This window comes from Physcomitrium patens, chromosome 11 (genome assembly GCF_059467195.1).
Source record: "Physcomitrium patens ecotype Gransden chromosome 11, ASM5946719v1, whole genome shotgun sequence".
Lineage (NCBI taxonomy): Eukaryota > Viridiplantae > Streptophyta > Bryopsida > Funariales > Funariaceae > Physcomitrium > Physcomitrium patens.
In genome coordinates, this window is record NC_143420.1 from 16540525 (window position 1) to 16612613 (window position 72089).

The 72089-nt window shown below is 26.9% G+C and overlaps 2 protein-coding genes across 5 annotated transcripts; one reads left to right on the forward strand and one right to left on the reverse strand.

The window, feature by feature from the left end:
- Positions 1 to 311: 311 nt before the first annotated feature.
- Positions 312 to 3757, reverse strand: LOC112288275 (peptidyl-prolyl cis-trans isomerase A1). 4 transcript variants are annotated; one of them, XM_024532309.3, is made up of 7 exons: positions 3580 to 3757; positions 3382 to 3468; positions 3029 to 3079; positions 1919 to 2162; positions 1480 to 1594; positions 856 to 933; positions 312 to 741 (listed from the first exon to the last, which is right to left on the reverse strand). In XM_024532309.3, the coding sequence occupies exons 4-7, from the start codon at positions 2120 to 2122 to the stop codon at positions 650 to 652; spliced, it is 489 nt and encodes a 162-aa protein (XP_024388077.1). In that variant the 5' UTR covers positions 2123 to 2162; positions 3029 to 3079; positions 3382 to 3468; positions 3580 to 3757; the 3' UTR covers positions 312 to 649. The 4 variants fall into 4 exon arrangements, with proteins under 4 accessions (XP_024388077.1, XP_024388076.1, XP_024388075.1 ...); XM_024532308.3 differs by having other exon boundaries at positions 3029 to 3235; XM_024532307.3 differs by having other exon boundaries at positions 3382 to 3757.
- A 2451-nt stretch (positions 3758 to 6208) lies between these two features.
- Positions 6209 to 11303, forward strand: LOC112288648 (DEAD-box ATP-dependent RNA helicase 14). Its single transcript, XM_024533070.3, has 8 exons — positions 6209 to 6348; positions 6694 to 7182; positions 7480 to 7701; positions 7843 to 7911; positions 8654 to 8923; positions 9132 to 9482; positions 9625 to 9902; positions 10004 to 11303. The coding sequence occupies exons 2-8, from the start codon at positions 6814 to 6816 to the stop codon at positions 10641 to 10643; spliced, it is 2199 nt and encodes a 732-aa protein (XP_024388838.1). The 5' UTR covers positions 6209 to 6348; positions 6694 to 6813; the 3' UTR covers positions 10644 to 11303.
- Positions 11304 to 72089: the final 60786 nt, after the last annotated feature.

Genomic DNA, 72089 nt, shown 5'->3' on the forward strand with positions numbered 1-72089 from the left:
GCTATTCTTGTATAGAATATAAATTTGAGTTTGTTGCTAATATCATTTAACTAATATTCAACTTCATCAACTAATGAAGCAACTTATTTTTTTAAAATAGTGGATAATATAATGGATGCCAATTTTACACAAGTAAACAAAAATTAATAAAAATAGATCTAAATACATAAGATAAATCTCAAAAAAAAAAAAAAAAAAAAAAATTGAAGAAGTTTAATAGATGCATATTCTTATATTCTTAAAAGGATTGAGATCATTACAATAATTCTTCAAAAAAAGCATGTCACAAACAAAACATAACAAAAAAAAAATGAAAATGTGAGTATATGTATGTGTGAACATACATATGTGTATATATGTAGAGATAAAGAATAAAATAATGAAGTATGACAAAATTGCTACCAAACTAATCCACTGAAATGAAATGTAAGAAAATGTAAGAAATGCACCAAAGCTGTACTTGAGCTTCAACCATGCAACAACAGTAAGTTGCCTCAATCAATGTTTTTGCCATCATCATTATCGTCCCAGAAGTGGGACTGAAATCAAACCTATCTACTACTATCAGAGGCTACAATCTCAGCAATGTGGGGAAATGACATACAACAGTCGTTGTAGGAATATTATGAAGGTCATATAATGTTGTCGATTACATTTCCCCACAACTATGAATAGTTACTTTGCTTTTGGTGCTTCCGTCTGTACTGCCCAAGTCGTTTAAAGCATCTAAAACTTCGTTTCCTGAGCATGACAAGACTTGATTAGAGATATTCAAAATCCGAACTACAGAGCATTACGTTTTACACAACCAAGGATCGATGACAGTCAGTAAGGATCGCAAAAGAATACAAATACCTTCAACAACTCTTCCAAATACAACATTTTTTCCGTCTAACTCGGAGCAGTCACCCAACGTGATGAAGAATTGAGTGCCTGACGAAAAAAGCAGCGGATTAGGCAGCATTAGCGTTGGGATAGACAATTGAACTGAAAGAAGCACCTTCTAATGTATACGAGAATGGTCACTGATGTTTAAAAAAGGAATGTACAACATGACTCGTTTCAGGCAGTGGTGGCCACGCTATTCATGCGTAAATCTCCCCCTCAAGACAAATAATTACTAGAAGGAATCGTGATTAGAAATTAAAGCTAATTGAAGTAGAGATGTTTAACAGAATTATAAGAAAGGATGTGCACATTCACTACATTGATTGAGAGGACTAAACTGCCACAGTTTCACGTACTATGGAATGTAAATTTCCTTCATTAACACGACGAATTGACAGGGACTACACGTCCTTCCAAAGCATGAGAATTACAAGCTCGTCACACTTATTCGTTATTTTGAGTAAAATATGAACATTGCATTTCGATGGAGCTGGTCTTCCCCGTTAGCAAACTAAAACACCTTACTAGTGTAAATAACTCCAATAAAGAGTAAAATAATACTAACGCTTATCTGCCTATCAAAGTTCTTACCATTAGTGTGAGGTCCAGTGTTGGCCATGGAGAGCACACCCTTGCTTTTGTGTAAAAGCTTGAAATTCTCATCATCAAACTTCTTCCCATATATTGATTTTCCACAATCGCCTCCCTGAGAATACAATAAAAGAATTAACAAATGAAAATTAAAAATAAAAACACACACGGCAGATCAATAGTTCCTGGTTCAATGTTCGAGAGCTGGTGCACAATGCACGATGTGTTAATACAGCACTCGTGTACCACAAGGACTTACAAATTCGAATAGATCAGACAATTGATTCTACGATACATAACACTTAGCGGCAAGGGGTTCTACTTCAAAATTATGGCATTACGCTGGGGTGCCTACCAGAACGCCTAGACTCTTCAAAAAACTGATGTCTCAAATGTATGCACACTCTACAATCACAGAAAAATTGCGTCGTAACCTCACCTGGGCCATGAAACCTGGCACGATCCGGTGTATGGTGGTTCCAGCATATGAGTTTCCACTTTCACCAGTACACAGCTGCCGGAAGTTTTCCGCAGTCTTGGGAACCTTATCATTGCGCAACTCGACCACAAGACGCCCTATGACATTGCCATTGACTGCTAACTCAAGGTAACATTTAATACCTTTGCTGCCCCCACATCCCATATCTTGCTTCTAAACTGACGTCGAAAGGTCGTGGTACAATCTGCGCAGGAGGACAATTATAAAATCAAACCGACTAGCACAGCGGTGTTCTCCACTTCTGTTCCGTGATCCTTGAAGTATCCAACATTCGATTCAAGCATTATGGAGGTCTTACAAATAATACTAGATGATGCACCATCGAAAGCGAACATCGACTAAATTCTTCCTTATAAGCAGTTCGAGCATCACAACATTTTTTTTCTAGCATCACAACTTCTGTAAACGTGTGCACAGCAGCTTCTGAAGAGGAAAATAAAGTTGCACTCGGAGGACAGAGAATTGACTTCAGACGTAATAGACTACAAGAATATGGATCGGTTCAATCTGAGAGCATGAAAAGTTCAGGTTGACTTCTGTTTGATTTGTCTGTAATTCAAGGCATATTCCTCACTCAGTATTAACAACTGACGACCTCAGCAAATCTCGAAGACGCAAACAACGGAAAAATATCATCTCTTCACCGTTCCTCGCGGCTGGTTCTAAGCTGACAATAAGTTGCTAATACATACTATTTTGATGAACAAGCTTGGCACACTAGATGTTATGTTTACGTGCGGCTAACATGGCTACAGCAGCAGCAGCCGAGAAACTGTAGGCTATGACATTAATTTCATTGAACTGCGAGGGTCATAATAAACTCAATGAATCGGATTAAGTTCTGCAAAACAGTCAAAAATTCGATAATCTTCTAAAAGAGATGTGTCGTCATCTCTTCCTGAGGTTGAGGCCTGCTCTCAACTTGACCGCTCACAACTTATTAACGCACATCTAAATGAGCTCCATAATATTCTAAGCAGTTGGCTATCATTCAACCTAGTACCAATGCACGCTGCTTGAGATTTGAGCAGATTACTGACAGATACTCACCTAGGTGCAACGCAGTTGAGTCTTCATCAGCATTACAAAAGCCTCCCGACGCTGAAAATGCAGAAACCGCCACAGCCGTCTGTCAGAACCATTCAGTGCAATGCAGAAACTAGCCCTGACAGCTTGAATACCAGCGTCGAACTATCGAGGTTGTTGCAACATCGCACAAATTCCTCGGGTGCGCGTCAAAGAGAGGCCCTGAATTCCCTGTAATTATGATGCATACCCTCAAATGATGACTCACATTGGAAACAAAACTACGTACAAACACCTGTTCTCTATCTCACATTCTCCGTATGACACTGAGTTCCGGCAACCGACAGAATCAGCAAAAGCATCAAGTCTAAACGCACCTTGAGATTAGCCACCGTCCGAATTAACGCTCAAAGTGGACGAAGAGCATTGCAGCCTCACACCAAACCGGATCCATGCGCCATGGCCTAGCCACACCAAATCACACACCCCGCCAATCCATGCATAAGCGGCTCCCAAAACTGAGCACACCCTGACGATGCGAAACGCAGGAGGCAGGGGGTGATCACGGGACGCACCCGCGGCGTCGGAGAGCGTAATGACCCCGTGAACTATTGTTGTCTGTAGCAGGAGAGGGAGAATTGATCTCCACCACAATGAGGCAACCCGAAAGAGATCATAACAATGCTATCACTGAGATCACGCGACACCACAAAGAGGAGGCTCCGAAGCGGGGACAGGCAGGCAGGCTGCGAGACGCGGCTCCCCCGAGATCCAGCAGGGGGATGCGGTCTTAAAAAGGCAGGTAAGCCGCGGCCAGGGCACGGAGCGAAGCCTTGCCGGAGGGAACATCGCATGCATTAGGCTGTCACGCCCCGCCTTCCCCCGCCTTCCCTCCGCCTCCACAGGCGCGGTATTGCTGATGCGGTGCAGCCCTCCTCACCTCGCTCTCGGTCGGACCAACGGACGGACCAAGGAACGAACGAACAACCAGGGGACGCGATAAAATGGACGAAAACACAGACGGGCGGACAGACAGGGACGAACGAAGTGATGGACAAAAAAATGGATGTAAATCCCAATCTGTGCATTGATGAATGAACAAGCGCGATGGATGGATAGATGGATATGTGGGTGTGGATGTGTTCGTGTGGATGAATGCATTCTACCGCGTTTCACATTCAGATGTATTCTGTTCCGTTTGATATCTGTTGTTGCAATCGTTGCTAAAACCTAAAGTTGCGGTGTTTTATGTTTTTTGTTTCTACTTTTGTACGTAGAAGACATTGATGCAAAACATCAATTCAATTGTGCTGCGATTTTGTTGGTTGCAACTTAAATGCACCACAAATGCAAATATGTTGTTATATTTGTTTGCTGTTTTTTTTGTTTTGTTGTGTAAAATACAGATTGATACAAAAGTTAATAATTGACCATTAGTATAAAAATTTAATATGAAGAATAATATCTTGCAAGATCATGAGAATTTGTAAAAACGCATAAAAATTTGGATTTGCCTAAAATTGAGAAGCTAAAGTTTTTCATCATAGGATCTTGAATAAAATTATTATATGACGTAATTATAATAATTAAAAATAAAATAGGACTACTTATTTGTATCTCTATATATATATATATATATGTATATTACTATATTTTATATAGTACTATACTATTTTATATAGTATTTTTACTATATATTATTATATTTTTATCTAACAATTTTAATATCTATCATTTTGTGACTTTAGTTTTTTAAAGCCAATATTATAAATTTTACTAATACTGGCTCAAAAGTTTAATAAATTTATAATACTTTTCAGAAGTATCAGCTTTAAAAGTTTAGCAAGTATTTATACTTTTTGTTTGAATCTAGTATTAAAAATATATATTGGATTTATACATTAAATGTTTTTTTAATAGACCGATTTTTTTTATTATTTAAGGATATGTGCAAACAAGCAGTTTGAACAAGCCAATAAGTTATATTTTTTTAAGTAGATAAGATAAAATCGAAAATAAAATTGTGTTCTTTTTTCTTCTAGTATAATTATTGAATAGAAATCCAGAATTTGGTTTGGTTATGATTCTAGATAGAAATAATGATATTATATTGAGATATAATCTGTAGTTAAACTCTTCAAAAATATTTAATTCAACTTATAATAATGTTTTTATAGCTTTTACCATGTAATTGTTAATTCAGGTCAGAAGAAAACACATTTTTACTTGTTTAAATAATAAAGTGACTTTTGGTGATTATTTTATATTTTTGGTATAAATAATATATCAAAAAATAATTTTATACATCTTCCTAAAAATATGATCATTGTTATGATGATTGTTATTATTGTCTTTAAGTTGTATGCTTTAGTTTAAGTTACTTATATTGAAACATTTGCATATTTGAGAAAAAGTTTACACATTATTTTAGATAAATTATGTAGTTTAATTAAGAGCTGTAAAACTAATGTTTTAATTTTTGAAGTCATGAGCTAACAGTAAAATAAGAGGTCAGCTTTTGGTATGTAATAACAAATAGTACAAAATTAAAAATTATAGTTAAAAAACTCCCAACAACACAGATATTCTTCTAATCTAACTTGATCTTATATAATTTGGTCTGGTTAAATGTGCTAGAAACAATGGATATATTTGTACTGGCATAGAAAAACAATATTAGACAAATATACGAAAACCATATGTATAGCACACATTCATCTTATGCATTTATTACACAGCAAGCCTCAGATTAGGTAGTAAAAAATTAATTATTCTTAAAGAAAATTAAACACAATAACAACATGATTTGATATAATTTGTAGACACATGTTACAAAATTGAAACCAAAGTGAAATTTACATATGAATGCAATAAATGCTTGACAGATGTCTGGAAAGGATAATCTCATCCAACACTTGAAATTTAAACTTATAACATATAATAAATTTTTTTAAAAAATAATTCACATATTGGATGGATGGTTTACATAACAGTGGATGAAACCGATGAATGTATTTCATCCGACTGGCCAATGTTAATGGAGGGGAATAATAAAAAGCACTAACGTGAACCCAAGAGTGGAACGACTGGTCCACAGTGCAGGAGACGACGCCGGGCCGGGCCGGGTGGGGCCAACCCCCTGGTGCGTTGCGAACCACGGGCCTCTTTCCGTGTAAGTTAGGTTTAGGGTTTGAAGGACAAGTTGATCCGGGTCCTCTTGTTCGGTGCCCGTGGTGCTCAACATTTTCTGTGTTCTGGCTCGCTCGCCTCGGAGCTTTGCCGTCCACCATCACATCCTCACGCGCCGTCTCTTCCTTCCTTCCCTCCTACTTCCCCTGCCCCAGGTAAGCATCCTTTGTATTCTCAGGCTGCTTCCGCCAGTCAAAGTTGGATGGTGTTGAGTTTTTGGTCGAGAGACACACGGTGGATTACCTTTCTTGTGAGTTGTCGAGGGTTCGCGTCTGGTTCGTCCTGGTAGGATTCTACTGTGAGGGGGAGGACGTTTGAGGAGTAGTTTAAAGGTTGTGAGAAGACAACAGTCGTTTAGGCGGAGGGATGTGAACCGGTGCTGTGTGGCCGACGTTCCACGTCCGTCTCTGGAGGGTTTGTGCATATTTGAGTGTTTGGTCAATTTATGTCAGGATTTTTGTTGTTGCTTTCTCTAATTGTGATATCGATTATCTCTTCAGGGTCTTGAGGAAGAGGATAGCGTTCACTGAGGACGTGGTGGGGCTCACCTTGGTTTCAGTTTGACTGGAGTTGGAGAGTAGCCTTGAAACTTTTGCTAATTGTTTCAGTGCTCTACGACAATGGTTGGCGCTGCTGTTGCGGCGGCTCCTCGATTCGCTCCTGAAGATCCAACACTGCCTGCCCCATGGAGAGCTTTGGTAGATGGAAACACGGGGTACATCTATTACTGGAACCCGGAGACGAATATCACGCAGTACGACAAGCCGTTGCCCCTAGCTGCATCTGGGCCTCCTCTTCCGTCTGGACCTCCCCCTTCATCGGTAATATCTGGACCGAAGTTGGCCGCAATTCCCAACGGGTCTGAGCAACTCAATGGTGGTTCAGGGAATGGTCAAATGGCCGGCTTGAACGGCTACCATTCCTCTTCAGTCGGTGCCATGCCAAATCAGCCTAAACTTGCCGCTATTCCTATTCCGCGGGGTTCTCAGGTCTGAAGATTTTTCTGGATTTCTCTACTGCTGCTTGCATTTCATATTTAACACTAATCTAGTCCAATTGGTAGAGCGACTTCAATTGAAGTTCACTTTGCGTGGCCCTTCTACGGTAGCAGTAACACCCTTTGTTGTTTCCCGCGAAGAATCTCTGAGTCGAACGGTTCTGGTTGAGATACCAACAGGGATATCGGTTATTTTTCTCCTGGAGTTCTGTATAGTAGTTCCAAATTTTGCAGGAAAATATTGAGTGTAGCATATTCTCATATCTAATGAAAGAGGTAATTCGTGCAGGCCTCGATTAATTCAAATTTATCTCTTCCAGCCGGTGGCACTGTGACTGGATCTGCTGGTCCTGTAGGTATGGGTTTGTCTGGAGGGCAAAAACATGGTGCAGGTGTTTATGACAATACTGATCGTGATGGTTACTACAAGCGCCCAAGAGTGGAAGCTTACACAAATGCTTTGACTTCTGATATTGACTCCTACAGGAAACTACACGAAGTGACCGCACTGGTAAGTCTATACTTACAGTCCATTCCCACCTCTTCCTTCGGGTGACTTTCCTATACACGTGACGTGTCAAGACATGATGATCTATATATTACACTAGTTTGTGGAAGATATTTCTGAAGCAACTGCTTTTTACCGTTGCAGGGAGACAATGTCCCTGCACCTTTTATGTCATTTGAAGCTGTCGGATTTCCACCAGATATGCTCAGAGAGGTATTAACATTATTCTTGATAACCCTGAATTTTGTGTCATCACCTTAGACTTCGAAAACCGCTCCAATGAGTTGGATTCTGTCTTTCTCATGAAATCCGTGTGGTTTGGTCTATCCGTAGTACTTCCTCCTCATTCATTCGAATAGCTTTGGTGATCCTAAACAGCCACTTTGTGTCGCTTTGAAGGAGCGTTTATAATTTAGACGGTTATATTTTCTGTGTTTACTGTGGTGGGTCAAACTTACGGTGGCAATTATACTGGGGGCTGCTGCAGGTGCGATATTCGCTCTGCCTGGAGCTTATGTCGTACACTGCCCGCGAACAGCAGACTGTAGCACACATCCTCATGTTGAGGCCTGCGTGCATCTGAACTGAACTGCACTGAAGCCACCGTCTCGGATGGCTGTTGTCAGCTGTTGTTTCATCGCAGCCTGCCTGGTGTCCTTGCCACTCGACCTAAGATGATCGAGGGGTCCCCTGCAGTTGGCCTGGTGTTAATACTAGCAGGCAAACATGCAGCTTCCTCCACTTCATGGGATAGAGAGCTATCTGCATGTTGATTTTTTCTGCTACTGTGGGATTGTTTGGGAGTGTGTGAGGATACGCTGTTGGGTGGTCCCGAGGTTTAACTTGTCTTTCTGTTCGTAGTGTCTGTAATGGTTCGATCATTTCTAGTATTTTGCTGATGACTATGATGGTTTTCTTCTGTCCCTTCTGTCCTTATGATTTCTCTTGTGTACAGCTTCAAATTGCTGGATTCAAATCTCCCACCCCAATTCAAGCTCAATCTTGGCCCATAGCAATGCAAAATCGGGATATAGTGGCGATTGCGAAGACGGGTTCCGGGAAGACTTTGGGTTATTTGATTCCTGCTTTTCTTCATCTTGAACGTCATCGCAACAATTCAAGACTAGGACCTACTGTGCTCGTGCTAGCTCCTACTCGTGAATTAGCTACTCAGATACAGGATGAATGCGTTAAGTTCGGAAGGTCCTCAAGGATCACAAGCACGGTATGTATCGGGTCGTGATTGTCATGCTGTGATGTTAAGTTACTGCCGATTCTAGGAGCGCACGTACTCTGTATATACTATTAACTCGGGCTCATGTATTGTGTGTTTCCAGATTGCAGAATTTTGAATTTTTCTACATCATAGCTACTTCAGTCTTTCACCACGAAGCTTAAGTGTTGCCGTGTTGATTTTTTTCTGATGCGTGCAGTGTGTTTATGGAGGTGCCCCCAAGGTTCCTCAGTTGCGAGACATTGAGCGAGGAGCCGACATAGTCATAGCAACTCCTGGGCGGTTAAACGACTTTTTGGAAGTAAAAAGAGTTAGTCTCAGACAGGTGTCATATCTGGTACTTGACGAAGCAGATCGTATGCTTGATATGGGGTTTGAGCCTCAAATACGCAAAATTGTGAATGAGATACCGTCACGAAGGCAGACTCTCATGTACACTGCGACTTGGCCCAAAGAAGTCAGAAAGATAGCTGGAGACCTTCTCATCAATCCTGTTCAGGTTAATATTGGTAACACCGATGAGCTTGCTGCCAACAAATCCATCACTCAGGTTCGAATTTGAGTTTCTGCACTCAGACTCTTTGTTGTGTTCGGTGTGAGATATATCGATTCAGTTTCAAACTTACTTTCTGGTCCACCTCTGTCTATTCTTTTCCTTGACTAAAGCTCTTTGTCTGATTTTTTGTTTGCAGAATGTGGAGGTAGTTGTGCCCTACGAGAAACAGAGGCGACTAGAGCAGATTCTACGATCACAAGAGCCTGGTTCCAAGATTATCATATTTTGTTCCACCAAGCGCATGTGTGATACGCTCTCTCGAAACTTGGGTCGTGACTTCGGCGCAGCGGCTATTCACGGGGATAAGTCTCAGAGTGAAAGAGACTTCGTCCTGTCTCAATTTAGAACCGGAAGAACACCCATCCTTGTTGCAACTGACGTCGCTGCCAGAGGTCTTGACATCAAAGATATCAGGTATTATTTTCGCTTATCATTTTAAACAGTTACTTGTTCTGTCTCTGCCGTTGGTCCTTATTCTTTCGTGACATCTGATTTCTGTGTGTCAATACTACCAGAGTTGTCGTAAATTATGATTTTCCAACGGGAGTCGAAGACTATGTTCATCGAATTGGGCGTACAGGCCGAGCTGGTGCCACTGGTCTTGCATACACGTTCTTCTCTGAACAGGATGGGAAATACGCCAAGGAGCTCATCAAAGTTCTTGAAGGAGCTAACCAGAAAGTGCCTCCAGAGTTGAAGGACATCGCCAGTAGAGGTGGAGGGATGTTCAAAGGTCGAATGGGGAATCGTTGGGGTGGTGATTCCGGTGGCAGAGGCGGAAGAGATGGTGGACGAAGCAGCTATAGAGGAGGCCGTGGGGATTTTGGTGGGAGAGGCAGTTCTTATGGAGGTGGGCGTGACGGTGGTGGCCGGGATGGGGGTCGCTTTGACAGTCGGGATCGTTATGGTGATCGGCTGGGAGATCGCAGTCATGACCGGTACGGGCCACCCGATGGGGGTAGGTATGGAGACAAGGACAGAAGCAGAAACCGAAGCCGCAGTTATAGCAGGAGTCCCAGCCGGTCGAGGGCATACAGTCGCAGCAGGAGCCGCAGCTACGACCGGTACAGTGATGACAGGGGTAGAGAGCGTAGTAGATCCCCACCCAGTCGGAGGTCATACTCTCCTAGCGGAGGACGGGGCGGAAGACGTTGAAAATAACTCCAATTCGTATGAATTGTCGAGATGTTGTGGAGAGAATTTCCTGAAGACTGTATTCTGAAGACTGTTCCTGTGACTTAGGGATGAAACATTTCTTATTCAAGATATTCCCTTGCCCACCTCAAATGATGAGAGAAATCTACGTAGTTTGCGTAAACCATGCTGCTCTTTTATTGCGGTCGCAGGATTCGGATTTTACAGTTAGTGATTTCTTACTTCCCCTCATTTGTTAGAAGCTACGGTTAGATCTGAGGGCTGCTTTCAACTTCCGTTTTCAAGGCTTAAAGTTCTGTTGATATGACAGCAGTCTGTCAACACCATCCCGTAGTCTACAACCTCCTGCAAGCCATTCACTTCTGGACCTCACGCCTAAATGCTAGGTATGACTCTGGAATGCTGAGATATCGCTGCTTTGCTAAGGACAAAAATATCAATCAGGTCCCTAGAGTTTCTCATCTATATCCAACTCGACAGATAAATCTGTCTTGAAAGCTGCCAGTGGAATTCATTTCTGGTCTTAGAACTCAGACGCCTGGAGGACGAAGTTTACGTCTAGCTGGGTGTATCAATTTTGGACTGCATGAAAGCTTGCAGAGATGTATTTCTGACATTCATATAGATTTGAAATGCAGTAGCTCTTATTCACTGCCTCAATCTAGATTTCTACCTCTTTCTGACTAGTTCGTGGATATATGATTCTAATGTCACATGCTTCATCGTAACCACTGACTATTGAATTTCAACATAGTCGAACTGATGCACTGTCATTAAATTTTCTGATTTTCATTAAGACACGTAAAAAATTGTAAGGCAAAAAGTAATGCAAGGTAAATTGTTAACCATGAACCTAAGGGTCCTCCTCGGGTGACATATTTGTAAGAAACATTATGCGAAATACTTTGTCAATCTTCGAACACCACTTGCTCATGTTGTGGTACATCTTGAATCCGACAAGTATCCTTGCTTCGACCGCAATAATTTCAAGTATCAGTGTGTGATCAGCATAGTTCCTTTCAACCCTCTACTTGCCAACTACATGACAAGTAACTACACAAATTTCCCATGGCATTTAGGCGAGGGGGGTGCATCTGAATCCTTGGCTTCATGATCCCATTTGCGACAGCTGCAACCCGCGCCGATGTAGGGCTTAGAGTATAAGTTCCTAGAGTGTGAGTTGTAGACATAATTTTTCTGGGTAGTGTACATTTTTGATATTTTTTTTGGGGGGGGGGGGGGGGGGGCAGGGTTGCTGTTGATTGCGAGTGAGATGTAAGATCAGAGTAACACAGTCCAACAACTGCATCTCTTTTGCACCAAGAGTTTTTAGTTGACGATATTCTAGCTTGTAAATCACAGCATGTAGTATGAGTTGCAAATTGTTTGCGAGCCTTTAGCGTAGAGGAAAACGGTGATTAAGTTGTAGTTGGTACATTCACCAAACATGTGGGATGAAAATCTACATTGTACCTTGTATATTACACGTTGAGCACTATTGAAGATCCCCCGGGACCCAAGAATTTCTTACATCTTGATTGCTCTCCGCTTCATGTGCATTGGTGTAAAACAAAAACAGATTTCTGCATGTTCGTTTGTGAAATCTGGTTTTGCATCATACTGATAGAGATATGCGTCAAAATCCAGTTTTTTTCACAACCCATTACAAGCCGATCAACACGTTTCGGTGAAAGCCTTTGACAAAGATATTGTGCACAAGTGGGACCCCAGCAACAATGTTGCGGGGATGTCCGTCTAAAAAACTCCAAATTATATCAGGTGAGTGTTTGTATCCTTTAATCAAGTGACCGCCACAAGCAAAAAGAAAAAGAAAAACGAGGGGGCTCAGGAGAAACTTCAATTGTGCAGTCAAGCAGCATTCGCCTTCTCACATGCAGATTCTGGATCAACCAAGTTGCTGGGCCTTTCAAGAGGGCCTGCTGATTTCTCTACAACACGCAAGTTGGACTCCAGTTGCACTTAAAAAAGAAAAGTTGTGATATCTCATTAGGTTGAAGGGTAGATTTGATATTATCACAAAAGTGAGGGGTAGATTTTCTACTACAAAGTATACATGGATATTCTTGATATTTCAACATATTTTAGGGACATATATGGTATTTTTCCAACAAATAACTAAGATTGCTTTGAAATAAGTAGATGATAAAGAAGTTTATAAAATTGATAACATAGAGTTATTTAAAATTTTTTTTTTTGGAAAGATTAAATAATTTTTTTAACAGCTTTTTTCATTTGAGACCACCAAAATCTCTTAAAATAAGCTCCAAAGCTTTGTCATATGAAAAATGTCTTGTTATTAGAAAAAAATTGTTGTACTTATAATGCATATAATTATGCTTGACTTTTGGTATATATAAATTTCTTTTATGATAGGGATAATTATTTTTAATATGAAATTACTATAAACATCATAAAATTATTTATGGTATTAGAAATTAGAATTTCTAATAAAATACTTAAACAAATTTTATTAAAAAAATTGTGTTGATTAGAATTATTGATTTGATGGATTAAAGATGTCATTGCTTTGGATTCAAAAAGATGGTCTATTATTGATTAAATACAACATTTTCTTCTTTTGGTGCAAGATAAAAATCTCTAGACAAAGCATTTAAGTAGTCTTGTTATTTTCAAAGATATTATGTGATGTTTATAACAAATCATAATAAAGATTTGCTTCACTAGATTGATTGAAAAATTAAGATATAAGCTAATATAAAGTACTTAAAATTCTTGTGATCAAAATAAAATATGATTTGATGAAAAGTATCTTCTAAAGTACATTTTTAGAATAAGTAAATATTAAAATAAATCATTTATTTTAAATATTATTATTAATTTCAATTAACAAAAAAAATCTTTAATGAAATGAAATAAGATGAAATCTATCATCTACATCTATTTATAATAGAATTATATATTATATACCTTTGATTTTTTTATTTCCATAAAAAATAATTCCAAAAGATTTTGATAACTTAAAATAGGAGAAAAAATAATTTAAAAAAAATCTTACTATTATATTTTTATTTTATTTAATTTTTTTTCTAGAATTTAATTGAATAAGTATAAAAGTAACTTCAGATATTTTTTTATAAAATATCTAATAATAGTTTATAAATTCTAAAAAATATTATAAATTATATATTATTTTTTAATTTATTTAAATTATAATATATATATATATATATATATTAGAATCTATTTGCAAACCACCATTTGAAAGGATAGAATTCAAAAAATCTACTTGATTTATGTGAAATATCTGTTATTTTTATTTTGATATATATATATATATATATATATATATATATATATATATATATATTATGCATCTTTAAGTTTTTATAATACAAGAATTTTTTTTTGTTCATGTCTTCTTATATTCTTAGATTATATAATTATTTCATCTAAATAATATATAAAAATATTATCTAAAAATTTACACAATATATTATTAATCAAATATTAAAAAGAAATTTAAATATTCATAAGTATAAAATACATGAAATTGTATTCAAAATAATCTTACTTAATTTAAAATATGATCTTCTATTTATTCCCTTCTTTCATACATATTAAACTATATGCTTCTTATACATCTATTAGGATAGATTTGAGCTTCACTTAATTGATTAAGTAGGCACAATATCAATGACAAAAGATAATAATTTTTTATAGCTAATTTATTGTATATATAACAAATTATACATTTTTATATGGATCTATTATTTTTCTTTACAATAAGAATTGATATATCTACAAGAAATTTTAAATATTAGATAAAGTTTTATGCAAGATTTTTATCAATATATTTCTTCAAAACATCAAGTCTATTTTGTAATAAGTTGTAAATTGGTCTAAATGGTGTTTAAGCTTCTTCTTAAAGATCAATTATACAATCATGAGATTAACATTTTGGCTATATATTAAAATTTTTTAAAGAAAAATATATCTTTATATTCTTTATATTGGTTTTGGATTTTCTTTCAACCTTTACTTAAACAAAAACTTACCATTGCATAAATGAGAAATAGATTATCTTTTTAGCAACTACCATAAATTTCTTAGCTCCAACAAAGAAATATTGAGATGATTTTCTAGCAATAAGACTAATTCTTAAAATAAAATTTTAAAATTTCTAATCAATATTAAGATTATATAATTTACATCAAAGAATATCGAGTACAATTGGATTTAAAGGATATTAATTGATATTGAATACAATTTTGAATACTTGTTCAATTAGCATTTATTTTCAAAAATTTGGTTTCAATTATAAAATCTTTAAATAAAAGTATTTGTTTATTATTAACTTCTATTAAGCATGTTGAATCTTGTCTAGAAATATCAATATTTTTTTGCATCACAAAGTCTTTACCTATAAAACATGTTGAAGTTCTAATCTTTAATTGCGCTTAAGTATAAAATTTACAATTTGAAATTTTAATAATTATATGAAGTTTAAAATAAAGTAGATGATTTGGTGGTAATATAAAATCTGTATTTGATGGTTATAATCTTAAATAATCTAATTGGAAGGTTCTTACAACAATTAGATGTTTTTATTCATTTATTTATTTATTTTGTCATTTTATATGTAAATTTGTGCTATATGTCTTAAATCCATTTTATTTGATGCAAAAATCTTATATTTTATGATTTTATGATTTTATGATTTTATTATTTTTTAATATATATATCTATCTATATATATATACATTTCTAATATTAAATGCTTGAATTAAATTGTATCAAATTATAGAAGTTTTGAACTTAATGAATAGATTTTTGAAGACCTAGAAGTTGTTGCCATTACTTCATTTATTCTTCTTCAACTAATTCTTTTTATAACACCTTTAAAAGTATTAATTATTGGATGTAATACTCAAGTGATAAATAGTTTTAATAAATATAATTTTGTTATTATTAATAATAGAAATTTGATATTAACTTTTAAACTATATCAAAATTGATCAATAAGAGTCATGATGTTTCAATATTTATTCTAATCTTTACAACATAGATAGAAACTAAATATGATTTTTATTGTAAAAATTAAAAGCTTATTTATTTATTTCTTTTTTAGTTTTTTTTATATATAGCTATTAATATTTCTAAAAATAACTCCAAATCATACTAAAGCTAAAAATATTTTTCTATCAAACATATAATTTGATTTGTTTTAAAAATCTTCAAAAATTTTATTTTTTTTAATAAAGTTTTTTGGCATATTTTTTTTGGACTCTTTTACACTTGTGGTAGCAAGATATTTAGAATTTATTTGTAAAGTTCATCTACTTTTTCTTGTTTTTCTAGATTACACATTGTTTTGACATAAATATTGAACTTCATTGATGGCTTCTTTTATATGTACAATAGTGGTACTTTTATGGTTGAAATAGCTAATAAATAGAACTTTTTTTTCAAAGAAGCTTAAAAAGATCATAAAAATTTGCAATAGTTGTAAATTTATTTTTATCCAAAGATAGCTTCTATAAGTTTTATTTTTATTTTTATTTTTTAAAAATCTTTGTTGATGTTAAATTCACATAGACAATGCTAATAAATACAAAGATAAGATAATATTTAATTTTTAGTATTAGATATAAATTTCTAAAAAAGATAGTTTATTTTTTTGAAATTAAAATTAAAAATAATTGAAAAGAAAATAATTTTTAAACTTCAAAAAATAATAATATTTCTTATAAAATAAGATAATATATTTACTTTAAAAAAATATTACAAAGTAGTTATCTTTTCAAAATACTGTAGTCATGAATTAAGATAAAATTCTAAAAAAATAATACATTCTTATATTACTAAAAGAGATAAAGTAGAAAAATAAGAAATAAATATGAGATAGAAAGAAACTAAAATGGTTATTATCAATTATAAAGAAGCTAAGAAATATTGAACCAAATTTAACTATAAAAAAATTATTGATAAAACTAAAGATAGCCTTAATCCTACCTTCTGTAATATTCACTACGAAGAAGGTCTTATAGAAGCCTTCTTTAAATTATGCGGCTTGTGGCCTAAGTATCAAGTTATAACTTATTTCTATTGTGGCTTGTTAAAGTAGAATACTTGTAGAATAAGTTTGTATAGCTATGTGGCACATCTATAGGAATCAATATATCTAATTTATTTCTTGGAGCAACTTTCTTGAAGTTTCTTAAGAAATATATTATCTACCTAATATGTTTCTATTTACTTCTAATTATTTATTTATACTTAAGTAATACAAACATATATTATAGATACAAGATTTGAAGTATTTTTGGTAATATTTATAAACAAGCAATAAATATGTTAATAAAAAGCCAAAAATTACAACTGGATTTAGAATATTTTTATAAATTAATAAAAATAAAGAAAGATTCTAAATTTATTTTATATAATATTATAAAAGAAATACAAAAAGGAAAATATTTTATATTTATAATTTTTTTGGATTTTAAAATATATAAGATTTTTATTTCAATAATTATTTAAAACTACAAAAGAAAATTTGAGCTGAGAATAAGCAAAAATCTCAGCTCTGTAGAATTTAATAGTCATATTTGATACCAATTAAGTTTTTTTATAAAAAAGATTAATGATTAGTAATTAAGATAATAAAATTAATATTTTTTTATTTAATATATATATATATATATATATATATATATATATATATATATATATATTTGAATGATTTAAAAGCAAAAAATATAAACATGTCAAAATTATTTAATTTACTAGGATAGAAAATAAATCCAATATAAACAATTAGGTGTGAAATTTTTTTTCGAAAAGAATAAAAAATATAATGAATACAAATCCAAAAGAATATGAAATATTGCAAGAAAAGAGAATTTTATTTATAATACTTAAAGCAATATTTTGGATAGGAGTAATGTCATTTAGGAGTCATAAACAAATTTTCACTAAAAAAGTAAGTACACCAAAGAAGTTTGTAGATAAACTAGAATCAATTACTTTTAAGTGATTTAATATTGTAAGTGATTTATCTAACTATCTATAAGTTTGAATTTATTTACAAAGAATTTTAGTAGCTAGGAGGTTTTATTAATAAAAAATAGAATAATTATTAATAATAATTATTTTGTCATACCACTGTAAATTTTGATAATTATGTACATATTTTTGAGAATAGAGATTTAAATTCTCTAAATTTACCTTATATTTAATTATAAAAAAGAAATAACTATAATAATATTCTATATCTATTGAAGTTTTTTTATAGTTATAAATTCATTCAATATTTATTTTTAGTATATATATTTATTTTTATCTAAAATAAATATTACAATAATTTATATGATTTGATTTAAGCCTATATAATTTTTATTTTATCTTATTATTATTATGAATAATTTTTGTTTTTTATTAGTATTAATAAAAATTAGTATCATCCAAAAGGAAATTCTATCTATGAATAGATTTTCATCCATAAATAAGAATTCATCCAACCTTAGATCAGTGTCATCTCTAATAACTTACCCATTTGAAATCCTAGGTTCATTTCCATTGATTTAAATTCATACAAAATAATTTTTTATTCACTAAAAACTTTTAACAATAAAACTTGGTAATCTTGCCTAGTCTTTGAAGTTGTACTTGATCTTGGATTCCGACCATTCAGAAAATTGGGAGTGATTAAAGCTTGGGACGACTTCCTTTCTCCCTCAGTGCTGCCTCTAACGGTTTGTAAGTTCTAAGATTTAGATTTTAAATACATTTTAATTTTTTAATTTTGATTAAGAAAAAATAAATAATTTTTATTAGCAAAGAATTTTTATTATATGTAAAAGATACTTAAATGTTAGTTATATAGATTGTATAGCTCTTTCAACATTAAATTCTAAACCACTACTAGAATTTTAGACCTCCAAAACTTCAGTAATCTTCAAATTATAAAAGTGCATTGTTTCTACAAAAATTCTCTCTTTTTAATCCAATTTTAAAGCTTTTAAACACATCAAAATTTTAAATTTATTTAAAAATCCTTCTAAAGTCTCACATTTTAATAAGTATAGTTTTTAAACACATTAAATTTCTAAATTCTTCTTGCAACTTCTTCAAATTTTTATACTTTGAGAATTACAAGTCCTCAAATAAAACCATTTTGGCAATCCACTTGAAAAATCTTTCAAAGCCTCACATTCAAACATTTGTAGTACCTTCAAACATATCAAGCCTCCAAACCTTTTTGGCAACTTCTTCAAATTTTTACACTTTGAAAATTTAATTCTTCTAATATAACCAAATTTGACAATTTACTTGGAAACTCTTCTAAAGCTTCATATTTCTTCATATTTAGTATCTTCGAATATTTCAATCTTTTAATTTCAATTGATATATTCTTCAAACTAATATACTTGATGATTTTTAGTTCTTTCAAATTATTATGATTTTTCTATCTTTTAAGAATTAATTCTTATATAAAATAATATTTAAGATAAAAGACAACCAAGAATGCTGTACTACATAATTTGATTGTCAATTCTTTCAACTTTGTACAGTTTTTCAAGTATAGATCCATCAATTGTAATGATTTAAATAAATTATTTAGAAAATGTTCAAAACAATTATAATTATAAAGATAAAGTATATAAATTTGGCCAAGATTCTTATATTTGTTAATGTCTCAAAACAATCAACATTATCTTATTGGTTTTTAACTAAATGATCTTTACTTAAAAAATGCATAATCAAATATCAAAATTTAGAATTTTGTCTTGCAAGAATTGAAATAAAATTAAAATCCTCACTCAAGTAAAAATTAATAAATAATTTTTTTTATATTATTTATAGTATCTATTTATATTTTTTTAATATCATAATTTTTTTTAGCTTTATAAAAGATAGATCTTTTATAAAATTTAGATTATATACATAATATTTTTATAACATTTAATTATTTATATTTAATATAAAAATTATTCATACATAAAATCATACACATTTAAAATGCATGATTAAAATTATTCAATAATATAATACTTATTTTTTGATTAAAACCATTAAATATAGCCAAATATAAGTTATAATCTCTAAATCCTCCAAATTCTATCTCTGCAAACCTATGGCCTATATTATACAATTGATTATGCATGTATAAATTTTTAAAATTATCTACAATTAATAATGATTTATCTTTGAGATTTTCAAGGAATTATTTAGAAGTTTTAATATTATTATTCAAAATTTATAATAATTCTTTTTCAAATATTTTTCCAAGATAATAATTATTATAAAAACAAAATCCAAAAAAATATTTTATAGCTGATTTATAAAGTATTTCAGTTCTTTTCATTCCTACTTCTATCATTTTTTGCTTGAAATTTTTTTTACATAATTTTCTTCCATTTTTGCAATTCTTAGTTTCCAGGCAAATAAATGCCTATTTTTTCTTAACTCAATGAAAGTCTACCACAAGCATCAACAATCTACAAACTTAAGGAAGATATAGCTACTTAAAGCCTTGGCCAATGTTGACTTCCTAATTCCACCAATTTCAATAATTTCCAAACTACCAAAAATTTATAATTTTCTATTCAATTCAATTTCTTGTCTACACCAATTAATTTCAAATATTTGATAGTTTCTTTATTAACATATAATAATTTATAAGATTTCAAATTTAAGTATCAGCATAATTTATATCAGTATTGATGTCTTTATATCAATTAAGATCTAAATTATAAATTATATTACATTAAAATACCTATTATAATTATATTACACTTTTAAAAATACATATATTATATTAATAATTTAATATAATAAATCAATTTTATTTTTATTAACTATCAATTTTAGAATAGGATCAATTTTTCTAATTTGAGATTAAAACTATAAGCAGTGTATAAAGATGTCAAGAATATGAATCAAAAATAATAAAATCTCAATAAATTTTTATCTCTTAAAAAGTGAAAATATTTATTCAAAAATAAAATAGTATTAAAATTAGAATAACTATTATTTAAAATAAGAAAACTAAAATCTCTTTAAACAAGATTAAAAACAAAAAAAGAATTGATAAGAATGAAGAAGGTTTTATTTTTGCCTCTATATATACTATTTAAATAAAAATTACATGGAAATATTCTATTTGATCTCCAACACATGTCTAATTTATAAGACAAGTTTTGTATATGTGTGCCACATGGACAACTTATACCACAAGTTGCTAATATGTGTAATATGTGACAAAAGTTTTGACAAAGTTTTCAACGTATTAATCAATTACAAAGTCATATAAATCCAAATATAAATCTATGAATCTTCTAAGGAGCTATTCTAGAAGGTATTATTAAATTTATTTTTATTTAACTTCACTTATCTTCTATCTAACATTTCTTATCTAAGTAATTATATATTCCCATGATATTATTCTCCATTCTTTTCACTTCTCTCTTTTAGGAATGAATTCCACAAGGAATAGTATTGAAGAAGTCCAAGATGCAACAAATTATATTTATTCAATACTTTGATCTTTATTCTTTTTGAAAGAAGTTTATAAGTCTTCATAGCTATCAATAGTATCTCGTATTAAGATGTGAAAGTTATTTAGATATTTGATCATTGTTGAGGCCTTTGTAACTTTTTTCAAATAAAATATTTAAAATACCATGAAAGGTGGTTCTTATTTCCTACAATATCACCAAATATTGAGAGCCTTTTTCAAGGTTGTAATACTAAACACGTTTTATCTCACTATCTATTTGAAAACAAATATGTCATTCTTAAAGGTCTTCATCTCTATTATGTCATCTTAAAGATTGTGTCAATTTCAATGTATCATTTAATAAGTCAAGAAATGATAGCTTTTAAGTTGAATCTGCTAGTTGTTGATATTCTATCTCTTTAGTGCCACAAAAAATACAAACTAAGAAAGTAGATGAAATACAAATTTTATCAAATCTTCTTGATTTTCCTTTGTCTTGGCACTAAAAATATACAAAAATCTCAAAAAAAGATAAATAAGAGATTGCAATCTTTACTAAACATTGTTTCTTTTATAGTAATAATTTCTTGATTTTTCATCTTGGTTTTTATGGATGTTATTAATAAAAAGAATATACCTTCTTTTTTATATTTGCAACATTATTAATTGGCTCCCATGTATATTTACTAATATCATATTTGTGCCAAGGTATAAAATATTTTAATATATTTTGGTACCACTTTTGATCAAAAATTTCAACTTCAAATTCTTGCTTATTGTTTACTTCTATAGCAAGAAGTAAAATTTTTCTACTTCTTGGTATATCTAGTATTTTATATGGATTAAAAAGATAAACATGGACTATAAAATCAATCTTTATAAACTCTAATAGATATAATTGATATGTTATTAGTTTGATTTATTTAAAAATAGAAAATAATATAATTATATAATTAATTAGCTTCTTATAAAGATAATTAGCCTTGATATTATAAAAAAATAATTATATCTTATTATTAATATGAAATTGAGGCTATTCCTTGCTATAAGCATCTGCATTGATCTTTTATTGTTCTTTATTTTTTTTTAATTGTACCTATATTATTACATGAAAATTTAATAAAAAAATTGTCAATTTTTTTTGCTACAAGATTATCAACTTTAGTGAAGCCAAAAACATTAAGTTTTAGATGATAATCATAATTAGTAAAAAAAAATTTATTGAATGGAAAAATGTACCATGTTAGCTTGAGCAAACTTTGCCAATAACAAAAGTGTTATCCAATCATCTTGATGGTAGTTAATAGTACATTTTAAATTTTAATCTAAAACTTAATTCACTTGTTTTATTTGTCTATCAATGTGAGAATAAAAAGACAAAAATAACTTTATATCTACTTTCAATATCTAAAAAGATTCTCTAAAATCGTAATTCAAATTAAATTCTTCTATCCAAAATAATATCTTTTAACAATCTATAATAGTGATCAATATTGTCAATTTTAAGTTTTTTTTCTTCACATGTGATGGTTTATATATATAATATAAAATAAAAATTTGATCAAAAAATGATTTTGAATTCAAATTTTAACCAAGATATGCTCTAACCTGCTTAGCAAAAATTTAGAATATGTGATGATATAAAATACTAAAAGTTCTTATGATTCTTATATATGGTGATTGGATTAGAAATGTCTTTCAAATAATGGTGCCATTCTTAGAATAAATTCACAATTGAAATAAGTTTTTTTATTGTGGATTTTGTAACTAATCTTGGCTACAAAAATTCTCTTGAATGAAAAATTATTAGATGCAATTTTTCATTTTCTCTATTTTTGATAATACCACATTACAAATAAAGATCAATACATTTTTTTTCATAAAAAATATTTTGGAAAAGTTGATGCAATACAAGATTGGTTAAAAAAAAAAAAAATTTGTCTTTAGATCTTTAAATGTTACTTTTTCTTTTTTATCCCACATAAGTTTGTCTTTATAAGTCAAACATATACATGGAGTTATACCTTGAAAAATATTCTTAATAAAGATCTTGTAATAATTAAAATTTTAAAAAAAATATTGTAAATTTCTTGAAATCTTATTTTTGAAATATTTTAATTCATGATAATTTGAATTTTTTAGAATCCATTACAAGATCGTCATTTAAAATGATGTATCCTAAAAAATCAACCTAAGATGTGTAAAATATTCACTTTTCTATCTTTGCATATAATCATGCATCTCTAAGTTTTTATAACACATGACAAACATGAGGTTTATGATCTTTTATGTTCTTAGAGTAGATTCAAATATTGTTTAGATAAAAAATGACAAAATCATCTAAAAACTCTTTAAAAAAATTATTTATAAGATGTTAAAATATAGCTAGTACATTTTTGAATCCAAAAGGCATGAAATTATTTTCAAAATATCTATACTTGATTCAAAATAAAATCTTTGATTCATCTTCTTTTTTGATGCATATTAGGTTGTATACTCATCTTATATCTATTTTGATATAGATATTTATTTGATTAAGTTGATCAAGAAGTCATGATATCAAAGATAGATGATACTTATTTTTTATTGTAAACTTATTGATTCTTTAATAATTTATATATATCAATAATAATCCATATTTTTATTTATTTATTTATTTATTTTTAAAAATAAGATAAAAACTCTTGCTAAAGATTTTGAATGGCATATAAAATTCTTAATTAAGTTTTCATAAATATATTATAGAAGTGCAATCAACTCCTGCTTATGATAAGTTGTAGATTAATTTATATGGAAATTGAATTTTTTCTTAAAGATCAATTAAATAATCATAGGAACAATATTTTTTAAGAATATTTATATTTTTCTTTTTAAAAATATCTTAATAATCTTAATATTAGCTTAAAATTCTACTTGAAGTCTTTATACTATCAAAAATAGATGTGGCTTAAGTAATAAAAGGTGACCTTTTTTTTGCAACATTGTTGGAGTAGAGAATTTGCCTTAAGAAAGTGTTGGACTTCTAGCTATCACTAATTATTCAACCTAGCATCAAGATAAAAAATAAAACTAAGTTTATATATAAAATTTTCCTTATAAGGGCAATTACATCAATACATAAGCCTTAGGTATCAAAGATCACCAAAAATGTGATAAAAATATTATAAAACCTTGTATATCTTTAAGGTGATTTTTTTTCAAACTTCAACAACTCATATCTCACGATTGGATAGTCCAAAAAAATCCAAATTTTACGTAAAGTACTGATGTATTTTTAACAACTACCACAACAAATTTCAATTGTAAATTTTTAATGGATCTTGAGATATCACTAAAAGTCTAACAATAGCTTCAAACTCTTGCTTACATACACTTGTGTGCTAATTTCTTCATATCTCACAAAATAAGTATTGAAACACCATAAAATTTTGATATATAGCTTTTTAACTTAATAATACAGACTCTTGGAGATTTTGAGCTAAAAATTCATCCGAAAAATCAAAATATGGCTCCAACCATTCCTATCAACAAAATGACTTAGTTACTGTCATTGAATTACATATGTTGTCTTCAATGCTCTATAACCTCTTCATAAAAACTCCAAATAAAAAAAATTCTTTCACAAGAGATGTAGATCTTGAAATTATCCTTATGATTGCTTCTTTTAATTTCCAAAATCTATCACAAAAATCCTCATATCTTCAGAATAGCAGCAGTATATCTTAAAAAGTTACCTTAACTTCAAACGACTATAGCTTCATCACCTTAAGTCCAAATCCTCTAAAATTTGTATACAAATTGTAGTCCAAATCCTAAAAATTACAATCCCTGTTTTTGATTCTCAAATGCTTCTTTTGAAGTAACCAAAATCCTTGTTATGGTCGCATACAACTTGCTGAATGCCTATTGGGCATAGCCTTCAGCTAATAGAGATAAAGATCTTTACTTTTAGCCTTCATCCATCCATATCTTACTTTCATCCCTCCAAATAAGTTTCTTAGAGGTTTGGATCTTCATCTTTGAGCTTCAATCTTTTCTTTAAATTTTATACTAAATATTTAAATCTAATATATTTTAAATACTATAATCATCTTAAATAAACCTCAAAATAAATTTTCTTATATCAACTCTCTTTAAATTAACCTACTAACCATTCTAAAGTACATCATCACTTATAAATATATTATCTATTTTAGTTAGTTTTTACATATTATAAATAATTATAATATAATAGTATGCATGAAAATTCTTGTACCAACCAATAAGGATTTGATTGTATTAGATTTATGACTTTTTATTAGGAAATATAATTTTGAATCAAACTACAAAAAAATTGAAGTTAGAAGAAATCTATTTTAATTCAAGGATATACTTTTTTAGCAACAATGATTCTAAAAAAATTAAATTGGAAAGAAATTTAATTACATTAAATATTATTAAGCTATTATATCTATTAATTGCTATATCTAAAGGAATAATTTCATAAATAACATCTCTTTAAAATAAAAAAATGACTATCTATGACTTCTACATCTATAAGTTTGGTTTATATATATATCTTTGTCTATAAAAAAAGATGAAATTCTTGAATCTAACAAGGCAAAGCATTTGTAATTTTTTAGTCTTAAAGAAATATCTATTATAAAGCAAGATAAAAGATATAATAAAAAAACAAGACTTTAGTGGGTATTTCATAAGATTTGAGCTGCATGATTCCTATTATAGCAAGAAAAACGTTTTTTTGGCATGTCATCTTTTTTGGCAACCATGCTCCTCATTTTGTACTTGTATTTTTTTTTTTTTTGAATAATGCTAAGCAATGTGCTTAGGTTCTCCACAATATAAGCAAAAACCTTCTTGATAACAATGAGTCTTGTTTTGTTCAATGAAGAATATAAAACATATTATATCAGTTTTTATAAGATTTGGATTACATAAATAAGTTTTTTAAAACTTAAAAATTACAGTTATGACTTGATTTGTTCTTTTTTAATCAAGTTTTTTTTTTTAGCATCTTTCGAAAAATTGATTGTTACATGCAATGGCTTTAACAAAAAATCATTTGAAGAATTTATTCTTGGCATTGTCAATAGCAAATCTTAGACATTATCATTTAATCTATATTGAAATTGATTAATAATGAATTTTTCATTTCAACCTATGTTGCAAGTAAGGTTTTAGAATTCAACAACATATATGGTGGCTAAATATAAAATTTATTATAAAAATAAGAATTTAATTTTTGCTATCATTTTTATTTAATTTATTGCTCACAATTCTTCTATGATTTAAAATCATTTTTAAAATCATTTTTTGCTATCTTTTTTATCAAAGGCATAAACTAAAAAGAATATTTTGAAATGAAAATGTGCCTATAAATCCAACTTAAGTAAATCCATTAGGGCATTGGAAATGATATAATTTTAGATAGAATTTGATTTTTTGTAGAAATAGTCAAATTTTTGATTTTGTTTCATCAAACTACTTTGGCATACTTATCCTTGCCTACTTCATGCTTGTAGTAGGAAGATTTCTTGAATTCAATTCTAAGGTTGATCTACTTGCTTCTCTCAATTGCACAACATCTTGGCATAGATAGTTAATTTTATTACTCTTATCAAATTATCAAGGATATGAATCATAAATAATAAAAACCTCAATATATTCTTATGTCACTCAAAAAGAATAGATATTCATTCAAAAAGAATAAAAATTTATTCAAAATTAGTATAGTATTAAAACTAAAATAATTGTTATTAAAGACAAGAAAACTAGAGTCTTTTGAAATAAGATTGGAAAAAAAAGGATAAAGAAGACTTCTATATATATTTTTTTAATTAAGAGCTATATGAAAATATTTTATAAAATATTTGACATGTGTTTAATTTGTAAGACAAATTTCTAATATTTGTGCTATATGGCCAATTTCTACCATAAGTTGTCAAAATATGCAACATGTGGCAAAATTATTGACCAAGTTTTCAATCTAAAAATCCACTAGAAATACATAAAAAATCAAATATACATCTATGAAGCTTCTAAGAAGCTTTTCTACAAGATAGTATCAAATATATTTTTATTTATCTTTCACTTAATACTTCTTATTTAAAAAATTATTTTTAACTTTAATAAAGTTAAAAAAAAATCTCTAAAATAAAAAGAGATATTATTGTATAATATTACATAATATCTTTAAAACTTATCTATTAATATTTTAAAATTTAAAAAATTTTAGTTTATAGTTTTTAAACTATATTTTTAAGCGCTCTACTTCTTCAAGGACCTTGGAGCAAATTTTTTTTTAATATTTTTAATCTTGTATAAATTCCAAATAATATATTTCTTTTTAATAAATCCAAAAATCAACAATCATAAATCAATAATTTCAATTCTTATGGAGAAGATTTTGGCAAAGTGGTCCTTTTACTTATCTCTATATTTTCTTCATAAGAACTATAATGGTATATACAATCAAAAGGCTTTGTCTTCTAAAACCTCTTGCTACATAATATACTAAAACTAAATACATCAGCTTTTAAAGCATTCACCTCTTATAAAGATTTTTTTTTTTTCGTTTTGTTTGTTTGTTTTTTTTTTTTTTTTTTTTTTTTGTTTTTTAATTTTTTTTAGCCTCAAGTGTTGTATATCTAATGGTTCTTAAAGTGCTTTTTGCTATGTATATTTATTGAATTGTTTTTTACTTCAACCTTTAAAATACCAAAATCAAGCAACTTCAAATATATAAATTCTAAATCAACCATCTCTTAAATATCTATTGAATTTATAATACTATTATTAGAATCTAAGTTACAATATGCTATCTTTATGTCATATATATAATATATCTTACTTGCAATTTGTAGCATGAAATCTATTTCAGTTGCTTTTAAAAGTAGGTATTTTTTTAATATTTTAAATAAAGTTATCTTTACTTGTTTTTTGATAAATTTAAATTATTTTTTTAATAAAAAAATTGAAAAAAAAATAATATTTGAATAAATTAATCCATTCAAAATTCTAGATTATTTAAAAACAGCTATATTATACTCTTCAAAATTATGAGAAATAAAAAAACCTTTATTTTACATTTTATTCTTAACTATTTTGATAGATTTACCTATATTTTTCCATTTCCACCTAATAAAAGAAGTGGTCTTTTATATTCAAGATGAAGATATCTATCAAAAAAAAATAAAATATCTAATTTTTCTCCTTCAATCTTTTGAATACTTCTTATTTGTTGTATAAGATAATATGTAAGTTTACCATCTTTACTTGCATATTATAGTTGTTTTATAATACTATTGAGTTTCTTATTCTATACCATTATATTTTTATCGATTTCATCAATGCATGTTGAAAAAATTATAATACATCTTTTAATCTTAATGATCTTTTCACTTTGATGAAGATAACAACATTGAGAGATGCTACATTTGGTATTAAAACAAGAGATTAAGACCATAAGAAGTTCTCTAAAAACTTTTATATTATTGATTTGTATTACTATAATCTTTAATCAATCTTTCTGGTAACACTCTTCAATCAAGTCTCTTGCTTTGTATACAATTTTAAATAAATCTTTTCTTTGTTTTATCAAATATTTTTAAATAAAAACCACCAATAATGATTAGAATCATTTTAAGATTCCTTTTCTCAATGGTGTTGACGTCTTCATTATGATTTCTATTGATGATTGCAAAAAGTCAATTTTATAATATATTAGCAATCTTTGTTGCTTAAATTAAAGATTGAATTATAAAAAAATTAGAATTTAGTAGAAATACACAAAAATTTCTATAATATCCACAAAACTTATTTGAAATATTAATTAGCTTTAATGCTATATCATATTAATTTCTAAAAACAATCTTATCAAAAAATATAAAATATGAAATTTTAATATATTATTAACATTGTAACATTTTAATGACACATTATTATAGCACACTAATAATCTATGCCTTCACTAAAAAAAACTTATAATATAATATAAGTCAATGAATTAAAGTGACTTACAAATATGACTAGCTTATTAATTCTCAATAGACAATAAAAATTATTATGTCTAATTATTCTTGATATCAAAGTTTGATTATTTAATTATAAGGCATATATTAGAAAAAAATGCTTCAAATTTTTAGAAGAGTTATTCTACTATAAATATTATAAGCAATTCTAATACTTCTATAAAATACTCATAATTTGAGCTTTCAAAAAATATATGTTTTTCTCAATTATTCAAAATATTTCAAGTAGGTAGAAATACAAACCTATTACTATAAAATCAAGCACGATTAGATAATAAATTAAACCACCATCAATTTATTAAAATAAAATATAACTTCTATGTAAATTTAGAGATATCATAATAAGTTTAAAAAATTAATTTTTATTCTTAATTAATATCTATAAGACTTTGTTATATAATCAAATAAATAATAACATCACATCAATAAAATGATCTAAAAACCTACCATGTAGTACAATAAAGATGGTTCAATATGAGCCAAAGTTACTATCATTATTATTATTTTTTTATAACATCAATTTTAAAATAGATAATATTTACTAAAATAATGTATAATTGTTTTAAAATTTGATAATTCTAATTCATAAAAAAAAGCTTAAATAATCAAAAAATTCAAAAAATAATTATTTTTAGACATATTATTTAATTTCTTCATATTAGTTAAAAAAATTTAATGTACATCAATATACTACAACCTAAAGACCCTAATCTTTAACATACAATTCCACAAATTCTTCATTCTACATATAAGCATAGATATTCAATATTAAATTTTAAGTATAAATTTAAATAATAAAGTTATATATAACATTTAAATAATAAAGATATTATGTGTACCATAATAATACTATGCTTAATAATAGAAATATTAAAATTTTATAAAAATAAAAAATAAAAAATAAAAATATAATTTAAATATAAAAAAAAGATGCAACATCATGACAATAAAAAACTCTTTATTTTAATTTTACTTTACTATATTTTTAAATCCATTAGTTTATGATGTAGTATAAATTTTAAAGTATTATTTTTTTAAGAAAATTAATAAATATATAAAAAGATAATATATAATATTTTTCTAAATAAATAATAAATTTGAATGATTTAAATTACTATCTTATTAATTAATAATTCTAATTACTTAAAAATTATAAATATAAAATTTACTCTTTAATCCGAGTTATAAGATGGCCTCAACTAAGAGTTGCTTGTAATTGGTGGTGTGAATTGGAGAAGCAAATAGTAAGAATAAAAGAAGAAGAACACAAAATAATTAAAATAAATGAAATCAAGTAATTATACAATCCAAAATTTGGCTAGTCTATTCACTAAGTTTTTATCTAATAAAAAATAAAAAGTAAAAATAAAAAATATATTTTTAGATTTTTTTAAAAATTATTTCCAATGGTATAAAAAATATATAAATCCAAGTTACTATGAGTAAGTTATGAAGGTTTAAAAATAAAAAATAAAAAAATAAAAATTAAACAAAAATATTTTATCTCAAAGTTAATTTGTATATAGATCAAAGGCTCACATGTAGTGTATGAGGGTGTTTTAAAGAGGCCATGAGGTCTTAGTCTTATCCTCCTAACTACCTTTAAGGTGCTACAATCCATATGGGATTTGTGAGCCTCCCTCCTTACAAGGTCTATATTAGCTGATGGTCCTCCTATTTTCTATTAGTAAAATCAAATTTTTTCCATTTTTGACTTCACTATGATGTTTAAAAATACTCAATTAGCCTATTAACCTTACTTGGTCTTCAAATCTTGCTCCATTTCTTCATAATGGCTTCCAAAGTGGTAAAACTCATTTTTATCAAAGTCTTGGAAATTGCTCTAGAAATTCCTAATAAATTCTAGATAAATTCTAAATAAATTCTAAAAATTCTTATAATATATTTATAATATTTATATCAATTTAAAGCTATATTTTTATATCTTAATGTTTTTTATAGAAATAAAATAATTTTAAATCTAGTATAAATCTTACTTTCTTTATAAATAACTAAAAAGACATGAGGTTCTTTTTCATGCTTCTTTTAACTACTAACTAACATTTATGATGTTTTATAAATATTACATATAGATATAAGTCCAATATAAATATTGACCTTGATAAATAATCCTTAATACTTAATAATAAGTAAAAAAAATACTAAATTAATTAAAATAATTACTTTCAAGACTTATTAAAATTCTGTTTTTATAATTAAAATTCTAATTTTCTAATTTTCTAAATATTTCTATAATACTCACTATATATTGTAGTTTTAAGCACTCTAAATGCATCTTTTTATCCTAAACAACTAGTAAGTTGATTTAATGATCTACAAGAATAATTATTATTATTTCAAATATTATGCTCTTCAATATTAATAAAATCAATTAAAATTAAGAAATTAATATATTTATTGAATTAAAATATTAAATATTAATAGCACAATAAAATTAATTCAAAATATAAGCTTCCAATTGAAGCCATGACCACACCAAATTCTAATTTTATAAGTTTATAAGAGTTATTTTTCAAGTATTTATAGTTATGAAAATATTATAATACAATGTTGCATTAGATTTCAATAAGTAATGTAGATAATACAAAAAAAATTCTACAAAGTATACAATATATAATAAATGTTCTACAACATACATGTTAAATTATATAGATTATGTATTTTATTATATATTATATATAGTGAATGTTCTTTGATATATATGATAAATTTTATATAGATTTTTTTATCATATTATTTTTAAAATATAGAAAATATTCTATAACATACATTATATAGATTTTGTATTATATTATATACAAATTAAGTATAGTAAAAAATTGTAATTAAAATCTTCTATATCATTGTACCTACTTAATAACCTATTGGAGACTTCATTCAAGTATATTGATATATATAATATAAATTAAAAATTAAAAAAATTCAAGAATTTCTTTACCATTATGTAAAAGCCACAAATATCAAGGAATTAATAAGAGATGATCTACCTTTAAAGATTTATATTACATGGCTATGAAAGTGTAGTATTATCCATGTTTTGACTACAAAACAACATATGATATTATTGCCACTTCCACCACTATAAGTTTGCAAGTAGTGTCATAGTCATCAATCTATAAGAGCAAAATTTAATGATTAATACTTCTAGCACTCATCTATAATCAGCACATTATTTAATTCTATCTATAATAAATAATCACAAGGATTGATATAATAAATAATCACAAGGATTTATAAAAAACTCCTAAACCTCTCAAGGGATGTGGAGGAGAAAATTGAAGACTAAAAATTTGACCAAGATGAAGAATGTCATACATAAATACATTGAAGAATTATTGGTATATGCCAAAGGATGCAGAAGTTTAAAAGAGATAGATGCTAAAAAGTAATACAACTATTAGGTGAAAGAAGAAAGAAAATATTTTATTATAAAAAAGCTTAAATAAAAATATTTTATTAAATTATCTTAAAAATACAGATATTAAACAAGGAGGCAGTAAAAAATTAATAAGTGCTAATACTACCTTCTTAGAAAAGAAACTTCTACTTACTTTATAGGATTATAATTGAACCAAATAAAAATAAGTAAGATAAAAAATTATAGCATACTTATAGATGAAATTTTGATAGTCTATTATTATATTTTTCTTAAATATATTTATAAAATTTTATATTAATGAAATAATTAGATTGATGGTTATGAGAGTTTTGTGGACTATGGTCTCCAATAATTGAAATTTAGAATCAATTAGGGTTTTTACAATTTGGCAATATTTGTTAGTTTGATTGAAGCAAAATAAATAATAAAAAATATTTGGACTTTGAAATCAATACATTAGCTAATTATTAAAGAAACTAAATGGCTCAGCAATGAAAAATTGCTATTGAAATATCAACATCTGGTTTGGAAAAAGAAAGCAACCAACTCTTGAGAGGTTTAGGAGTTTTTTTTTGTTTTTTTTCAAATTAGTGAATTGATTTACATCAAAATTTATATATTTGTTGATTTCTTATGGATTTAAATTTTAATAAAATTTTAATTAACATCAATGGTTCAATTAATATTTATTGAGATTTTAAAATAACTATAGTAATTAATTAAGATCTATTTAAAATTTTCTTGGGATTATTTAAGATTTATTAAGGATTTGGTTAGGATTTAGGATTTGATTAGATTTTGGTTGAAGTTTGATTAAGATTTGATTAGAATTTGGTCAAGGATTTAGGACTTGATTAAGATTTGATTAAGATTTGATTAGGGATATATTAAGTTTTAATTAGGATTCATCTAGAATTTACTTAGATTTTCTATTTTTACATTTTTAAAATATTTTTATTATTTCTTTAAATTTCTTATTTTATATTTCTTTAAGAATATTTATTATTATTTTAAAAAATAAATTTATGATTTTTTATATTTTTTTTGTAATTTATTTTAAATTTCTTTTGAATTTATTAAAATTTGATTAGGATGATTAAGGATTACTTAGAATTTATTTGAGATTCTATTAGACTTGATAGGATCTTGTTATATTTTCTATTTATCTTCTACAACTAGATGCCTATTGCATTCTCAAATAAGGATTTATATTATATGATAGCATTGGATAATAGTAAATATTTATATGAGGGTTATTTCAAATTTTTTTTTATTATTGTTGGATACCTTCTAAATATACTTATGATGGATCTAGCCAAATAATCAAAAATATATTTAGTTTCCATTCTTACAAATATATTTAGATCTAAACAATATATGTTTTTATTTTATTTTAATTTCTTCTAAATTATGTAAGATGTAATAATATTTCATTTACTGAAGGTATTATATCTAAGATTAGGTCAAGTCATTATAAGCATGGAGCTACTCATCTTATGGCTATTTAAATCGGTTTTGTTGTCTATTTAGTGAATATTGGAGGTTTTTCTTTTAAAGAAAACAAGATGGTTCGTGACATGGATATACTATACAAGAAACCAAACAAGAAGTTGAATAAAAGAATTTTAACAAAAAAACTAACAAGAACTTGATTTAATTAGATGATTACAAGATCAACACCAAAAAGGTGAGGTAGAGCTCAAAGAGATGTATTTTTGAGATTAAGGATCCCTTCAACTTCAATTCCTATATATACTAGGTATTAAGAAGCTTTATATGAAATTTCTATGTTTCTTGAAGATGAAGCAACTTTAAAAAACTTCTTAGTCGACTTCTTTAATCCTCCTAGAACTTTTAGAACTTACTAGAATATTCTAAAAACCTTTTAAGAATCTTCTAAAAATCTTTTTAAAAACTTTTGAAACTTTTAAAACTTAATAGAATATTATAAGAATATTCTTAGAATCTTCTTATTGAATGTTCATAACATCACTTCTCTTTTTAACCTCAAATTCTACAAAGAGCATTGATTTCATATTTACTGTCTTTGATATATACAACATCTTAGCAATAGCTTTATAGAGAAGTCATTCTAAAATAGGTTTAGGTTTTTGAAGACAGTGTTGATAAAACTCATGTACCTTTTGTGGTGCATTAATTAGATTTTTTATTAGTTTCCATATACACTTATAGATATCATAGGCATGCTAATGAATATAATACTCTAACTTGTGTCTTTTTTATCAAGAATCAAGGATCTTTTTTACCTAATATTCCATATGATTATCTATTTTAATACAAGGTGATTGTTGTATTCTTTTTAAAATAGTTGATTTTGAATAAGCCTCTAAGAAAGAAATATAAAAGATAGGATGTACCTTCATAGATGTGGGTAGTTCCAACCAATAAGCCATGGGATTGATTTGCTTTTGAATATAAAATAGTCCTAGTTTTCAGTAGTCCAACTTATTATAAAGCTAATTAGTCTTGATATTTTGTTAAAAAATCTACAATTTATCTTTAATTTGAAAAGTATAATTTTTTTTCTAAATTTATTTAAAGATTCTTTATAAAAATCTTAAATTGCTTGTAAATGGAGCTTCAAAGTTATCTAGAGTTGTGACAATTATTTTGCAAGATCTTCTACTACTCGATTTTTATCCTTTGATATACCTAACAAATTAAACTTTGGATGGTAACCATAATTGGAGTAAAATGGTGTTTGTTGAATCAAAGCTTAAAGAGTATTATTATAAGAAAATTCTACTAAAGATAAATAGAAGATCTAATCATCTTATAGATAGTTGATGATACATCACAAATACTATTCCAAAACTTAATTGACTTGTTTTATTTGACCATCTATTTGATGATGAAAGACAAAAAAAAAAATTTGATATCTACCTTCAATATTTTGAAAAAAGATTTTCAAAACTTTGATATAAATTGAAGTTTCAATCAAAAATGATATCATGAAGTAGGCCATGATATTGATATATATTATGAAAAAAGAGCCTTACCGTTTTTTTTTTTTGGATTTTTTTTTTTTTTTTGTATGAGACAAAATGTGCCATCATTGTAAGTTGATCCACAATAATGTAAATAGCATTAAATATAGTTGATAGCAATAGATCAATGATGAAATCTATTGGTATTAAAGACCATAGTTGCTTTGGAATTGGTAGTAGCTGTAAAAGTCCATAAAGATGATATCAAAAATTCATGAATCTTAAATAAATGTTATACAAGAAGATAAAGTTTTTAACAATTTTCTACATCTAAGGCAACTAAAAAATTTGAAAGATAAGCTCCAATATTTTTTTAGATCTAAAATGTCTTCTGGTTGGAAAATCATGACAAGATTGAAGAACATGAAGTTATATTGGTTCTTCTCAAAAATATAAATGATCTTCAAAATACAAAAGATCTTTGACAAATTTGAATTTGTTATTAGGGCGCTATCTAATATTATAAGTTAATGAATCTTTAGTTGATGCTGCATAAATTTGTTCAAAAAAACTTGAATCAACAAATATAGCCATAGAAGCAACTCACAAAGAAAATTATTCTAGCTTTAAAAGAGTAATATATTATTGATTAAATGTTACTTCTCTGGCCTTTGTAATAAGACATGATCTTCTTGATAAAATATTTGATACTCCTTGTTGCTTATCTGATTGATATATAATCATAAAATCAAAAGAAAATAATGACATATTTCAAAAAGCTTGGCTGCAATTCAAAATTTGAATTGATATGAAATTTTCCAAATTCTTGTGATTTATATTAATAGTCAAGGGATATATAGTACCTTCCAACAAGTGATGCTATTCTTAGAAAGAATCTACAATCATAAGAAGCTCTCTATCATGAATCTCATAATTGATTTTTGTAATTGAAATTTTCTAAAATAAAATACAATTGAGTGGATGTGAGTCATTGAATTGACTCACTTGGGTATTTAGTATAAAAATACACTTCTTATGCTTAAAATTACAGATTTTGTGAGTTAGTAGTAGAATTTTTAAGAAAAAATAGAAATTAGATTGCTCATAGCAGACATGCAATATAGAGTATAATTTATTAAGACAAATTTCTATGATGAATAGATTTTTGTGTAGTCAACATTAAATGATGGCCAATGGAAGTAGCCCTCATTGTCAAAAAATAAAAAAGAAAAGAAAAAAATAAAAAAAAAAATAAAAAAAGTTAAAAAGTGACCAAGGTGGCGAGAGGCTGCCCCTGAATGGCGGCAGCTTCCTTGTCGATAGGGGTCCAGCCGCTGGATCTCTCTCTCTTATTTTTTTGGTTTTTCTCTCACGTCTTTATGAGCTCGAGGCGCTCTGGAACTGTTTTATCCTCCTTTGGTTGGTGTGTAGGGTGAGCTCCGCATGAAGCAGAGTCTGCGGCGTTCTATCACTATCAAGCATGTGCAGCGGTGTTGCATTTGGATGCGAGTATTCTTCCACATTGAGGTGTATTTATTTCCTTGGTTCCTCCTAGCGGCGTTCTTTTTTGTGTCATTTTCTAATTCCCTGGAGCAACTGATCTTCATCAATTTGGGGTTGTTCCTCTTGCTGATCTTGCCCTCATCACCATTGCTTTGTTCACTCATCCTAATGATATTCTCCAGCTGATCAAAGGTGGCAGGCGAGGCGATGGCGGTAATTGTCACCATCACAGCGCCCTCGTTGAAGTTATCTTGTGACCCAGAATTGGGCATAAGTCATTGGAAAGAAAGATTTTTTCCTGACGCACTAAAAACCAATCACAATTCTTCTTTGCAAAGGAAGTCCTCTCGATTGCAGCCGACTCAGGAAGTTCTCTGATGTGGACAAGCCTTGGTGGTCTCCGTTTTTTCTTCAGCTCGACATGCAAACCAAGTCAATACAGTTCATACTATGGGCGATATAATTTTTGCCAAACCGCCGTTGTTGTTCACAACCAAGTGCTCCCACTAGAACACACCCAAAGATGTTTCAGGAATTGTTCTCGTAGGCTGCTAATGATACGTTGAGGTTCTTGTTCTTGTTGCTATTTATCGATCTTGTTGTAGATTGCTAGCTGTGCATTGGAAGAGCGTGCTGGAATAGATAAACAACAAAGAGAGAAGGCACTTTCCCACTCCACAATCTTACTGTTGTTCGATGAGCTATGCAACCACATTGCGGCTAGTATCATTCAAACTGGAAGGATCGTAAGGGTTCATGCTATCGAGCATGTGCGGTAGCAAGGCAAGAAAAGCATCGACTATAGTTTAATTTCATCAACTCCCCGCTTCAGGGAGGTGCTGCACTGAGGAATGGAGCTGCTCAAAGGAAAAGGCAACACTAGAATCAATCCCGGAGAACAGCAGTGACCTTCTTTGAGAGAATACCATGGCGACTCGGCTTTAAGATTGCAAACCGTTAGAGGCAGCACTGAGGGAGAAAGGAAGTCGTCCCAAGCTTTAATCACTCCCAATTTTCTGAATGGTCGGAATCCAAGATCAAGTACAACTTCAAAGACTAGGCAAGATTACCAAGTTTTATTGTTAAAAGTTTTTAGTGAATAAAAAATTATTTTGTATGAATTTAAATCAATGGAAATGAACCTAGGATTTCAAATGGGTAAGTTATTAGAGATGACACTGATCTAAGGTTGGATGAATTCTTATTTATGGATGAAAATCTATTCATAGATAGAATTTCCTTTTGGATGATACTAATTTTTATTAATACTAATAAAAAACAAAAATTATTCATAATAATAATAAGATAAAATAAAAATTATATAGGCTTAAATCAAATCATATAAATTTGTCTTTTAAGTATGTGTTGTCGATTGAGTTATTTGATTATCTTGTGTTAGAGTTGTGGTGTTCTTTAAGTGGTTGTATTGTTATTGTGGAATTGATAGTGGGATTTAATAGGTAGAAAATTGAAAAGTAAAAAAAATAGGAAACAACTTAATCAATTAAATTATAAGCTAGTTGATATTGATTAACTAGAATAGATTACATGTTAGAGGGATTTATATTAATCACAAGTGGGATTTTTTTTGGATTGTAGAATATCTAATGAAACAGTAATAGATACTTGTTAGAAATTTAGATAACTACATTGTTGGAAATTAGAATAAACTCTTGACTTATGGAGGTTTATTTTGCTTTTTAGTAGAACTTTCCATCACTTTCTATCTATGATAGTACATCTTTTAATGCAAAGTCAAAAGCATCAATTTTCAAATAGGATTCTTTTTTAAAATCTAGATATTAGTGAATTTGAGTTATAATAAAAGTTTCCTTCAAATCTTAAAAAGTCTTTTATATTTAAGATCTCTATTCTAATTTATTTTGGATGTAAACCAAGTGAGAGGAATAACAATTTAGGAGTAATTATTGATAAATATCCAATAGAAATTAATAAATTCAAGGAAATATTATACATCCCATACTAACTTTGGAGTTGTCGACTCTGTAATAGCTTGAATTATCTTTGGATCCATCAACAGGTCTTCATTGGATATAATATATTTAAAAAATTCTACTTTTAATTAATAGAATATATATTTTTCTAATTTGGTATATAATCCTATATTTTATAATTTTTGTAAAATTAATTGTATATATTTTTTATATTCTTTAAGAATCTTAGAAAACATTAAGATTTCATCAAGATAATAAATAATAAATTTATTAAAAAGTTCTCAAAAAACATCATTCATCAAATGATGGAATATAATTGGAATATTTTTTAATCCAAAAGGCATGTTATTATATTCAAAATATCCTTACTTTGTCCAAAATGCTATCTTTTATTCGTCTCCTTCTTTAATCTGCATAAAATTGTAAGCTCCATAGAGATTTATTTTGGTATAAATCTTAGCTTGACCAAATTGCTCTAAAATCCTAATATCAATAATAATAGATAACAATTTTTCATTGTTAATTTATTGAGGCTTTGATAATAACCATACATTTACAAAGATCTATTTTTTTTCTTCACAAAAAGTATTGGTACATCTACTGGAGATTTGGAATATCAAATAAAATTCTTTGTAAGATTTTTGTCAATGTAATCTTTTAATACCAAAAGCTTGTTCTATGATAGGTTGTAGATTGGGCCAAATAGTAGTTGAGCCCTTTTTTGAAGATCAATGGTACAATTATATAGTCAATGTTCTAACAACATGTCAGCATTTTTTTTTAAAGACATCTTAAAATTCTTTACACTATTTTAAAATAGCTACTAGCAAGTAAATTCTTTATGAGTTGAAGTTATATAAATAAAAATGGCATTTCTTTCTTAGTTGTCTTCATAAAAATCCTTGCTTTCAAAAATAAAGACTTTATTATTAATAATTTTTTAGTAGATTTTATCCAAAAAAATTCTATGAAAAATTCAATCTTATGATACTTCCAATTTATAGATGGATTATATCTTTTCAACTACAAAATTCCTAAAATGATAAGATTGAACAAGATTCTAATAATATTAAATAGTATTTTATTGCTATGACCCTCAAATAATATTTTTAGCGATATAGTCTCATAAATAATATTTTCTAAAGATAAAGGTCTACCATCTATTATTTCTATATGTACAAGTTTTGACTTTTTTACTAAAAGAATTTAACGAACTTTAAAAAAACTCTTCATCTAAAAAGCAAGCAAATACTCTTGAATCTAATAAGATATTTATTTTAATTTTTTGTAGGCCAAAAAATAAAGGTATAATAAAAAAATAAGCAAATTGATCAGAGAAAAAGGAACCTTGATGAATTTGAGGTGTTGAAATATCCAACCACAATGTCTCTATTATAGTTATACTTCTTCATTTTTTTGAATAATCACACTCTTAGTCTTGATTGAATGTTGTTTCTTTGGACAATTTTTAGATTTGTGACCTTCTTTACTACAATATAAGCATTGACCTTGTTGAAATTGATACTTCTTTTCTTCCATCATAAGAAATTTGAATTGTACTACATTAATTTATATATCTTTAGTTCCAATATGTGGAAGTAATGTATTTATTGAAGTAGTAGAATACAAATTTTTAATGTGTTTTTTTATCAAAATCTATAAACGTCAATCTTGATGGCATTGATAGCTTTATTGAGTATTTGAGGAACAAAAAAAAATAATAATAGGTCTTTTACATCATTCTTTAGTTTTCAATAGAATTGGCTCATAAAAACTTATTCATTCCAATTGATGTCATAAGTCAATTACCCAAAATTACATGCATAAATTGATATAAAGCATGACTCTTGATATAATGAATTAATCATTATTGTTGTCTATTGAGTCTTATCATGTTTTTTAAATGCCTTTGCAAATGTTTATAAAAAAGCTTCAAAGTTGCTTAAGATTGAAATTTTCTTCTTAAATAAAGGAGCAAATGAAGATAAGGCTTATCTTGTGAGTAAGGTTCTAACTAAATTAACTTGTGACTCTTCTATTGGATAGCACTTAAGTTGTAGAAAAATTATCAATCAAATTTAGTTAACAAATCTTCAAAACTTTAATTGTGTGTCATTAAATATTTTTGGAAGACTAATTTGAGGCTTCTTAAGTTATTGAATAGGTAAATTTTTTTATTTAGGTATAGGTGCTACTGCCTCCTTAGATGTAGAAGCTTAAGAAAGTAATTGCATTACAAGCTGATGTGCTCTAGATCTTACATCACCATGAAACCTTACAAAAAATCTCTAAATTTTAGGAGTTCTACAATCTAAAGCATTCAATGTATTTATAATAATATCTAACTTACACTTAGAAGATTCAATGATACTCTATGAGCCAAATATTTTAATTCATAATATAATTAAAAAAAAAATTAGAATAAATCAATGGAATTTGGAAGAAAAAAAATTTGGGTATAATTAAGTATAATAAATTATCAAAGAGAAGGCTCATTTAGGTATTAAGAGAAAAACATAATTATAATAGTAGGTAAAATGATTGTGGTTGAAAATTAGATTAAATAGGGAAAATATTTTCATATTGATAAAGTAGTGAAGAAAAGAATAAATGATAGAAAATATATTATATGGATCTTTAGAAGTAAAAAATATAATAAAAATAGTAATTTTAAAATATACTATTTTAAAGTAAAAATAGAATAAAAAAGACTTCTAGAAGGGCCTTTAAAAATCTCTTATAAGGATGTATCAGGGACTTAAAAAAAAAATAACAAAAAAAAGAACCTATAAATCAATGACTTATTTTACCGGATTGATTTGATCTGCACAAGATTTGGTCTAAAAAATTTTGGACTAGGCAAGTTATATAAAATACAATGGGTAAATAAGGTCAAAAGTGCCAAAATCTAAACGCGCCAAAATTAATGAAAGCAACAAGATAAGGTGATGCAATAAGGTGGTATACAATAGATGAGGAAGTTGAGCAAGTGGAAAATTTGATTGGAGACATGTGTATTGCTTAGAAAGTTCATGCTTAAAGAGAAGTGAAGATTATGGGATAGGATAGCAATTTGTGCCAGAGTTGCATGGAAGATCAAATTATGATTTAATTTTATAAGGTGAATAGGAGAATCTAAGAAGAAAAAAGTGAGGTTTATGATAAAAAGAGATTGTTGTCTGTAGAACATAAGAGTAGATCCAGATGAGTAAAAAAGATTGTAGATCAAAGAAAAAGGAAGGATGTAAATTCTAGAAGAGCTTAAGCTGACTGAAATAGAAGCAACGAGGATGGGACAGTAGGCTAGTATTGATAGTTTTAAGTTGCATGGCGATTTCAAAAGAAGTGGCAAAGTGAAGGTATTACCTATTAGAGGAGATTAGAATAGTGATATTGCAAAGACATAGAAACACTTTGGTAGCAATGAGAATAAGACACGGCTTGGAAGTTAATGACCATGGTAGATCAACTGTGATTTGTCATGTTGTTGCAAGTTATAGTTGATTTTTAGTGATTATTAGACAATAAGTTCAGAAGAATTTGTATTCATAATTTTTTGGTATGATAATGAGTAATTGTGGTGTTGTGATCAATGTTTTAATATAGTCATTTTTTTTGTTGAAGAATATAATGCATATAAAATTTTATATAAGCTAATTTCTGAAAATTTTAAATAAATAAATAAATAATTAAAATAATTTATATAAAAAATTAAAAATTAAAAAAAATAATTAAAAAAATTAAAAGAAAATAAATAAAATTAAAAAATTATATAAATAAATAAATAAAATTAATAAGTAAATATACAAAAATTTGATAAAACAAAATTATAGATAAATAATGGTTAAGAAAAAAAAGACATCTAATCTTACATAAGTGAAGTTATACCATCAAACTACCAAATGCAATTAAGATGGATTGATTTTGCTAACATGCTCACATCTTTACTTTTAGTCATTTTAAAAAAAAAAGAAAAAAAAGGATTTTTACACAATACTAATTTAAAAGAAGGTATTTTACAACCTCTAAAGTACTTAGATGCCTTCATTAAGAAGGATAATCCACTTTCTATCAAGAAAGATCAAGCTCTAGTATTAATAAGAGGGTAGTCTTAACAAACTATTATAGATACACTATACAAGAAATCAAACAAGAGGTTGAACAGAAGAAATTTTAACAAGAAAATTAACAAGAACTTGATTTAATTAGATAAATACAAGATCAATATTAAGAAAAGTGAGCTAGAATTTCAAGGAATGTATTGTCAAGACTGAGGATCTCTTAGTCTCAACTCCTATATATACTTGGTATTAAGAAGCTTTTCAAGAAGTTTCTATGTTAGTTGAAGATGAAGCAATCTTAAAAAGCTTCTAAAGAAGTTTCCATATTCCTTGAAGATAAAAAAATCCTAGAAAGCTTCTTCGACAACTTTCTTAATCCTCTTAGAACTTTCTAGAATGTTGTCAAGGTATAGAAAATTTTCCTTAAAAAAATGCTAGGTTTCTCACTATCACTAATTGCTCAATTTAGTTTCAAGATAGAAAAGTACCAATTATATATATATATATATATATATAGGAAAAATTACATCATTATATAAGTCCAAAGTACCAAAGAACATCCAAAATATGATAAAAATATTCTAAATCCTTATATAGCTTTTAGGTGAATTTTTTCCAAACAAAATAAAATTTTACATGAAATACTAATGTATTTTAAATGACTACCTCAAAAAATTTTAAATGTAAATTTATTATAGCTCTTGAGATATTGTCAAGATTCTAATAGTAGCTTCAAATCCTTGCTTACATACACCCATGTTTATTTTTTTTATATTTTAAAAATTAAATATTTAAATATCAAACTTTTTTATATATAGATTTTTAACCTAATAATTTATATTTTTGGAAATTTTGAGTTAAAAATTTGTCCAAAAATTCAAGATATGGCTCCAACTATTACTATCAAGAAAATGACTCACTTACTACCTTTGAATTATATGTGTTGTCTTCAATGCTCAATAACTCCTTTATACAAATTTCAAATTTAATAATTCTTTTATAAAAGATGTGGTTCTTAAAATCACTCTTATGGTCATATCTTTTAATTTTTAAAATCTATAATACAACTCCTTTTATCTTAAAAGAGCAAAAATATATCTTAAAAAGACATCTTAACTTCAAATAGCTATCACTTCATCATCTTAACTCCAAATTCTTTAAAATTTATGTCCAAACTATAGTCTAAATCTTAAACCTTACAATCCTTTCTTTTGATTTTCAAATGCATCTTTTAAAATTACCAAAATCCTTATTATAGTTGCAAATAGCCTCCTAAGAGCCTATTGGATATGGCTTTCAACCAATAGGGATGAAAATCCTCACTTCTTATCTTCATCCATCCATATCTTATTTTCATCTCTCCAAATAAGCTTCTTAAAGGTTTGGATCTTCATCTTTTAGCTCTAAATTTTTCTTTTAATTTTATACTAAATATCTAAATCCTACATAATTTAAACACTATAATCAAAATAGGTAAATCTCAAAATAATTTTTTTACATCAATTCTCTTCAAATTAGCCTACTTATTATTTTAATACACATCAATACTTATAAATATATTATAGTAACTCAAAAAAATATTTTAATGTTGACATATTTTAAAAAGAATGATATATTATAGATGAATTGTAATAAATAATGACATGTGATTTTTATAGCAAATAAATTACTCCTTTACAACTACCAAATGAATCTAGGTTGAAAAGAATCTATTAACTAATTGAGGAGCTATAACTACTCTAATTTGAAATAGTATTAAAATAATTTTTTAAATATGGTGTCTAATTTTTGGATTCTATGAATTACTGAACATTATAACATTATATCATCATCAGATTTATTATGAAAATATTATTATTAATCTAATGACATCATTAATGCTTACTAACAACTATAAAAGTACCATTTTTAATCTTAATTTTTGGCATGGATATATTCCAAATTACTACATTCTAAGATCTTCTAGAATCTTCTACAAATTTTTAGAACCTTTTATATACTTATAGAATCTTTTACAATCTTTTAAAAGTTCCATAGGCTTTTAAAAGCTTTTGGATAGACTTCTAAAAACTTCTATAGAAAGTACCATAGACTTTTGTAATCTTCATTATAGTATAAATAAGAGTCTTTGGAACTACTTTTGCTATCAATTTCATTATTTTTCTTTAATCTTGACATATTTTTTTATCAAATTCTTATGTCTTTAACAATTCCTTGAATAACTATGAGATCCATTCCTCACTCTCTTCAAGGCATCATCACCTTTGCTCTTTTTCATTCTCAAAAATCTTATGGCCAAATTACTTTTGAACTTGGTTGCAATAAAGTAACTATCTTGAAGTTGTCAAAAAAGATTACTTTTAATAAGAAAAATCTTAAATTAGGAAAACCAAAGAAGCTCATTATAGTAGATGAAAGGATAATTTTTTGCCAAATTAATACTAAATAGGCTGAAAATGCTATTGAGGTTGCTAAAAACCTTAACAATATTATCAGTAATCTTATGTCAATCCAAACCATTCAAAATATTTTCAAGAAATAGAATATGAAAGCCGTGGTGAAGAAGAAAAAATCACTACTATCTACCTGCCATTAAAAACAATGCTTAGATTTTGCTTTGAAGTACAAGAAATAGATTATAAAAGATTAAAAGAGGATTATTTAATGAAATGAGATAATTAATAGATTTAAATTAGATGGCAAAAAATAGATGTGGAAACAAAAAGGTCAGTCCTTGCTTAATAAGAAGTTCCAATAAATAATTAAGCATGGAGGTGGAAATATAATAGTATAGAATTGTATGGGATGGAATAGAGTTGGGAAGATGGTAGAGATTAAAGACAGGATGGATACTAAGCAATTTGTAGAAATTCTTGAAAAAAATATGCTCCCTAGTATTGAAGAATTTGGCATTTTTGAAGAGGAGGTGATTTTTCAGCAAGATAATGATCCTAAGTATAACTCAAAACTAGCATAGAAGAGATTCATTTATTATGGAGTTAGAGTAATAAATTGGCCTGCTTAGTCTCTTAATTTTAATTCCATTGAACATCTTTGGGAGCACCTCAAATGCTAGTTCAATACTTGAAAGATAAAATCAAAGGGACTTTGGAAATTATGGAAAAATATAGCTATGGAATGGAATAATATTGAAGCAATTTTGTGCCAAAAATTAATAGAAAGTATGCTTAGGAGGTTGAAAGCAGTTATTAAGGCCAAAAGAGGTCCTACAAAGTACTAATATGTAATTGGATACCATACTCAGAAAAAATGTTTCAATATTGTTCCAAATTGGATTGATCATAACTCAACAATTATCTAATGGATTCTTTTCAACCTAGGCTCATTTGGTAGTTGTAAAAGAGTACTTTATTTGCTATACAAATGACATATCATTATTCACTACAATTCATCTATAATATACTATTCTTTCTAAAATATATCAATATTGAAATAGTTTTTTGAATCATTATATATATTTTAGTTAATTCTTACATACTATAAATAATTATAATATAATAATATATTAAAATATTTTAAGTATCTTTAAAGAATATTCTAAGATATATTTTAGAATTTAATAGAATATTCTAAGAATATTCCTAAAATCGTCTTATTAGATGTCCATAATATTTGAAATTATTTTCATACTAATATTGTGTATTAATTTTCTATTTAATGTTCATACAATTTGATCTAATTCAATTACTCATTCATCATTTAACTTTGTGTTATATAATGCAATCTAATTTAATTGGCCTATTGATTAAGTTTAAGTATCTTTTAATTGATATTAATAAATATTATGATAGAAATAATATAATTTTATTTATGGACAATGCATTCATTACTTATGATAGAAAAATTAATAGATATCTATTATTTTATGTTCAATTATAATGTTCATATTATTTATCTTAAAAAATAGTCAATTCAATTGCATAATTATATATATTACATATTCACATCCTCATTCTCTCTTCCATAATATGCTAAATGTAAGTATTATTTGTTGCACGATAGAATATGAATATTAAGTTTAAAATCTTGGCTCATGTTTTTAAGTCAATAAATTTTAGTAATATTAAGATTTATTGGATATATTGTTTGATAAGTCAAGAATTTGCTGATTAACAAGGAATACAAAGTGAACTTGTAACTATAAGATACCATATAATCTCTACAAGCAATGATTTTGTATAGTTGTAACCTATGATATTATTATGGACATATATATTTACCTAAATAAAAAGCACTAGGTACAAAAGTGAATGTAAGTAGATTTGATATTATCTTATTGAAAAACTTCTTAGAAGCCTTCTAGATATATATTTGACTTTATGTATATTTATAGTTGATTGATAGATTAGAAACTTGGCCAACAAATTAGCTATGTGCCATATGTGTGGATAGTTTGTAATACAAGCTTATAATATGGTGAACAAATAGGAAATTTTCCTTGCAAATTAAGACATATTTCTTGCAAATTAGACAAGTATTGGAGGTCTTATAAGAAGTTGTCACATAGCTCTTTATTAGAAAGTATATATGGAGGCAAGAATGAAGCCTTTTTTTATTCTTATCAATGCCTTGGTCTTGTTTCAAGACTTTCTAGTCTTCTTATAATTGACAATAGTTATTCTAGTTTAATATTATATGAGCTTTTAGTGATTCTCCATTCTTTTTAAGTGACATAAGAGTGTACTGATCTTTTAATTCTCTGAGATTTATATACTTAATAATTTGATAAGATTATTAACTTGTCTTCTTTGTTTTGTATTAAAAATGAGTGAATTAATTTAGTTCTATTGTTATATTTTAAATATTGTGGACTATCCATCTTTAAATTTATTTTTAGTTTTCTAATCTTAATTATTTTTTTAAAGAAAGTAGACTACTTGTCTTTATAGAAACTTTTATTTGATATTAGAAGTTATAGATTATTCTCTTTTAAATAAATTTTAGATTTATTTGAATTTTTTATAGGAGAAAAAATTATAGATGCTATTCTTAGTAAAAGTAAAAATACATTTGCAACTATTGTAGATCTTCACAACTTATTTTTATACTTCAAAGATAGAAATTTTACGTATTTCTAATGTCAACTATAGAGATAATAGTTTGATATCTACAGAAGAGATCAACAACAAAGTTCAAAGTCTATATCAAGACATTGTATGATTGAAAGAAGCAAGTAAATTAAATTTACAACTAAATTTAAAGAAGTCTTGTTATTCCAAGTATGGAAGAGGCAAAGATAAGTATGCTTAAGAAGTTTGATGGAACAAGATCAAAATTTCTAAGATTTCTACAATAAGTAAAGTTGTATCTAAGATTGCATCTTTTTTAATATCTTGATGGATTTATTCAAGTTAGATTCATAGGTACACTTTTCTATAGGAATATTTTTTCTTAATTTATACCTTTGATGAAAAAAAATTTACATCTTTTCTATGATCTAAATTTATTTTTAAAAGTATTTACGGCTATTTTTAGAAAAAGTGATTAAAAAAAGATAATAAAGACCAATTTTGTATCTTTATAATAAAAATCATATTCAACTATTATATATGTTGCAAAATTCCAAAATCTTGCTTGTAATATAGATTGGAATGACAAAGCGTTTATCAATCAATTTTGATATGGCTTAAAAGATAATATTAAATATTTATTATTAATCATGTTAAGAATAGATTCATTGAAGGAATTTTTTGCTTAAGCCATTGCATATGATAATTGATTCTTTGAAAGATGCCAAGAACAAAGATTTGGTTGAAGAGGTACAAATCAAGCCATGGTGACAATCTCAAAGTTTACAAAAGCTTATTCATTACAATCAAACCTATACAAATTGATATAATATATTTCAAATTTTTTATTGAATAAAGAAAAAATTGATGTTATTAAGAAGGTTAATATTTATATTATGGAGAATCTAAGCATACTACTGAATATTATCCATAGAAGCAATATAATCACAAAATGAAGAGGATGGTTGCCAAAAAAGATGATATGTTAGAAAACAAGTTTCTCCAACTACAATAGGAATTATGTAGCTAAAATCTTGTATAATACCTGATAAAGGTCCTATTTTTTCATGAGATCCTTCACCTTATTTTACAATAGAAGTTTATTGGGACTAAAAAATCACAAAGTCTTTACCTTGCTACATTCTATAAAATAAGTCTTAATTTATTTTAGAGATGAAGTTTTTGTTAAGAAATAAAAAATATCTTTAATTAAAAAAATAAATCTATTCATATAAAAGTCAAAGATAGTAGTTTATTGTCTTATAAAAATGTTATCTTAGAGAAAGAATTTTCCTTGAAAAAACACTAAGCTTTTGATTACTATCATGTAACTTTAGAATATGTACAACACTCCATAAATAAGATTCTTTTGTAATTCACTTGCCTCTCATATTGACAATTTTTTCTTCATTAAAAATTTATAAAACAAAAATATGAGAGAGAAAAACCTCCTTGAAGAGTCCTCATATCTCACTTCCAAGAGAATTGCCATCTTTTCAAAATCCTAAATCCTAAATCCTACTCCAAATCTTAAATCCTAAATCCTACTTCCAATCCTAAATCCTAAACTGTATTTTCAACCCAAAATCTTAAACCCTACTCTCAATCCTAAATCCTAAATCCTATTTTCAATCCTAAATCCTACTTCCAAATCCAATTTTTTTATTTGAATTTGTATATTTCTTTTAAAAAAAGAAGTTGAATTGAAGATTTTAGAGGATTGATACTATCTCACTTTAAGCTATGACCAACTTATAGCTTCTTCTTTTTTAAGAGAAGGTATATATCAACCTTATTAGGAAGACAAATATATAGAAGGTATAGGAATTACACATCATGCTATTATTAAAGAAGATTCTTTGGTCTTGTTCATAGGTGATAAGTGTCTTTATCATCCAACATAATCTCTTAATGCAAGTATTACTAAGCCAATTCTCTACATATCTTTAATGAATTAATTGAAGATTTTTGTATTTTTGTATTTTTGTATTTTTTTTTTCTCTCTCTTCCATGTGCCACTATGGGGTTTCAAATCTAAAACCTCATAGGTACCATCTAGGCACTTTACCATCCATCTACCTCCATAAGCTCCAAGTCGCCACTTGATGTCCAAAGCCTCAATTCTTCTTCCTATAAGCTTAATGTCTCACTTCTTCTCCTTCTTTAAATCTCTATTTTTCACAAATTATAATTTTTCTTTATGAAAATTTTCTCACCTATTCATTAATCTACTAAAAAAAATATTTACCAAATTTTATATTAAATGAACATTCTAATAATTAATTATTCCAAAATCTATTTTTTCTTTGTATAAATTTAATTTTTTATTTCTAAAAATTATATACTTCTTACTAATAAGATGGTATTTTAAATATATATTTATTAATATTTATTTTAATATAATAATTAATTAATTATTTAATTTATTTTAATTTTTAATTATTTTTTTTAATATTTTATTTAATAAAAATAAATAAACTAAGAATTAATATATTTCATAATTCTTTTTTAATTTTTATATATTGTGCATAAATATGACACAATAATATTATGCATAAAATACCTCCTTTAATTGTAGCAACTAAATATTATAATAGCTTAATAATATTTAATATCATTAGATCTCCATCTAATCTAATTATTTTAGAATTATCTTAACTAGAGAGGTATAACCTTCAAATAGACGTGACTTCTTATAACCTTGATTTTTCTTGTAGTTTAGTTCAAGATCCTACTGGTTTGAATAAAAATCTATAAGTACAATATAACCAAATCTTTGTTGGTAGGTGTAAGAGCTTTCATGCATGCAACAAAAAAAAGATCAACTTTTGTTATATATGTCACATCTATTTTCAATAAAGAATTATTTTTAATTTTAAAATTAAAATTAATAAATTAAAAATCTTATTTTATTAGAAAGATATATTATAGAAAAATAAAAAGAAAAAAAAAATTAATATTACATATTAAAAAAAACTTGGTATAAAACAAAAAATTATAGAAGTAAGTGTAAATAAGATTAAGAAAAGATAAGAAAATATGAAAAGCTAGCTACCTATGTATTTAAAATTTAAGGTGGTTGAAATCACCTTTGATAGTTATGGTAGTTAGAAATAATTTATTATAAAAAAATATAAATAGCTTCAATATTATATTATAATTATCAAAAGAAAATCATAATAAAGAAATTATGATTAATGTACTTGCATGTCATTTTATTATACACTCTTGATCTATTATTACATTGTAAGAGTTGTAGATTGAAGTTCATGAAGATATAGTTATTTTTTAATATAAAATATTTAAAGTTTAAATTAACAAAGATAAAGATAAGATGAAGTTTATGAAGATATAGATATTCATTAACACAAGAAAGTAAGAACTTTAGAATTAGTTTAAAGAAGATGAAGAAAAAATAAAATTCATAAAGATATGGTTTTTTTCAATGTACAAGCTCTAAAGACTAGAGTAAAGAAGACAAGACAAAATTGAAAACTATATTAAAGATAGTTTTAAGGTTGAATTGATTGACATCAACTTTAAAAAAAATCAAATCTCTAAAGATTTAAGATAAGAAAAGGGATAGTTATTATATAAAAACATAAAAAGAATTCTTTGTGATTCTTAAAGTCTAAGAATTTAGGTATTTAATTGTCTCTATGATTATACCATTGATCTTCAAGACAAAGCTTAATAACTATTTCGACCAATCTACAGTTTATCACAAAATGAGTTGGATGCATTTAAAGAATTTATTCACAAGAACTTAGCTAAAAACTTCATATGTCATTCAAAATCTCTAATAGGAGCTCCCATCTTATTTGTGAAGAAAAAAGATGGATCTTTGTAAATGTACCTAGGCTATCAAGGATTCAATAAGATCACCATAAAGAATAGGTATCTTCTATTTTTCATTTCAAATTTTTTTAATGAATTCAATCAAGTAAAAATCTATACAAAAATAGATCTATAAGGAGCATACAACTTGATATACATCAAAGAAGGAGATGAATATAAGACTATATTTTTAACCAAGTATGAAAATTTTGAATATAGTGTCATGCCTTTTTGACTCATGAATGTACCAGTTACATTTCAACATCTACTAAATGATATCTTTTGTGAGTTTCTTAATGATTTTATTATTTACTATTTAGACGATATTTTAATCTAATCTAAAAATATAGAAAAGCATGCACTTCATATTCGGCATGTGCTACAAAAACTTAAAGATATAAAATTATATACTAAGATAAAAAAGTATGTATTTCATACTACTCAAGTTGAATCCTAAATAATATCATTTCAAATAATGGCCTTATGATGGATTCTAAGAAGGTCTAAACTATCATGGATTAGAAGATTTTAAAAATAATTTGAGACGTATAATATTTTTTGATATTTGTTAATTATTATTGGATTTTTATCAAGAACTTTTCTCTAGTTACATCTCATCTTATATATTTGACATATAAAGACAAACTTAAGTAGAAGAAAGAAGCTCATGCATCTTTTAAAGCCCTAAAGTTAATTTTAATTTTTATACCAATCTTATATTTTGTCAATTTTTAAAAAATATTATTTATAGAAAAAAATATATTAAACTTTATTATAGACATAACTTAATACAAATGAGAGAAAATGTTAAGCTTCATCTAATAGCTTTCTATTCCACAAATTTTTCAGTAATAGAGATTAACTGTAAGATCTACAATAAAGAACTTCTTGCAATCATGGATTCATTTCAAGAATGGCATCATTATCTAGGAGGTAATTTTAATGTAGCCACCATAGATATAAATCACAAGACCTCAAATACTTCATATTGGTATATATATTCAATCATTATCAAGTTTGTTAGAACATATTTTTATTAAAGTTTGATTTTAAGATCACTTAACAACTCAAAAAATAAAAAGGTTTTTAAAATGCCTTTTCTAAATATTTTTATCTTTCACTTAAAAAAAGAGATGCACCTTTTGATCAAAAAAGAATAATTTTCTTAAAATCAAAGTATTTTCATCTTTGAGCAATTAAATCAATATTAATTGTTTATTCAATCTTTTTCAAGCAAGTTCAATCAAGTATGTCTTTTGATCCTCTTATTTATGATATTAAGAATAATTTTCTTAAGCCTCATGACTCTTTTAGATTTAAGTTTAAGAATAATTTATTTTATTTTAAGAAAAAATTATATATTCTAGAAAATAAAGTAAAATTACATATTCTTCAAGTTAATCATGATTTTCTAATAATAAGATATTTTCGATACAATAAGATTTTGGAGATAATATTGAAAGTTTTTTGGTGGCTTTAAATGCAAAAAGTAGTCAAAGACTTAGTATAATCATATAACATTTTTTCAAGACTAAAAATTCTATGTCATCAATCTTAAAGATTTCTTTAGCTATTATCTATTTTAAAACAACTATAATCTTTTATTTTTGGATTTTATTATGGATCTTTTAATCTTAGGTTTATATGATTCTATACTTATAATAATAGATTATTTTATCAAGATGGCATATTTTGTACTATATATAAAATCTATCACTAATAAAAAATAGCTAAGCTTTTTTTTGACAACATTTATTACAATGATAGATTATTCAAAGATATTATATTGAATATAAGGACTCAATTTGTATCATGATTTTAAAGATTCTTTTTCAAGATTTTAAAGATAGACATAAAGATATCTTTGGCTTTTTATCCTTAAATCAATAGACAAATAAAATATATAAATCAAGTTTTGGAGTAGCATTTGAAGTATACTATCAACTATTAATAAGATGATTGGATAATTTTTTTACCATTAGCAAAGTTTGCTTATAATAATATAATATATTCTTTTATAATTTTTTTTTTAATTAATTATGATCATCATCTATGATTTGATATTTTTAACTTTTTAAAAGTTGGCAATATTTTGACAATAAATTTAGAAAATTATTTATCTAAGCTACATACAACCATGAAGACACAACTAAAAGAAGCTTAAGAATGATAATAGATCAATGCAAATGCCTATTGTAAGGAATAATATCAATTCTACATTAATAACAAGATATAGTTATTACATTGTAATATCAAAATTAGCCACCTTTGTAACAAATTAGATTATTGTAGATTGTCAGCTCTCAATTATACACTAAAATTTAAATTTTTGTTATTTTCCTATTTTACGATAATTAAACATGTTAGATTAGAATTTATATAAATAGAATTCAGTTTTATAGAATTTTTAGGATTACAACCCCTCATGGTATAAATCATAGCCTAATTCCTTGAATTAGGTTAATTAAGACTAAAGTGACAAGAGTTAGAAAATTAGAATAGTAACTTAGTTAATTTAATAATTTAGAGGTTGTTAGTCATTACTATAAGGGTTGACTAAAAGCCAATGAGTACATCTATAATCATTCACATGATTTAGGGGTTGGAATTATAATTCTCTAAAAGATTTAGGGAAGTTAGCAATGGTAATTTTGGATTTTTTCTCCAAATTTGGCAAATTTAAGCGGCATGGTGGTTCTTCTACTTAATGGGAGTCTCTTTAATGCAATGGTGGCACCGGATTTACCTTGTGGAGTGAAGAAAACAAGATCAGCAACCTCTCCTTCAAAATATAAGAGAAGCAATGAAATTCTCATTTTGAAGAATTTCACAAAAAAATTGCCAAGATCCTTGTAAGTAAAAACTTCCATGAAAATTATAATTGAGCATGGATTGGGGCATGTGAGTAGTCAATCTTGGCTTAAAAAGGTGTTTTGAACACAATAATGAAGTTAGATTTACAAAAAAAATGCCTTCTTGACCACTTACAAGGGCCATCAGCCTTGATAACGAGATTGGCTCTTGGATGAATGAAGGCTGTAGATCTAGATTAGGGATCTAAAAAATCAAGGGTGGAGATGTAGCCACCCTTCTACGAGCCTCCACTCAATTGTATAAGAGAGGCTTGGTTTTCCAAGCCCTCTCTCTCTCCTCTTTTGGTGAAGGGCAAAGCCATGCTAAAATTTGGCCAAAAATCCTAATTTTAATTCCATTTAGATTTTAAATCTCATTGTGAATTTTTTGGGTGGGTGTGCATGGATTTCGAGTTGTGAATGATAGTCATTGGATCTTAAAACACGTTTCATTGTGGTGAATAGCTCCCTTGGCCTCCCAATTACTCCAAGGGTTTTAAGAGCCTCAGATTTCCCTCCATCAGTCATTCAATTGTTTTAGTTCCAATGTGATTTTTTTTTGGTTGTAGCTTTTGTTATTAGCTTTCCAACAAGATAAGGCTCGCTCCATTTGAAGTTAAACTGAATTTTTGGTGAAATTTTGAGTGTGAGGGGGTCGAGTGCCTTTGCAGTTTGGATTAATCGAGTTTGGGAAGGCATTTCTCAGTGCCTGATAACTGGATTCGTTTGAAATTATGGGAGCATCAAGATTTGTAAGCTAAGCTTTGAAGGGCATAAGTTTCGCTGGATTTAAAGACAATTTGAATTTTTAGCGAATTTCTAAGTGAATGGGGTTGGTAGCCGCGGCAGTTTGGATCACTCAACTTCAAAGGAGCAATTCTCACGACTGGATCACTAGATTGCAATGAGATTTGTTGGGGCAAGAGCATCTTAAAGTTAACCTTACAAAAACCTATGAATCATTCAATTTGGAGCTAATTAAAAATTTTGGCGAATTTTGGAGTAGAAGGGGGTCGCTGCCTTCAATCCTTGGCGTTGTCAAGGTACCTTCACTTTTATCCCTCTTATTTTATTTTTACTTTTATCTTCACAGTAACTCGTAATCTCCACATTTCAACTTTTGACTAGTAAATTTTAACTTTTAACTTTTAACCTTTAATATTTTCACTTTAATTTTTAAACTTTGAACTTTAAATTTTGAATTTAATATTTAACTTTAATTTTTAACTTTTAACTTTAACTTTTAATGTTAAATTTTAACTTTTAATTTAAACTTAAGTTTTTATTCTTATTGTGAATTAATAAGAAAAACTTAATTAATTATTTTTATCCTTTTTTTGTATGGTGAATTTCATCTGATATTTTAATTTAATATCAATAACCATTTCTTGGAAGGCGTTAATTTTAATTGAATTACAAACACCCACATTTTAATTAACCTAACAATTTCACAATTGGGAGTTCTTCCATTCTACCTCTTGAGCTCATTGTGTAGTACTAAATCCATAGAGTGGTGGATTTTAGGCTCACATAGGTTTAGATCATTTCTTCTTTGTAAAAAAATTAATCCAATTGCTTATTCATTACATGCACTAGAGTCTATGAAGATCCATATCATAATCCACATATCTCTTTTTGAGCCATATAAGACAATTAATATTTCAAAAAAAAGAAAAATGCCACTTCTTCCTATAAAAGTGGATAATAATCAAGAGTTTGAGGTAGAAGGAGACTTAGACTTAAGGTGATGTTTAAATAGATTGAAATAACTTATTCATTGGCATGGATATGACATTAATGAATGCACATGAGAGGCAATTAAAAATCTGATAAATGCAACAATAAAGATTGATGTTTTTTATTAATAACATCTATCAAAATCAAGATGAATAAAAATAAATCTTTACTATAAAAAAATATAATTTAAAAAATATTTTATTTTATCTTTTATCCTTATTTGTAATTTATCTATAATTATGGCACTATAGAAATAGAGAATCAATAACCAACAAATTTAATTTGAGAGCTATTTTTGCTATAGAATAGAATATTTTAAATGGCTTAGATGATCTATCAACTACTTTCAAAAAGAATAAAGATCAAAATATGTAGCAAATATAATTTATCACATCTTGTACTTTCTCAATATATGATGATTGTTTCTTGTGGAACTTGTCTCTAAAAGAGAGATTAATGTCACAAAAATATATGTTTACTTACATAAAAAGTACTAAATAAAAGATAAATATAGGTATATTTGATATTATTTTGTACAATATACTTTTTAGAAGCTTCATAGATGTATATTTGACTTTATATATGTTCATAATTGATTGATAGATTAGAAATTTGGCTATTAAATTAGCCATGTGTCACATGTAAGATTAGCTTGTGATATAAGTTAACAATATGGCATGCATATAGAAAAATTACCTTATAAATTAAAATATGTGTCTTGTAAATTAAACATATATTGGAGGTCCTATATAATATCATCACATAACTCTTAGTTGGATAATCTATATAGAGGTAAGAGTGAAGCCTTCTTCACTCTTGTCAATGCCTTTCTAATCCATAGTCTTTTTAAAGATTTTTTAATCTTTGTATTTTTAGCAATAGCCATTTTAATTTAATACTATATTAGCTTTGAATGATTCTTTAATCTTTTTAAATCATATAAGAGTATATTTTTTATAAATACACTATACAAAAAACCAAACAAAAAGTTGAACAAAAGAATTTCAAGAAAAAAATTAACAAGAACTTCATTAAATTAGATGAATATAAGATCACTATGAAGAATAGTAAGTTAGAATTCTAAGATATGTATTATCAAGATTAAAAACCTCCTCAGGTTTAACTCTAATATATACTAGATATTACAAAGCTTCTTAAAAAATTTCCATGTTATATAAAGATGAAGAAATCCTAAGAAGTTTTTTAGATAACTTTCTTAATCCTTCCAAAACTTTCTAGAATTTATTAGAATATTTTAAAAACCTTTTAAAATCTTTCAAAATATTTTATAAATCTTTTTAGAATCTTCTATTAGAATATTCTAAGAATCTTTTAGAATCTTTTGAAAATTTATAGAATATTTCAAGAATATTTTTAAAATCTTCTTCTTGGATGTTCATAATATCACCTCTCCTTTTAACTTTAAGTTTCACAAAGAATATTGGTTTCATATCTGCAATAAAATAATCAAAGCTTGAGCATCATCTTCAAGGTTTTTTTATTTGAATTGATTGTAGTGGAAGTATTTTTTTTCCTTGAGAAGATCTAACTTTGTTTCAAAGATGATCTTTAAAAGGTTACAAGAGGTGGAATGGTTGATTTAATAGAAATAATAAAAAAAAGCTCCCACTTTGGCTCTATTTTGAGATTTATAATCTAAAAATTTTCTAAACACTCTCCAATTTAATATATTAGATCATAAATTAGATTTACTAAAATCTAAGGTTGTTATAAGTAATAATTTCTTTTTTTATTATATATAACATCTTAGCAATAACTTTATAGAAAAATCATCCTAAAATAGGTTTAGATTTTTGAAGATAGTGTCAATAAAACTCTTGTATCTTTTATGGTGTATTAACTAGATTTTTTGTTGATTCTTATACATGCTCATAGATATCATAGCTATGCCAATAAATAAAATATTTCAACTTACTTTTTCTTTGTTGAGAATCAAGGATATTTTCTATTTCATATTTTACATGATTTTTTATTTGAATGCAAGGTGATGATGGTTGTATTTTTTTTAGAATAGTTGATTTTGTATACACCTCTAAGAAAAAAACACAAAAGATTGGATGTACCTTCATAGATGAAGATAATTCCAATTGACAAGCTGCTAATTTGATTTACTTTTAAATACAAAATAGTCCCAATCTTTAATAGTCCAACTTATTGCAAGTCCTATTGATCTTGATAATTTATCAAAGAAGCTATACTTTATCTCTATTTGAAAACTAAGATTTTTTTATTTTTTTATTTTTTTTTTATTTTTTATTTTTATTTTTTATACATGTTTTATAAAAATCTTGAGCTACTTGTAAATAGAGCTTAAAATTTATTTAGAATTGTGACAATTATTTTGCAAGATCTTCAACTACTAGATTTTTATCTTTTAATGTATCCAACAAATTAAGCTTATGATAATAATTATAATTGGTATAAAATGGTGTTTGTTAAGTTGAAGCATGAAGAATATTATTATAAGCAAACTTGACTAAAGATAAATATAAGGTCTAATCACAAATATTATTCCAAAATAATAATTGATGGTACATCACAAATATTATTCTAAATTTTTTTTTGTTTGACTATTGGTTTGAGGATAGAAGATAGAAGAAAGTTTGATTTCTCTTTTCAATATCTCAAAAAAGGATTTCTAAAACTTTGATGTAAATTGAGGTCCTCAATTAGAAATGATATCATCAAGTAGGCCATGATATTAATATATATTATGAAAAAAGAGCATTGCTATTTCTTTTCCAAAAATTATTATTTTATAAGAGACAAAATATGCTCTTTTTATAAGTTACTCTGCAACAATATAGATAACATCAAATGCAGTTTGTGGTAGCAAATTAGTGATAAAATCCATTGATACTTAAGACCATAGATGCTTTAGAATTGGTAGTGGTTATAGAACTCCATAAAGTTGGTGACAAGAATTCTTAGATCTTCAATAAATATTATATGAAAGAACAAAGTTTTTTATGTTCTTTCACATTTGAAGCCACCAAAAATCTTGAGAGATAAGCTTTAATATTTTATTAAACCAAAAAGGTCTTACAACTAAAAAATCATGAAAAGATTGAAGAACACAAAGTTGCATTGCTCTTTCTAGAATATATAACTATCTGCATAATATAAAAAATATTTTATAAAATTTGAATTATTTGTTATTAAAGCATTGCTTAATATTACATATTAATGAGTTTGTAACTGATGCTATATAAATTTATTCAAAAAAAATTAAATCAACAAGTGAAATCATTGAAATAGCTCAAAGATAAAATTATTTTGGCTTTAAGAGAGTGATATATTAATGATTAAATATAACTTTTCTAATCTTTGGAATAAGATATGATCTCCTTGATAAAGCATTTGATACTCCTTATTGCTTCTCTAATCAATATGTAATCACAAAATCAAAAAAAGATAATATTATATTTTAACAAACTTTGCAATAATTTAGAATCCAAGTTGATATAAAATACTCTAAAATTTTGTAATTTGTATATACAATTATAAGATATGTAGTATCTTTTAGTAAATGATACAATTCTTGGAAAAATCTACAATTGCAAGAAGCTATCTATTGTGAATTGTATAATTGATTTCTACAATTGAAAACTTTTTAGAATAAAACACAACTAGGAAGAACTTTCCATCATTTTTTATTTGTGATAATAAAGCTCTTAATCCAAAGTTAGAAGCATTAATCTCCAAATAAAAAATCTTTGTAAAATTTGGATGTAATAAAATTAGAATTGTAGTACAACTGCCTTTAAATCTTAAAAAGCCTTTTGTGCTTGAGATCTCCATTTTAATTTGTTTTTGGATGTCAATCAAGTAAAAGAAGTAAAAATTTAGGAATAATTCTTAATAAATATCTAATAGAAATTAAAAAATTCAAAAAAATATTGTACATCTTATATTGTCTTTGAAATTGCCCACTCCTTTATAACTTGAATTTACTTCAAGTCCATCAACAAGTCTTTAATGGTTATAATATATCCAAGAAATTCTACTTTTGGGTGATAGAATATACATTTTTTTAATCTAAAATATAATCCTACATCTTATAACTTTTGTAAGACTAATCTCACATATTCTTCATATTTTTTAAGAATCTTGGAGTAGATTAAGATATCATTAAGATAAAAAATAACAATTTTATGGATGAGAATAAATAGTAGTTGAGCTCTGAAAAGGTAAGTTTTATTTTTCGACTCAAATTACAAGATGGCCTCAATTACGAATTATTTGTAATTGGTGGTACAAAGTGGAAGTAGTAAAAACAGGAATAAAAGAAGCACAATACAAAAAAAAGTGAGACAAATGTAATCAAGTGCAATTATGTACTACAAAACTAATCATACTTTGTTCACTAAGTTTTTATCTAATAAAAAATAAAAAATAAAAATAAAAAATAAAATTTTAGAAAGATAATTTTATTATCTTTTCAATGATATAAAAAACATGTAAATATAAATTACTTTGAATAAGTTATAAAAACTTAAAGATAAAAATTAAATAATAGAAAAATTAAATAAGTAATTTTTACATCAAGAATAATTTACTTAAGAGATCAAGAGTTTGAATCTCACCAAGGCTCATAAATAGTATTTATGGGTGTCTAAGAGAGGCCACGAGGCCTTAGTCTTATCTTCTTAACTACTTTCAAGATGCTACAACCCATATAGGGCTTGTGCACCTCCCTTCTTATAAGGACTATACTAATTGTTGATCCTCCTAGTTTGTACTAGTAAAAGCCAATATTTTTCAATTTTTGACTTCAGTATGATATTTAAAAATACCCAATTAGCTTAGGAACCTTGTATGGCCTTCAAATCTTTCTCTATTTCTTCTTAATAGCTCCCAAGGTGATATAACTCATTTTTATCAAAGTTTTAAAAATTTCTCTAAAAATTTCTAATTTTTTAAAAATAAATTCTTAATAAATTAAAAAAAATTCCTGTAATATTTTTATATTCCTACCTTGGTGATTTTTTATAATAATAAAATAGATTTAAATCAACTTTAAATCTTATTTCTTATATAACTAACTAAAAAGATATGAAGTTCTTTTTCATGATTCTTCTAACTATTAACTAAAATTTATATATATATATATATATTTTAAATAATACATATAGATATAACGTCAATGTAAATATTTATTTTAATAAATAATCATTGATATTCAATAATAAGTAAAAATACTAAATCAATTAAGATAATTGCCTTTAAGATTTATTAAGATTCTATTTCTACAACTAACATTCTAATTTTCTATTTGTCTAAAGTTTTCTATACTATTCAATATATATTATGATTTTAAGTACTCTAAATGTATATTTTTATTCTAAAAAAACTAATAAGTCAATTTAATGACTCAAGCATGGCGACCATCTAGAATGTCTTGCATAGAAAAAGTATTTAGAATTGACTGTGTAAAATTTGCTACTTAAAAGTACCATGGCTATAGAAGCTATCAATTTTTTTAAGACCAAAATAAGTGAGCTATTGCTACTTTATATTTCAACTAAGTTAGATTGATCTATTTCACTATCACAAAAAAATGAAGGACTTATAATCTATACTGATTAAAACTTTGAAAGATAGAAAAATATTAAAAAAAAAAATTAAATTAATGCTCTAAAATCTTCTCCAACTTGAGAAGAGCATGACATAAATTTTATAAGGTTTATATATTCTTTGATTTTTTATTATTGGTATTTCTTCTACTAACACTAGCTCATTAGAATAGCTTATTTTTTTCAATCGGATTCAAATTTAGGATAATTCATTAATAATTCCTCACTTGACCAATAATTCTACAATCTTTGGATGGTTAAACAAGACTTATCTACTATTTTTTAACATCTATAATTTTTTTTTAAAAAAATTTAAAATTTTCTAAATTTTCTAAAAATTTAATAAAGTAATTTTTTTATTTTCTTAGAATATGTGGGATTTTTTGTGAAGAACTAAATTGAATAGAAGAAAAAATGAATGAATATATTAATTACTTGTATTAAATTTTAGAACTTTAGTTCCCTAAATTCTACCTAATTTTGATGATTTCTTCTTAAAAGGGTTAAATAAGAGTAAATTTAAGGATGAGTTTTTTAATCACTTGTATAGTAAAAATCACATTCTATATTCTTTACATCTATTTCTTAAAGTTTTAGTAGGAAAATATTCTTCATTAAAAATTTGCAACTAAACTGAATTATTTGGAAAGACTTTTTTGACTAGATACGATTTCAACCATATGGCATTAAATTTTTTTAAAAATCTACTCTCCTAGCATCTTGTAAAAAGACCAATATTCCAAGCCTAAGGATTTTAACCATGTGTCATTTTTCAAAGGTAATTTTTCTTCTTCTCTTAATTATTTCTATATATTGAGTACTTTATCTTCTAGTTTCATTAAGATTTTCTAATCATTTGAGCTTATTGATTAAGGATTGTTTAGTTGACAATCTTTCTATCAAAATAATACAAAAAGAAGGAATCTCAAATTCAATTGGTAAAATAGCTTCTATGCCATAAACCAAGGAGAATGGAATTGCTTGGATTATCACCTTGAATGTCATCCTATAAGCCTATAAGGACATTGGAATTTTTATATCCCAAACTTATTTAGACATTGTCATTGTTTTTTTGAATATATTAACTAAATTTTGATTGACTCCTTTTGTATGGCCATTGATTTGAGGATAATAAGGAGTAATATTTTTATAATCAATTTCAAATTGTGAGGTTATGTCTTCCATCTCTTCATTCAAGAAATATTTTTTTCTATCACTAATCAAGATTTTTAGACATTGAAATCTAATGATAATCTATTCATAGAGGAATTTGAGAGCTTCCTTGGCATCATTGGCTTTAATTATCTTCACCTCAGTCTACTTGGTCAAATATTTGGTAGCTACTATTATATGTTTCATACCACTAGTGGAATTGGAGTGAACTTCTCTAATGTAATCAATTCTCTATTTTTCAAAGGAAACTAAAGGTAAAGTCACATAAAGAAGGAGACTCATCTTTAAGTCATTCCTAACATATTATTGGCATGCGTTGCATATTTTTGTATATCTATGGATATCTTAAAATAATATGGACTAATAATAGCTAATTTAAAGAATTTTTTGGCTAATTAAAGTTCTCAAAAAATATCCTTCACATGTACTATCATGACATGCCAATAAAATAGTAAAAATTTCTTTGTCCATAACACATCCCTTTAACATCCCATCGACTTTATGTCTATATAATTTGCCTCTAATTATGGCAAAGTATCTACTATTGATTCTTACCTTCTTACATTTTATTTTAGAAAGATAAGAAGAAAAGGCTTGGATTGACAAGAACTCGGTAATTAATTCATACCAAGTGAGAGTGGTTGAAACAACAAAGAAACTTTTATTTATTAAGGTGTCATCAAATAGAACTTTACTAATTTTTTTTGACAACTTAGATAAATAATTTACTTGCTTGTGTATTTTTCTAAGCTTTTTTTCTATTATATAATCAAATTCTTCTAATAGAAGCATCTACCTTGCAAGTCTATCATTCAAATCTGCCTTATTAATAAGGTATTTGATTGACATGTGGTCTACAAAAAATACTACCAAGTTTAAGAGAAGATTGTGTCTAAACTTGACAAAAAAAACCATGGCAAAGCATTCTTATTTTATAGTAGTATAATTCTTTTATTCTAGATTCAATTGCTTATTTCCAAAGATTATGGAATAGTGTTTGTCTTTCTCTTCAATTGCTTGATATAAGGTGCTTCCTACTGCCACCAATGAAGCGTTACAAAGTACATGGAAAGATAATGACCAATTGAAAGATCTTGAGATTGATAAGATATTAAGAGAAGTAAAATTTTTATACTTGGCATTTTTTTCCCCACTTGAATTTTACTTCTCTTTATATTAATTGAATCATAGATATAGAAAGTATAGCATATTCTTATATATTTTTTTTATACTATCCAATGTGTCCTAAGGTTCTTTATACCTCCTTTACCATTGAAGGACTTAATTCTATAATTACCTTGACTTTTTTTTATCATTTTTTAATACTACATATCTTAATAGGACTCTCCTTTTAACTACTAGGAATATTTTGTCAAGATTTAATGCTATTTAAGCTTTTTTACATCTTTGAAGATTAGCCCTTATACAATCATGATATGTTATCGTAGAAGACTAGTTGCTAAAATCATCAATGAAAATTATCATTGATTTGAATATAGATCTAAAAAGGCATACAACATTGCTCTTTGAAATATTATAAGAACATTGCAAAGTCCAAAAGGTATGACTATATAGATGAAGGTGCTTCAAAGTGTGGTAAAAATAATTTTATCGTAGTCATCTTGGATTACAAATATTTGATTGTATCTTGAATGTCCGTCTATAAATGTATAAAGTTCATGACTTGTCACTTTTTCTAAAATGGTATTAATAAATGGTAGAAGAAAATGATTCTTTTGACTAAACTTATTAAGTTTTTTATAATTTATGATTACTTGGAGTTTTCTATTTTTCTTTTTTACTAATATCATAAGTGAAATCTAATCTATGATCTCGATAGATTGAATAAATCTGGCTTAGAGAAGTTTTTCTAATTTTGCCTTGACAATTAATTGAAGATTGAGATCCATTCTTCTTTCTTTTTGTATTACAAGAATTGCATTGAGAAGGAAAGAGATTCTATGTTGGACTACTTTTAGAGGTATGCTTTTGAGATCCTTATAAGAACATGCAAATATGTCTTAATAATCCATAATTAATAACGTGTAACTTATCAACTCATCCTTCATCAATTGACTTTTTACTTTGATGAGTTTTGGATCCTCATTTTTTAAAGACACATCTATTAATTTATAATTAAGGTTCTACATATGAGATTGTTTTGTGGATCTTCTATATCAATTGTTTGGAATTTGTGGATAGATAGCTATATCAATTCCAACCATTAGACCATTGAAAATTTGTTTAAATTATAGAAGGAGATTAAGATCAATATCTTCAATTTTGTCTTCTAATTTTTGACCTTGGGTACAATCAAAGTTAATTTCAAAGATATTTTGAATCTTTACATCATCTATTAATGTTGCTAATTCTACATCTACTTCATCATTTTGTCAAGTAGAAATATCTTCTATAAAATTGATAGTCATTACTTTATCTCTATTTGAAGTAGGATGTTTTGCTAACCATTGGATAAATTCTCCATCATCCTCTTAATCATATAATCTAGGGCCTATGTAATTGAATACAATAGATTTGACTATCTTAGATTGAATCTACTCATTTTCTCCCAAATTAGTAAATATTATTTTTTTTCAATTCTTCTTTAGGTTGATGAGTACAAATTTCATCATCATCAAAACTGATAGAGATTCTTCTTAGCCATAATTCTTAGAATTGAATGTAGATCTTTCTAAGATTTTTTAGTGGACCATAAATAACATAGAATTGTTTTTCACTTTAATTAATTTTTGCTTTATTTGCCTTCAACCAAGATCTATTTAATAGCAATAGATAAGAATTCCTACTTGGATATATATGAATAATATGAAAAGTAAAAAAATATTCTTCACCACTTGTTATCATTCTTCAATCACTAATTTGGTCCAAAGAGATGTTTTGGCTTTGATTAGCTATGTTAATTATATAAGAAGAAAGGTCACTTATATTAACGTCTAATTTTTCTATTGTTTATATAATTATTATATTTAACCAACTACTACTATTTATAATAGTATAAGAGATGATTTTGTCAATTATTAAGACCTCTAATTCAATTGCCTTTACTTTTTGTGCCCCTTCAATTATTCTTATACGGACTTGGATTTTTTTCTTAGATCTTTGATATCTTTTAATAGATATGCTTATTTTAAAAATTCTTCTCATTTTTTGAAATACCTCTAATAATTGAGCAATAGTTATATCTGCCTTGATTTTTTTCAAGTCTTACCACAAATCATAAGACTCCCTTTAATTATTATCTTTTAAGAATATTATAATATCATATTTTATTTTTGAGATCCTAAAACCTTTCCACTTTTTTATAGAAGGGAATTCTTCCATAATGATTTTTTCTTTTATTATCTTGATTTTTGGAATGGTAGTGGATTTTAAATCATGAGGCACTTGTCTTGATTTCTTTATATTATCCATTGCATCTTTTGTGGCTTTATTTAAATTAAAGAAAAGAAGAAAATATTTTAAACGATTTTCACTCTATATTGAAGTCAAAGAAAGATGACTAATATATCTAAACCAAGTCATAACTGCCAATGCTGGCATATTAAGAAGCACTTTAATCTTACTAGGAACTTCTTCATAAAAGATGTAATGTATGTAAAAAGATGACAATTGGTCTTGAATGGATTGAAAACCTTGTTCCTTGGTTGGTATTTTCAAATACTTTATATCTTATAAATTTTGGCTCTTATTTTGTTGGCCATATTGAGGTTGTCCAATGCTTAATGGAATAAATCCTCCTTGTGTATTTAAACTTGAGAGAAGGTGTTGGATTTGATAATTATTATAATTATAAAAGAAATTATAAGATCTTAAGATATTATCCAAATTTTAAATTTTTATTCTCTCCAAATGATCTTGGACTTGCTATTGATAATCTTCTTATGAAAATTTTAAGGAAACTACCTTATCAAGTTGTCTATACACATTTATAGGATGTTTTTTCCAATAGTTTTTATATACTACTCCATTCTCTATTCAATAACTATTTGGTAGATGGCTTTTTTTGTAAAGATGATGCAATTCTTATCATTATTGTTGCTAGTTTCTAAAGCCTTGGATAGTATTTTTTTGAGTTTGGAATTCAAAATTAGAATCTATCATACTTTGGTTCCTATGAAGTAGAACAAATGATTGCTGCCTTCTTTAATTTTGATGGTAATTTTGCTAGTTTGAGAAAAATTGACTAATATACCTTGATTGGCTACATTTAATGCACCAAAGACTTGAAGTTTGCCTACCAGATTCTATAGAAGGCAAAGCTTGATTTGAATTTTGACTCTTAATTAAAAGAATCATTTACTCTTGTATAGCCTTCATTTATCGAAAAAGTTCATTTTGAAATTTTTATTGGCTTTGAAAGACTTCATTCTTAAATTCCTCCATCTATCTATTCCTATATTTTAGGTATGTCAATTTAGGAAGAATGGGAGGGTGGTCTAATCTCTAAAGATGTTAGATAGTAGTTTATGGATTGAAATTGAGTTTTCACAATTCCATACAAATATTCCTAAAAATTTTCTATATTTTGAACATATATAGGAATGAAACTAGAAATTCTATAGTTTTTTTTTTTTTAAACATGTGCTCTTGTTGCTTGTCAATATCTTCAACTATCTAAGTGATTTTTTGGCCTCTTTTAAATTATCAAATATATCTTTTAGGATCTCCCAAATTATTCCTTCACTATTAAATCCTTCAATAAAAAAGTGGATGAAAATATCATTTGTGAAAAGAGTTTCTACCAACTAGATTATTATTAGCTCAACTTGTCAAATAAATTCAATGATTTCTTCTCCTTTCTCTTGTTTCAAAGAAGAAAGGGCTATGAAAGCATTACTTTCTCCTACTTCTGGTCTAATTTTTTTTAGAAATACTTTCATAGGTATATCCTAATTTTTAAAGATTTAAATAAGTTGATTTCTATATCATTTTTAAGCCCCATCTTTTAAGGTGCTTAAAAACCACACAAGATAATAATATAAGTTAATAATTAAACATGTTGAAAGAAGTTCTATGAACCTTTCTACATGTGCTACTATATGAGTCATTAAATTGACTCACTAGTTGTTTTAGAATAAAAAGATGGATTAAGAGTACTTAGAATCACAATATATAGTAAATAGTACAAAAATCTTTAGACAAATAGAAAATTAGAGTGTTAGTTGTAGAATCGGAGTCTTCATAAGTCTTGAAGGTAATTATTTTAGTTGATTTAGTATTTTTTTACTTATTATTGAGTATTGAAAGATATATACTAAGGTCAATATTTAAAAGATTTAAATTTAAAGTGATGAAGTTATAGTTATTTGAATTTAAGGTGTCTTTTTAGAACATATTGTTGCTCTTTTGAAGATACAAGGAATTTATGACAGATTTTGAAAATCGAAAGGTACAACTATAAAGGTGATTTTAAGATCTGCATCTTTTGTAAATTTTTTTTTTGCATTTGGAGTTTGTATGAATAAGTTATAGAGCATTGAAGAGAGCTTATGTAAGTTGGTTTTTTTATTGATAGTAATGATTGGAGGCATATCTTAAGTTTTTCAAAGAATTTTTGGCTCAAATTTTTTAAAAGTGTATGTTATTAGGTTAAAAAGCTATACATTAAAATTGTATTATATCAGAGTATTTAATTTATGAGATATGAAAAAAAATTCATACAAGTATATATAAGCATGGATTTGAAGTTACTAATAGAGTTTTGGCAATATCTTAAGATTTATATTAAATTTTTAGTTGAAATTTGTTATGATAGTTGTTAAAAATATTAGTACTTTATATAAAATTTTGCTTCGTTTGGACAATCTGATCATGAAATATGAACTATTGAAGTTTAGAAAAAATTTAATTTAAAGATTTAAAAGATTTTATAATATTTTTATCACATTTTTGGTGAATTTTGATACTTAAAGCTAATATATTGATGTAATTGCTTCTATAGGGACAATTCTATATGTAAACTTGGTATTTTTTTTAATCTTAAGGCTTGATTGAGCAATAAGTGATAGCCAGAAGCCTAATACTTTCTTAAGGTAAATTCTTTCTATTTCAACAATCTCTAATAAATCTTGTTTTTTTTTTTTGGATTGATAATTGAGCTTAAAATCAAATCTTAATAAAGACATACTACAATAAGCTTGGCAAGAATTCAAAATACATGTTGATATGAAATATTCAAGATTCTTGTGATTCATATATACAATGACTAGGCTACAAGTGTCTTCTAGCTAATGATGCCATTCTTGAAATAAATCCATAATTATAAGAAGCTCTTACTTGTAGATCTTATAGTTAATCTTCATTGCTAAAAAAAATTTAAAATAAAAAACTACCAAATAGAACTTGTCATTTGTTTTAATTTATAATAAAATAACATATATAGCAAACTTTGATGCATTTATTTTCATGAAGAATGCCTTAAAAAAATCAACGCAATATAAGATTGAAGTAAAAATAAATGATAGCTTCAAGGCTTAAAAAGATGCTTTAGCTTCTTTTTTTCATTCAAATTTATCTTTATATGTGAGGCGTATAAAAAGAGCTAGAATTTGAAAAAAAAAATTGATGAAGATTTGATAATAATTGATAAATTTCAAAAAATATTACACAACTTTGATTATTTTTAAGATCTTCAAATATAAAATTCATGTGCTTTATATTTTTAGAATATATTAAGATGTCATCTTAATAATAAACAATGAAATCATCAAAAAAATTACAAAAGAGACTATTCATTACATATTGAAAAGCAATTAGTGTATTTGTGATTCAAAAGGCATGACATCATATTCAAAATGTTCATATTTGATTTAATAGATTAATCATGGAGATAATGTTTTAGAAGAATATTTGTATTTTTTTTTCAAAATGTCTTAATAATCTTAGTATTAGCTCAAAATGCCACTTGAAATACTTTTTCTATCAACAATAGATATGGTATATATAACAAAAGTTGATCCTTCTTTTGCACCATGGATAAAAGCTCTTGCATCTACCAATAATGATTTAGATGTATTGAGCTTATGGATTTCTATAAGCTTAGCAAAATCTTGGACTAAACTATAGAAAAAATCAAAGTTATGAAAAATCCAATCTATTTGAAGGTTATACTTTTTTAGCCATTATAATCCTAAAATAATTGAATTAAAAGGAGATCTAATCATATTAAATATTATTAAACTATTAAGACAACTAGTTACTACATCTACAAGAATAATTATATATGTAATAATTTTAAAAGACAACAAACAATTATCTATTACTTCTACATATATAAGTATAAAAAATATGAAGTTCAAAGAAAGAAATAAAAAAATATATTTTTGTGTCATTCAAAAAAGATTAGAAAAATATTCTAAGATAGTAATACATTAAACTAAAATGGCTATTGCCAAAGACAATAAAACTAGAAAGTCTTGAAATAAGACTAAGGATTAGAAAGATATTGACAAGAATAAAGAAGTCTTCCCTCTTGCCTCAATATATACTTTCTAACTAAGAGCTATGTGATAATATTCTATAGGACCTTCAATATGTGTTGACTTTGCTAGACACATGACTTAACTTCCAAGGCAAATTATCTACATGTATGCCATATAGTTATCTTATTCCACAAGTTACTAACATGTGTATCACATGGCTAATTTTTTTATTAAGTTTCTAACCTATCAATTAATTTAAACATGTGTAAAGTCAAAACTACATCTATAAAGCTTCTAAAAAGCTTCTCTAAAAGATATTATAAAATTAATTTATTTTTACTTAATTCTATTTAATCATATAGATAATTATTGAAATAAATATGTATGCCGATGTGTTAGTCATCAAGTTAATTTACTAGTTGTTTTAGGAAAAAAGAATACATATAGAGTTCCAAAATTAAAATTATTAGGTAAAGATATGCTTAGAGGATGTTAAATGAGGAAAAATAGTATTAGTAGAGAAGAAATGGAGTCTTAGTAAGTCTTAGAGGCAATTATCCTCATTGTCGTGTTGTAACACAACTATATGGTGAAAGATGATAATATGGATCTTATTATAAAAGAGCCAAGTTAAAAGATAAAGTAGAAAAATATGAATAAAAGATAAGAAGGCAATAAAACTTTTAGTAGTAATGCTGTCTTTTTAGAAAAGTGACTTCTACTTACTTTGTAGGGCCATAAATAAGAAAAAACAAAATAGATTGGAAAAATAAATGATATAGGCATCTTTAGAAAGAAGTTAAGAGTAAATTCTGGCAAAAATTATCTTAAAAGATTAGATATTGATATCCAGAGAAGGCTAGTTATGAATTAAGGTTGAAATTAGATCCCAAGGCACAAAACCAAGTCTCAATGATGATTTGGAGTTCTTTTTTTGATTGGAGAATAAGATCTCTAAACTGACTTGATAGGATTTTTTTGAGCATTAATTTGGAATGATTTGAGTGTGTATTGGCTTTGTAAGAGCTTTGCAAAAACAGGATTTGTTTTAGGTGACACTGGATTTGTAAAATAAAATAGGTGATACTTTTTGGAGTATTTCATAAGTTTGGCAATAGATATACAAGTAAAATTTTTTAGATTTTTGGATGTAGTTGTGATTGATGTGTGCTATAAATTTGGATTAGATCAAAAAATTAGATTGAAAGGCATGAAGGTTTTTGTGGATTATGGTCTTAGAATTTAGGGTTTTAAAAACTAATGAGGTTTTTTTAGATATCTATCAATCCATTGATTAGATTGAAACAAATTATTTTTTATAGAGGCAGTTAGTTTGATTTCTAATAAGTATATAAAATTTGGAAACAAAGTTACATTTCAATCAAGAGTAATTTGCTCTAG

Excerpts from the sequence above, each read along its gene's own strand:
- LOC112288275 (XM_024532309.3), bottom strand. The coding sequence starts at position 2,122 with ATGGGATGTGGGGGCAGCAAAGGTATTAAATGTTACCTTGAGTTAGCA. Across the intron at positions 1,595-1,918 it reads TGCCAGGTTTCATGGCCCAG|GGAGGCGATTGTGGAAAATC; the intron begins GTGAGGTTACGA and ends TTGTATTCTCAG. Across the intron at positions 934-1,479 it reads CACTGGACCTCACACTAATG|GCACTCAATTCTTCATCACG; the intron begins GTAAGAACTTTG and ends TTTTTTCGTCAG.
- LOC112288648 (XM_024533070.3), top strand. The coding sequence starts at position 6,814 with ATGGTTGGCGCTGCTGTTGCGGCGGCTCCTCGATTCGCTCCTGAAGAT. Across the intron at positions 7,702-7,842 it reads TACACGAAGTGACCGCACTG|GGAGACAATGTCCCTGCACC; the intron begins GTAAGTCTATAC and ends TTACCGTTGCAG. Across the intron at positions 8,924-9,131 it reads CCTCAAGGATCACAAGCACG|TGTGTTTATGGAGGTGCCCC; the intron begins GTATGTATCGGG and ends TGATGCGTGCAG.